We start from the raw sequence: 72,089 nt of genomic DNA, 5'->3' as shown, positions 1-72,089 counted from the left end.
CCGGCCAAATGAATACCTTTCTTATGTAGGGTATATAAGGCGGTGGGGTAGTCAAGGGAGTACGATTAGTGGGTTGTGAGTGCTTAGTTATGATGTTTGTGTTCGTTTCCTCTATGTGCTTCGTTTCCTTCATGTTGCATGCGTTAAAGAATTGTGAAAAAAATTCTCAACCAGAGCATTTTTTTTAAAATGCAGTTGCAATAAATTCTATTGAAGCACGTTGCAATAATTAAATTGAAAGTCAATTGCAATATTTTTATTAAAACTCAATAGCAAAAGTTCTATTGAAACACTATTGCCAAAATTCAATTGAAATGCAATTGCTAAAAATTCAATTAAGACTCAGTGGCCAATAGTCTGGGACGGATCAATAGCGACTCAATAGAAAAAGTCAATTAAGTTTCAATTGAGACTGAATGAGGTCTATTGAGTGAGTCCTTTACACTTTCAATTGAAAGTCAGTTCATTTTTTTGTAAGGGCTCGTTCATCGATCAAAAATTCTATTTTTTTATCATTGCGGTAAATATCATGTTCATCTTTCCCCATATTGCCTCCATCACGTGTCTTATCTCCCCTGACATCTGCGGTACCTTCACCTCTTGCGGCATCTGCTGTTTCTTCAGTCCTGTCTTCTGCTGTTGCTGTATTGGTTCCACCAGCAGCTGCCATTTCTTATTTTACGCCTGGTCCCTGGCAAGCACTTCTTTCTCGTTTTCCTCCACCTGTCGCAGCATCTCTCCGTTCTGTCTTTTAAGCTCCTCGGTCGTCTGCTTGAAGCTCTTGTTGCACTGATCCCCTCTTTTGCTTTCCAGGGGTGGGAAGGCGAGAAACACCGGCGACATTTTCGTCCGGCGACACCACAGAGCTCCGTGTCGCTGATTTTGTCCCACTCTAATGACCAACACCCGCGACAAACGCCGACATGCGCTGACAAACAATCGACGAAGGGCGAATTCCTGTCTGTCGTTCGACTTGAAGCGCAGCAAGCAGTCCCGCCAAGGAACATTTCTCGGAGTCAAACTTATACTCCTCGCCCGCTTGTACCTTCTGTTGCCGCTCTTCCCACCTTTATGCCCTTTCTCCCGTTTCTCCCGTGGCTCGCTCCACCTCTCGACCTTCAGAGAATTCCTTGGCACCCACAGATCGTTCCCGCAGTTCCGGTCCCTCGATTGCTCGCAGTGGTGACGGACGCGTCTCGCTTGCTGCCGGTCCTGCTGCGAAAGGGAATTCACTGTGGCTAGTCTTGCCCGCAAAAACCTGGTGCGCGGTGTGGTGCTTCAAGACGCCGAGGTCTATGCTTCTGCATAGACGTTTCGCGGCAGGCATGTTGGCAGACGAGAAACTTGTCATCACGTTCTGTAATGACCTGGATTCCGTATTGTCTCCCGAAAAACGCCTGCCCTTGATCATTCGGATTTAAAGTTATAAACATCCTGAAAATCAGCGTGAAATTCCGTGGCGCTCACCTAGAATGCCTCGAACAACACAAAAAAGGAAAGATTTGGGAGTTCTAGTTCTAAAAACGTTTGGTGTTATTGTCACGACTGTTTGCGGAAAGTTGCCAACGGCAAATGAAGACAGGAAGAAGCTTTAATCAAGAAATAAAGTAATCGTCTCTACTTTTACCGTGTTTGTCGGCGCGTTTTACGGCCAAAGAGCAAAACACGAAAACCGCGTCGCCAGATTTTGTTTGTCTGTGTATTTTTAAGTGTTTTGTTGACAACTCCAGTCCCACTAGGAAGCAAGTTTCCTTGTCCCGGTGTTCTCTGTCGTGTCCGCCGCGTAGGACGGCGAACTCCGACAAGCAGGCTGTCCATCGGTGTCGTCTGTCGCGCGTTGTCGTGTGTCAGTGTCATTTGTTGTTGTTTGTCGCTCTACTGGGGACAAGGCTATTAACAGACGAATTTGGTGGTAGCAGTCAGAATTGGCATTTCTCGCAGTGTTTTCGCGTCTGGGGACACCCAATAATCTTGAGATATGGGCCGTTACTTTTGTGTTCCGATTTGTCGTACGAATTATGCCCCCCCCCCCCCCTCCCGAAAAAAAAAAAAAAAAACAGCTGTGATATTTAACGCGGGAGATGTTGAGTTCGGTTGACTCTGTCGTGTTGGGCACAGTATGACAACGGTGTAGCTCGACGGCTTACCGCTGCTTCAGATCACATCAAACTGAAACTTAGGTTGCTTGCACGTAAAGTGCGGAAACTTATAATAAACCACATCGCCAAACACATCTGCAGGCGGAGTAGAATCGACGCCGTCGACGTATTCCCGACATGCCTCACCTGACTTCTTAGCTCGCCTTCATTTTGTCGCTCTGCGCGCCCCCTTGATTATTTTAACTTGCAATGTAAAACTGCGGGAAAAAACAGGACATATATTAAAATATATTATTTGTTGGCTCGGTTAAACCTGCGTGGTTCATGCACAGTTTACGAAACAAATTGGAAGTGGTTTGAGCTGCCTGCAAAGTGATGAGGTAATTTTGTTTTTCGTTTCTTGTTTGCGTGACGCCATCTATATGGAATGTCACGAACTTTCCCGAAGCGGGGACACAGTCAGGTCGCCGAATCATCGCTTGTCCCTCCCTCCGGCCCCCTGCCTATTTTACACCCTGGGCGCTGACCAATTGCAGGCGGCCGCTATGTCCCGGACCCGTTGTCCCGCTTGGTACCGCCGTGTATAACAGGGCACCTGGGGACGAACGTATAAAACATAAGTTAACCAATTTAGTTCTGACCCTAGATTGCGCCTGTGAACCTTCACGACAAAAAAGTACAAACAAGAATTTGAAGAAAAAAAAACAAAAAGAAAAACATGCCAGTGGAGGCGTTAGAAAGGTAGGCGTTATCAACGACACAAAATATTAAAAAGGCGGCTAATGTTTCAGTAATAAGACACATCTATAGTGAGGGGAAAATAACACGCTACTTTTGAGATGAAATAACGCTTTCTTTTTAGTAACGAGTAACATACTTAGGTACTTTTTGAGCGAGTAACAAGTAACGGCATTTAAGTACTTTTCTTTAGTGATGTATAGGTGTCTAGTATTCAGCTTCGAAGTCTGTCTCGAGAGAACGCTCACGACAGCTTTACCGCGAATATGAGGACGGCTATTTTTCGCAGTTTGGGACAGCAGGTCTGCGACAAACACCAAATCCTACCGACTGTTTGGTGCCGGAATAAACATATACTAAGAAATATGTAGCCTTGGTTAGAATGTCTCAGTTTTAAAAGTAAACTCCTGCGATTGTGTTGCTCAAGCCAATTCTGTCGCGCTTTGAACATTGCAGACAAGAAAGCTTAGCGTATATGATGCGACGTCAAGATTATTTAACGTGTATGGATGGACTTTAATTACTGGCAGTTGAAAACATCAGGTTACTGATGTTCTGAATGTCGAAAGAAAGGCTATAATAAACGAGTTATTTATTTTATATGTTTTTCGGAATTTCGTAAAAATTAGGCCGTGCGTTCATTCTAGGAATTTCCCTAGACTCCCCCCTAGTTTTCCTAGTTTTCCCCCTTGAATCTAAAAAAAGAAAAAAGAGAATAATTTTTTTTTAGATTAAGTAGAAAACACCACCTCTCAGGTGTATATATAGAGAAAGGGAAACATACATTACGGGTATGAGTATTTGGTTAATAGACGTCTGTAATTTAGCTAGTGGACTAAAAAACAAACAGTTTTATATTTTATCTAGCCTCGCCTCGCATCGCCTCCCCCCCCCCCCCCCCAGCCACTGGGACACCCCCCGTTGATTAGAATCCTGGGGAAACCCCTGGTTCATTCAACCAATCGAAGGAAGGCAAAGCAACACGATACTTGATGATGACCGAATCTCTCGAAAGAAAACTTCGGTTTCAGTCGCCTCCACGGCAGACACACCTCCAAAATGTCTTAAGCCACAGTATTGCAAAATTTTATACCTTCCCAAACTGGATTTATGAAAAACATGATGTCGAAGCAAGCGTTACCAAACGCAGAAGATAAAACTTTGTGTTATGACGCTAAAATGTACGAACTTACGTTTGAAAAACCAGTTTCTATTTTTCTCCATTTATACGTATCCAAACTTTGGCGACACAGCGCCCAGGGTGCACAGCGCAATGCTTTTTTTTTTTTTTCATTTGCGCACATCTCCCATAGCGAACAAGACACAAGTCTCTTGTTCCGCGACGACACGCGAGCAAAAATGGACCATTCCCACGGGCCATCACCAGTCTTGTACACGTTACTAAAAAAAAGTAATCGATTACAATTACTATTACTCTTGGCTAGAAAGTATTCGATTAGATTACTTGATTACTCGACGGCAAAAGTAATTGGACATTACTTAAAGAAGTAATCGTTACTTTTCCGATTACTTTATTGTGTTAAGACTTACATTTTTAGCGCTCATAACAATGAACTACTTCCAACCTATATTTCACATTTGCACAAGAATTGAAGAAAAACTGGCTCCCTCTTCGTGGTCGTTGCACCTTCACAATGCGGACACAAGCATAAAACTCGTTTGAAGACGTTTAATGATTTGGGCGTTCGCCAGTGTGTGTGTGTGTGTGGGGGGGGGGGGGGGGGGGGAGGGTTCTAGATCTTGTTAAGCTTGAGCAAGGGTTGTCGCTCAAAGTTTGCGTCGCTCATTTTATTATTCATATGTGGATGAGCTCGCATGTTATACAAAAGAGCAGCAGCTCCAGTATTTGAAACGGATCATGTGTAGTATCCATTAGCGGAAGAGATCGCCCCGACCACTTCTCAACTCGAAACATTGCTTGTTACAAAGGCCACGTAGGGGAAATGGGGAAATATTTCAACTGCCTTTGTTATATTTTGCATCCGCTTAAGGCATTCTTCGGTTCTGGTTCTCCTACGGGCTGCGATAGATACCCTCAGCAGGATTTTTTTTAATTTTTTTTATTTCTGTGTGTGTGTGTGCGTGAGGGGGCTAGTTTAAACGAAGGACTCACAAAGCTACATTCTGCTTCCTCAAACTTCGCCTTGAATGGCCTTTGTCACGCACTGTGGCTTCCCCATGGGGCTTCCCACTCCCAATCCCAGCTCGAAAACAAAACAAAGAACGGACATTCCACAGAAACTGTACATAGAAAGAGATTGACTTCGTTTCCTAGAGCTCCGCAAAAATCTTTCTTTTTTTCATTTTGAAAAAAAAAGAAGCAAATTTAATAAATGTCATTTCATAAAAAAAAAAGGCGTGTGCCGAGGGGGGGGGGGGGGGTCCCGTGGACAAATTGTAACGGTTACAAGTAATTTTATTACTTCAAAAAGTAATCAGATTACTCTTGTGATTACTGCCCAATAAAAGTAATCAACTGATTACAAAATTACTCCAAAAAGTAATCGATTACAAGTAATTTGATTACTTGTAATGCGTACGGTACACGTCTGGCCATCACACATTGAAAAGCGTTGGGAGAAAGATGGAACAACAAAGGGCAAAAACAGAAAGCTAGATGATTTTTATTTCGTCTTTTCAAGTCACTTTTTTTTTCCCCTGAAGTTGGAAACAATGCTTAAATGAAAGGGTTTTAACTTGTGTTTTATAGCCTCTCTAAGTGTTTTTTATATTGTGTGTGTGTGTGGGGGGGGGGGGGGGAGGGGGGGGGAGCGGAGGAGGGGGGGAGGGGCTTAGGGTTATCCCAACAAAAAATGTAGCAAAGTTTACCCATTTAAATACTACATTTCTAATCCACAGTCTTTTTTTCTCTGTTTTATTTTTATTTTCTAACGTATTTTTTGTAGAAAATGGCTAGTGAGCTATTCGGAGCGCAAGTTTGTCTGCTTCAGGCGCAGGTGTGACGGTGACATCAGAGCTCAAGCTCTGAGTGGCTCCTATTGCAAGGATAGTGCGTAGACCTCAGTGCGAGCTGCCTTGAGGTCGACCAACTATTCTTCCGATCAATCCAATCAGAGCTTAGTGTTCTGGCGTCAATACAATCCACTGCTCAAGAAGCAGACGAACTTACGCTCCGCATAGCCACTGGAAGCTTAACAAACGCAAGGTGTGGCCAACTTTGATCACACTTCGTGCTTGATGATTGGTCAATCAGCTTTTTATCGGCGAATCCCGCAATTTGATTGGCTGTGGAGCGATTATGAGATACTTGGAGCTTGCCACACCCTGCCTTTCTTAAAATGTCAGTAACTATTGTAGGAAAAGGAAACACACTAGAAATTAAACCACAACACGAGAAAATGTGCCTAGGTATATCGACATATAAATGCAGAAGTCCAGTTTCTGCACTCCAGAATAAAAATGTCAACACGAAGAAACAATTAAACCTTTGATGTTTTTGGGACTCAGTGCATTCGCTATCTTGACTCCCTCATTGCCACCGAATCCAAAAAATTCTCGCTTACTGACTGTTTCGGACGGCCCGATTAGTGCTCATGGCAAGCATGGCAGTCCAGCAGGGTGTATCACGCACGCTAACGCCTCTTTCTACTGCCTTTGCAGCCCATCGTAGCCACTGCGCTGCGGACCTGCGTGACTGCAAGCGTCCTAGCTATTTTCAAGTGGCTAAGTCCAGTTTCTTAACCCGACAACGCGGTGCGACAAGACTAGCTGCCATACCCGGCGAAGCCACTGCACAGGAGACCTGCGTGTTTGCAGGCGTCATTCCCTTGTCCAACAGCGAAGTACCGTATCTTTACACGACAAGACGGTGCGACAAGATCAGCTGCCATCGGTCGGTGTGTGACAACTTTACTAAACCACTCCGTTGGGAAACTGCCATGGAGACTGGTCTGAAAAAGTGGCCCGATCTGTCCTCGACAACGGAGCTAATGGCAAACACAACGCCGCCATTTCTCAGGCAGCGGGCACTCGAGGAACTGCGCGTTACTTATATTTTGGCTTTAATCGGCCACTTTGGAGCCGAAACAGATGCAGCGGAAGAGGTTACAGGGGTGCCACCCCCGTCTCCACAGCGGACGCGCCGCGTCTTAATACCGAAGTTAAAATGCACCTAGGTCGGGACGCGCTACCTGAAAGCACCGCTGAGGCATGGTTGTATAAAAGCAATATTAATTGTGCCACAAATCCTTGCAAACTAAAGATATTAAAAACATCACAGGACAATTATTTTGTACTGAACTCCAATAAATTTCATACAAAAACATAATTTTCCGTTTGTTTTTACACAAAAACATGTTTTGTGAAAGCTCGAGGTGACCACAGTACAGACGAATGACAAAGAGTGGCGCTGTTGTCGTATTTAGCTCGGTCTGGGTGGACGTCAGCGGCCCAAGTTTCGACGGCGAGTTTCCCAACTGAGGGTTCTAGTAACGTTGGTGTGTGATTATACTGGTAACTTCGACGTATCTTCAGAACTGAACTTCATAACCTTCAAAAAACTGTCCGTCCACGACATTGGCGGATAAAATCACGTGGGTCCTATTTCCACACCGAGCGAGGCTTCACAAGGCGTCCTCTTCAGTCTGCGGGTTGCAGTCGAGCGGAGTGTATCACGCACGCTAACGCCTGTTTCTACTGCCTTCGCAGGTAAGACACTGTTTCTGTTTTTTTTTTTTTTTTTTTTTTTTTTTAGGGCTTGTGTCTTACGCAAGCTGGACTGCCCCTCGATTTTATAGTTTTTCATTGTCTCAAAATCGATATGGCCGACGTTGATGACAAACGAGAATGCATTGCATGTGTTAAAACGTTGTCACCAGACGCTCGGAGGATAAGGTGTCCTGCCTGTGCCCATTGGTACCATCTCAGAAAATTGGCCGGGTTACCAAGACTAAAATTAAAAAATCCTTGGGCGAGCAGATAAAAGCGTGGAAATGTGCTACATGCAAAATGCATTTCACAAGACAAGCTTCCGCTGATAAAGATTCGAATGAATCGAGCCAGTCAATGAAAAATGGCGATCAATCGGAGCTCGCGAAACTGATGACGCAGCTTAGGAGTATGAGTACAATACTCACCGAGGTACTTAACAGAATGGATGCGATGGAAAAGTCGATTGCCGTGCAGTCTGTTAAACATGACGCTGTGATAGAAAAACTGACTCAGCAAGAGAAGGCTGTGGAAGGTATCGAGGCATCTATGGCAATGATGAGCTCCCAGTATGATGCCAGTATGATGAAGTACTTAAGAATATGAAAACTCAGGAAGAAGTTAACGGAGAAATTGCCAAAAAAATCAAAAAAATGGAATTTGTAATTTCGAAACAAGACCTGGAAATTCGGGAACTGAAGGCAACCGTGGATAGCGTTAAGCAATATGCCAGAAGGAGTAATGTAGAAATCCATGGTGTCCGACAAAAAGAAAAGAAAAACCTGCTTAATGTGATACAGTGCCTTGCCACTAAGTTAGAACTGCCCGTGCCAAATGCCGATGACATCGAAGCGGTTCATAGACTGGGCCCCCGTGAACGGAAAATCCCGCCTATCATCCTTAGGTTTAAGGACCGCGCTGTCAGAGGCCTTTGGATTACTAAACGTATGGTACTTGGGCAGGAACGTATTTTCATTAATCAGAACCTGACCAAGTCTCTTAGACAACTGTTTTAGAGCGCTAAGGGGTGCGCAAAAGAAAAACATTATAAATTTGTCTGGTGCACAAACGGAAAAATTTGCGTCCGTCATAGCGAGCAGACGCCCGCTATTCCTAGCAATAACGAGGAAAATCTCTCGAAAATTCTTTAAAAATGTCTGCTACATTTCAATCGTTCCTAGCATGGGATGCCCACCTTAAACATGAGCTAGATGTCTGTTCTAAAGATAAATTGAAACTTAATTTACTACATCTTATTGTAAGAAGCATGCAGAAAAATTGGGATAATTTACTTGTTTACCTACGCGATCGAGTTGATTGTATCGATGTTTTAATTTTAACCGAAATAAATATTGAAAGAGAAACTAGCACTTCGTTTACGTTAAACGGTTATCATTATTTTTCATTGTGTAGAGAAGGGCAACGGGGTGGTGGAATACTTGTGCTTATTAAGTCTGGCTGGTTTTCCGTGGAAGTAATAACATCTTGTAGTCATGCTGAGGTGTTGGTCATTCCAATCTCTAATCAGTTTACGTCGTTTACTATCTGCTTTGTGTACAGGCTACCTAGCTCTAATCTTCCGTTATTTTCTGATGAAATGACGCAGCTTCGAAATGCGTTTGACAATAGGCAACTGATATTTGCGGGTGACTTTAATATTGATGTACTGGATACGTACAAGTAGGGAGTTGAGGATTACCTTAAATTGTTATCGGGTTTTGGACTAGATAACGTGATATCAAACTTCACGAGAGAAGAGCGCCTCGGAAACCGAATTACAAGCACGTGTATTGATCATAATATTGTGAGGCTGAACGAACTAAAATTATTTTCTGGTGTAATTAAAGAAAAAGTGGCCGACCACTATTTTGCAAGTTGATTATTGATAACAAAAAGTAGATAAATTAAGTAATGAATACGACTGAGATAGTCTACTCACTTTAGATCATATTACAGCCTATCAAAGAATGGCCGAGTGGTTTGCGAAGATTTGCAGAACATGCGAAAGAAAAAGTAAGCTAAAACAAAGAAAATGCGAGAATGTAAGGATCACTACAGAAATAATGGAGCTGTGCAATGAAAAGGATAAACTGTGGCACAGATGTAAAGCCAACCCTCGAAATAGCGTATTGAAAGAAGAATTTAGAAGCCTCTGTAATAGGGTCACTGCAATTATAAGATTAGCAAAGAAAAGGCATTACGTTGCCCGTTTACAGACTCCTCAGAGTAACCCCAAAAAAACTTGGGATGTTGTTCACGAATTAATAGGGGGTAAAGGCAAAGAAAATATTGATCAAACGGTGTTAAAAACATTTGGAGACTCCGATGTAGTGTCCTTGTGCGATAGGCTTAACGCCTCGTTCAGTCAAGGTGGAGCAGATTTGGAATACCGAGGACATGGCTCTTCTAACGTTTTCCCCACATGTGAAGAAAGGCGTCGAAATCCCGTCTACATGCCACATATGTTAGAAGAAGACTTAAAAGTAGTTATCAAAAGTGTGTCGGTGGCCGAACCACCTGGGCATGATAGAACTCGTTTAAGGGACATTGTAGTCAGTTTCGAAAAAATAAAACATATCTTATTAAAAATAATGGTCTTAAAATTGCTGTGGTGAGGCCTGTTTTCAGGAAAGGAAGTAAAAAAGAGATTCTAATCTATAGACCCATTTCTATTTTGCCCGTACTATCGCTAATTATGGAAAAGTTTCTATCTTGGTCCATGGCCCCCTTTCCTGATAAGCATTGTTTACTATGTCACTCACAGTACGATTTCAACAAAATGGAGGAACAATTACATTCCTGAAAGATTTGTCAGACGACATTCATGATAATATTGATAAAATGAATTTCGTCCTTTCTTTATTTCTAAATTTGAAAAAAAAAACGTTCGATTCAATTGATCACAGGTTACTTACATACAAACTAGAGCACCTGGGTTTTAGAGACCCATATATAAAATTTCTAACCAGCTACCTTTCATAACATAGTCAATTAGTAAAGATTGGTGATTGTAAAAGTAATTAACTGATAATTCCTTCTGGTGTCCCAAAGAGATCTATTTTGGGTCCCTTTCCTTTTAACATCTATGTGAATGAAAAAAGTAAATTGAACTTTTTTCACGCGTTTTTCAGTACGCCGATGACACCGCTGTTGTACTCGCGGGAAACAATGAATAGGAAGCCAGCCGATATCTACGAGCTAATGGCATGGTTAAAAAACAGTCGTATCTCTGTTAACATAGGTAAAACCAAACTAATGTGTTTCCGTAATCCTCATAAAACAATTACTTTTATTTTTCCGCTGGTTCTACATCGGTCTAACTGCGAGTGATGTAATTGTATGCCGCTTGAATATGTATCTTGGATAAAATATCTGGGTGTTTTCTTTGATAAACATCTTTCTTGGAATAGTCATATCGAGTATCTTGCGAAACGAATTCGCGCAGTATCTGCATTTTTATATCGTTTGCGAGGTGTAACCAACCTGACTTTGAGAATGAGGGTCTTCAAGCTCTGGGAGGGAGTCGGTTTTTTTCGTATGGTGTCATGCTTTATGGTTCGTGTTCGAACTCTAGAAAAAGTAAATTAGATAATATTTTGCAGAACATTTGTAGAAGTTTAGCATATGAAACCAACATGAAAGAGTTAAAAACAGAGTCAAAAATGCATTAGCTGCAGCTTTTGTCAACTGAAAGATTATATAACTATGTTAAGAGTTATTATAATAGTACGTTTAAGAAACCTGTAAAAAAACAAAAGGCTATGAGAAAAATAGAGCGGTTCGCCCTCCCTTGGGTATACACAAATTACGGGAAGCGGGTTCGGTTTTTTTGCGTTCCTCATTACTTTAATTTGTCGCCTATTGAACTTTTACATCTACAGTCGTTGAAAGTTATAAAAAAAGAGCTTAAAAATTGCTGCTATGCCTATGATTTTTAAATTGCTGTACGGGTTAGGACTACTGCGTTTTTCTGCTTATTTGGAGCTTGGCGTTATTTGAGCTTGTTAGTAGTTTCTCTGCTGGTTGCCGGGTCACGCCTACAAGCACTCACGTGCTTTTGCGGACCTGTTTGTAATGATGTACATTTTTTCGTGCAATAAAGATAATAATAATAATAATAATAATAAAATTTATTCAGTAGTGCAAGTATAGCCAGTTGAGTATCGGGTCCGATCAAAGCCATCAGGGACTTGTGGGACCAGACCCTTCACTGGAAAATACAAAAAAGGAAGTTCGCACGGAATAACATCACGTGCAAGAAAAAAAAAAGCAAATAACATACAGATGATTCACTTGACAGGATGTAGTCGGAATGCTTGTGTCAGTGACTTGGGTGAAGCTGTGAAGATGAAACTATAGCAAACGTTGTCTTGATCACTGTGACAATTACAATTATTAAAGTCATAAAAGTAAAAAAAATACACTCAGGCATGAGTATTTTTAAACACTGTAAGAGTACATTCGAAGACAGTCCTTGAATTCATGAGTCTTTCTCTCAAATATTTCATATGTAAGAGAAAAAAAACACTTATTACTAGAAAGAAAATCATTCAGTCAACAAGTTGAAGACAAAAAAACATCACGCAATAAATGCAGTCGTCATTTGACATGTCCAGCGATTACCACAAAAAGCACGTACAGCACCATACTACAAAAGAAAAGGAAAATAACATGGGAAAAAATCACTATCTAGCCACATCGGCGAACATGTTTCTCAGAGAGGCCTTCAGCATTTGTTTTGAGGTAATGGCAAGCAGAGCAGCTGGAACGTCGTTAAAAACTTTTGGCACATAAAAGGAACGCATGCTTTCGCCATAGTGAGTTCTCACTCGAGGAGATTGAAAACAAGGAACAGATCTAAGCTCGCGAGATGGACTGGCCGAGACCTTAAACTCACTATCCCAGAAGTGTCGCCAAATTACTGTTTGAAGAAAGAGTGAATGAAAACATGGTAGCTTAAGTGAAGCAAACAAGCTCGTACTAGATGACATGTGTGTGTTGTATGCTACACTCTTCAGAATTCCCTTTAACGCACGATCAATTCTTGAGTGCCAAAAGAGGGGACAGTTAAAAAATATGCTTATGCCATACCTTAGTGTACTATAGGCTAACGCGTGCATAATGCTCTTTCTAATTGACAAAGGTAGAAACGATTTGATATTGTAAAGCAGACATGAGACAGTTCTTAATCGTTGGCATATATATGACATGTGTTGTGGAGAAATAGCTGAGAAGTCAAGCTTACATTTTTTAAAGGGCTATGAAAGCACACCAGCTTCGTTTTTGAAGCGTTTACACGAAGCTTGTTGGCAAAAAACCAGTCCATTATTTTAGCGACATCGATCTGAAGCATTTCAATAGCGCGCTCGTACACTAGATGTCGAGAAAGTATAAGGGTGTCATCGGCATATTGAAATACTTTAGAAGTTGTGATTGACGTTGAAATATCATTTACGTAGATGTTAAAAAATAATGGAGACAAAATAGAGCCTTGTGGAACTCCGGAATTTAGGAAAGCGAGGGAGCTGTGTACGTTACCAACTGAAACAACTTGGGTACGATTTATTAGAAAACTTTTTAACAATGTATGAAATGGGCCACAAAAGCCCACTCTGTAGAGCTTGTCTAAGAGGATATTATGGTTTACGGAATCGAACGCCTTGGCAACGTCGATAAAGAGTGCGCACACAAACATGTTATTGTCAAAGGAAGAGTGTAGAATGTCCGAAAATTCTTCAAGAAGATTAATGGTACCACGACCAGTGACGAACCGTATTGATGTGGCGAAATTATACTGTATTTCTCAAGAAACCCAGACATAGCAATAAATATATGTTTCTTCGAGATTTGTGAGATGCAGGACAATATAGAGATAGGCCTGTAGGATGAAACATGGTTTGGTACTCCACCCTTAAAGAGTGGAATAACCATGGCCTGCTTTAAGTCGTTTGGAACTTCTCCAGTTTCGAGAAAGTTATTTATCATTACAAGGAGAACATTCTTCAAAGAGTCATAATTTCGACATAAGTCACGCACTGTTATTCCATCGACACCGGCCGACCTAAAGCGCTTGAAGGCAAATGGTATGACCGCAGTTCTGGCTCTGAGAGAGGCGGAAGAAAAGCGGAATCAGAGATAGATGAAGTGCCGTCTGCAGGATCCTCATCACTGTCTACCGAGAGTGCGACTGAATTCGCGAAGAACACATTAAAGACATTATTAGTAGAGGTCAAGTCCGACCCGAAATGTGTTTGCAATGTCTCAGTCGAGTCCTTTTTTTCATGTCCACGAAGCTCATTGACAATTGACCAAGTTTTTCTGGAGTCAGCACGTGCGTTTGCAATCCTTTTAGCATAATATTTTCTTTTTGCTGATCGAATAAGGGCATTCACCCTATTTCTTTGTATTTTACATTCTATTTTGAGATTGGCATTGTTGGGAGAGCGCCGAAACTTCTTCCACAATTGTTCTTTCTGCGTTATACTGTTAATAATATCTGAAGTAAGCCAAGGCAGTGAGGGTTTACGTTTTTTAACATATATAACGGTCATCGATAACTACCGAAAATTTCTAATGATGTCCACAAACACTGTGTACAAGTTTGTGCTGTTAACCGAGGATAGAAATTCATTCCAATCATATTCTTTAATTAGTCGATCAAAAGTGTTCAAGTCAACCCGCTCTAAACGGCACGGACTCTCGAAATTATAACCTTTTTTGGAGGGAAAAACACATTTACATGCGACAAAAAAATGATCTGCAAGCTTTTGCAAAATAATAATAATATTAATAATAATATTACTATTATTATTATTATTATTTAATAATAATAATAATAATAGTAATAATAAATTTATTGACCCATTCAGATGAGAGAAGTAGGATGTGAATACGGGTACATCAAAGCCAATAAAGGCTTGTGTGATGACACCCTAAAAAAAAAGGACATATGTGCGGGTGGAGCGCTCTACCAACTGAGCTAACCAGGGGTTAGACGTCAGTAGAGCAAACGGGTTTTATCAGCCGCCACCAGTCTAACACCAATAAGGGTGTCTGCCTAGGTACAAAATAAAGTAAAATTCACACACACAAAAAGTTTAAACTAGCACACAACAAGCATCCCACAAACAGCCTATACACACATACTGAAAAGTCAGTTAACTAGTGTCCAAGTTTAAGCACTTGAGTTCTTGTTTCAGCGTCTTCAGTGATGTCACTTGGTAAACAGAGTCCGGGAGGGCGTTGAACAGAAACGGGACATAGTACTCCCGCATACATTTGTCATATCGAGTGGAACAAAGCTTCACTTCGAAACGAGAGGTGCGACGCAATGTGTGGGATGGAATAACTGGTGTTTTGAAATCGCTATTCCAAAAGTACCGACGCACAACAGTCTGAATAAACAGAGAGCGAAAATTCGGGAGTTTAAGGCTTTTAAAGATGTCAGCGCTGTTAGACAGATCCGTATTATATGCAACGCTTGTTAATATACCTTTAAGTAAAATATTAATTTTCCCTTGCCACCGTCCTGAACAGTTACCGAACATCGTTACACCATAACGAAGTAAACTGTAAGCAAGTGCGTGTACAATGAGAAATCGAATACCGACAGGCAGAAAAACTCGACTGTTAAAGGGGTGGTGCAATGATTTTAACACTGAACAAATGTGCAGCTTGTATTTTTTATATTGTTTACTTTGGCATAAGTAAGAGAAAAAGTGCCACCATACCCCAAAAAACCTCTATTTCGCTGCGTAATCGCAAAATAAAAAACACTTTTTTTCCCAACCTGCGGTCACATGGTGGCCGCAAATGGAACCTGTGGTGTGACGTCATTCGGAGTTGTTTTTGTAAGTGATAGTGTTAGGCAATTCTAACCTTGATTTAAGGTTAAGTTTAAAAAATCTTGTTTAGGCTTGCAGAAACGCTTCAAAAGCCTAATATTGCCGCTAAAAGAGTATGAATTATCTGTGGCGCCATCTACCGCAAGTAGGGTGACCACCTTCCTGCCGGTGGAATGCGGGACACCCTGACCCGGGGGGGGGGGGGGGGGGGAGGGAGGGAGGGAGGAAGGGAGGGAGGGAGGGAGGGAGGGAGGGGAAGGGGGGAGTAAGAGGAGCACGGTATTTTCACGACTCAAGAAATAAGTATTAAGAGAAATTCACCACCGCGCACACCCCGCAATCCCGTGCTGTCCGAAAGCGCATTATACACCTGAAAATTGTACGCGGCAATTAAACTAAGATAAGTTTCACTCACAGTCATATATTTTTGTTTATTTGTAATGGTAAATATTTTATTAAAAGTATTTAAGTTGAAAACATAAAGATCGACTGCACCAGACCCCAATGTATCAAAAGGAAAGTAAAAACAGTAAATATTTTTCCGGCTTATTGTTTCCTGTCGATACTTACTCTTATAACATGCTCCTACACAAAAATAAAACCTTATGTTGTTTTTCTATTTACCGTTGTGAGTTGCAGGTCTTTTGCCTTCTGTGGCCGTCTTCACTAAAAAAAAAGCTTTCTGGAACAACCCTTTCACATGGTACAGTGCGATTTGCAACTAATTACAATAGTTTATTTTTCAGCTTTTGGCGAGCAATTTTCGCTTGCAATATTTTGCCACCAAGGGAACAGAGGCACAACGGCGCGTGTGCGTCAATCACCTGTATGCGAGAACGACGGTTGCTTCCCGCAATGCTTGGCGAGAAAATGACATACAATCGAGATTCACACATTTATCAGCGACCTCCGGGGTTCCCCGTTGCCCGTTGTTCGGAAGCGCCATAATTTGCGCAGTGAATGTTACGACAGTGTGAAATGCGGGACATTTTGAAGATTTTGATATTTCTTGCGGGACGCGGGACACAAGCCCTCAATGTGGGACAGTCCCGGGAGTCGCGGGACGGATGGTAGCCCTAACGGCAAGCCAACAAAACCTGCCGTCTCCGTCATCCGTCGACGCCCGAGGCGCCTACGGCGGCTACACGAGCAACCTGGACTTTTTGTCTTTCCTTCGCTCGACGGAGTGCGTTGGTCGTGGTCCGTAGTATCGTGGTATCGTTATTGTTCCTGGTGTCTCGAGTTCGGCTTCGACTGCCCGCCGCGTCGACTGCCCGCCACACAAGTCCAACTGACTTACTATACGCAAGCATCTTGCGCTCGACGTCGCTCAGGCCGTCCGCCCATGCCACCATGTTGGTCGGGAATCGGAGGGAGAGCGGGAGAGCGGCGAGCCTGGTGAGCCGGCGAGCGCTGGGGAAACGGAAGCCAGAAGAACCCAACCGGAAACCAACGCCACTCCGAATGACGTCACAGGCGAAGCTGGTGCCGCTTCAATGTTGAGTTGAGGGGTGCCAGAGATATCAATTCCTTTTATTTTTTTAATGAAAACTAGGGCAAGCAGGAAAGAATAGCTTTCGGTCCTTCGTTTTATATGTGGCCGGGATCAATTCCCGCAATTAATTAGCCAAAGTCCGCAAATTGTTGCACCGCCCCTTTAAAAAGCATACAGGCAATAGATCGCAGTTTAGCACAAAGGTAAGACGTGTGTGAGTTCCATGACATATCATAATCAAAATATACGCCTAGGTATTTTACATGGTCAATTGATTCGATGGATACACAATTACAAGGATTACAGCTTGATGCATGTAGAAAGAACTGCACATTAACCTGATGTTTCTTTAGGGGGTTGTGGAAACATACAAGTTTTGTTTTAGAACTGTTAATATCTAGAAGGTTGTTCGTGAACCAATCCATTCAATGCGTGGAGTTGGCCTGGAGTATTTTGAGCGAATCAGAGAAATAATTATGACGCGCGACAAGGAGGGTATCGTCGGCATATTGGTAAATTTTGCATCCATTTATAACACGGGTCACATCGTCCACAAAAAAATTAAAGAGCAAAGGTGAAAGAATAGAACCCTGGGGGACTCCCGCTTTTAAAGATATAAGAGAGCTTTTAAAGTCTCCGATTACTACACGTTGGGCACGATCAGATAGGAAGCTCTCTAGTAAGGAAAAAAAAACGGACCGCGAAACCCTAAATTCTGCAATTTTCTTAGAAGCAATTGATGGCTAACTATATTAATAATAATCAATCAATCAATCAATCTTTATTATACAGTGCCCAGGAACAACCCTGAGGTCTTGGTGCTGGTACACTGGTGGATAAAAAAAAACAAAAAACACTATACACATCTCCGCAGAAAATAAGATACATTTTTAGCATAATACTAGGCAGTGCACAAGTAATTAGTACAATGAAATAAAAACGAGGCAGTAACAGTAGAGACGGAACACAAGACCGAAGGGCAACAAGTTTACCACCATAAAACACGACATGGAGATGACGGCATTCAGACATAACAGAGCAATTCAACGATGCTCATCCTGCACAGGCAAGTTTTTAATAGAAAGGACAAACGTCCTGTAGCAAGGGTTGAAAATATCAAGTTTTTCAGAGTAATGATTCAAACGCTGAGCCATTCTCACAATTGGGTTTACCGGACTAAACGTTTTAGAAACATAAAAAGATGACAGAAGACGAGTAGGCACACGTGGGACCCTAAGGCACAGTTCAGATAACAGGCTCGGAGAATTGATGAGTCCATGCAGCGTTTTAAACAAAAATAGTAAGTCCGCGTTCTCCCGACGCCGGTGCAAGCTAAGCAAACCAACACGCTCTAACGCAGACTCATATGTTAAACAGTGAACATCCTCCTTTATGTAGCGATGTTTAAAGATAGAAACAAACTTTTTTTGCACACGCTCGATCTCCAAGGAGTGACTTTTAGAAATTCCATTCCAAACAACTGAGGCATATTCTAACTGTGACCTGGATAGCGAGCAGTATAACGTGATAAAAGCCGTCGGGTTTTTGAACTCCCTGGTTAAGCGAGAGGCAACACCCAACATTCGCAAAGACGAGTTAACCAGCCTACCAACGTGATCAGAGAAACGCAACCCAGAATCAACAATGACTCCGAGATCTTTCATTACACTTACTCGAGACAAAGTCTCTCCTTGAATATTATATGCAAAAGAGATATTGTGAGTCTTCCGAGAGAGCGTCATGACCTTGGTTTTGGACGGGTTCAAGAAAAGGTCATTTTCAGAGCACCATCGGTAGAAAGAACATGCATCTTCCTGGAGCTTAGCACAATCACGTTCAGTAACTATTTCTCGATAAATTTTTATGTCGTCAGCATATTGCAGGAATGAAGAATTTAAAACAGCAAAAGAGACGTCATTTACGAAAATTGTGAACAGAAGGGGTCCTAAAACAGATCCCTGAGGAACGCCAGAGCGAGTCCTGTACAACGAAGAGTTCATGTTGTTAACCCGGACATATGCCTCTCTCTCTGACAAGTAGCTTTTTAACCAGTCATGTACTGAGCCACATACTCCATAGGAGGAAAGTTTGGATAAAAGAATAATGTGATTGACTACGTCAAAAGCCTTGCTTAAGTCAAAGTAGACAACGTCTAACTGACCTCTGTTACATATTACACGAGATGCAGCAGACATAAAGCTAACAAGATTGGTAGTTGTTGATCTGCCGCTCATAAAACCGTGCTGATTGGGAATTGCTAAGTTTCGAAATTTGAAAGACAGGAATTGATGAACTACCATTTCAAAGAGCTTAGAAAATGGAGAGAGAAGAGAAATAGGTCTATAGTTACAAATATCACCTTTTTTTCCCGACTTTAAGACTGGAACAACAGCAGCGACTTTCCACGTTTCAGGAAAGGTTCCCAACCTTAACGAGTTGTTAAATATAGAGCACAGTACCGGCGTGAATATGTCGTGATACGTTTTGAGAATCGCAGAGGGAATGCCGTCGGGCCGTACTGACAATGTTGCTCTCATTTTCTTAATACAGGATCGTACGGACTCCTCATCAACATTAATGCAACTTAACAAGTCACCAAACCCATCTAAGTGAGGCAGCGCAGGTGCAGAACGCTGCGTACTATCCCTGTAGACGGACCTAAAATGCTCAGCAAATAACTCAGGAACGGACTTCAAATCGCTCTCGTGATTATCCAGGACAATCTTCGACTCAATATGCCTCCCAGAACGTGAATTAATGTACCTCCAGAATTTCTTCGGATTATTGACAAGATCTGATTCCACTGAGCAACGATGAGCCTGGCGGTCGCGTTCCAGGACCGTCTTGCATTGCTTTCTGCAGTTCTTGAATTCTACTTCCCACTTTAAAAGGCCACTTTTCTTAAACTTCCTGTGAAAGAAGTCCTTTCTTTTCAGTAGTGTTTTTAGCTCACTGGAAAACCAGTTAGGAAAGCGAGATTTAGTAACTGTCCTTAACGGAATAAAAGTATCCATGGCCTTCCGAACAGTTTGCGTGAAGAGCATGACCTGGTCATTCACATCAGGCGACTCCAAGATCAATGCCCAATCAAAACTCGTGAGGTAATGATGCATCCCGACATAGTCCCCTGCCGACAGATTATATGAGGTGTGCGGCGGGGAATCACCAGAATTAGCACGAACAGAGGAATTCTCGAAAGAAAGTACTATATCAAGTGCAGGATGATATGTATCCTGAGGAACTAATGGCAGTTCACCCCGTGCTACACGCACGCTGTCCATATTTGAGAAGCATAAATCTAGAGCATTAAATTGGTGATTCAGAACATTATTGTGTTGTTTGAGATTTAGGAAAGAAGAAAAGTTTAAGAGCTGGGTGCCTTTCTGCCTGCAGTAAAAGTTGTCCGCAAAAACATCAAGCTGCGGCCAGTTGACTCCAGGAGCATTAAAATCCCCCAAGATTAAGACTTCGCATCCCTGTAAGTCATTCACTGTATTCTCTATGCCAACAAGACAACTATAAAATTCATCTGGCGGTGTCTGGGGAGGGAGGTAAAATAAACCGATTAAAACGCGTACTCCCTTTGCAGCCTCAATCTCGACCCATACGCTCTCGGGAAATTTCTCTAAGTCTTCGCGTCTCCTAGAGCGGTAGCGCCTGTCGACTGCGACCAACACTCCACCTCCCGTTCTGCTCCGCGGGGTAGAATCACGATCGCGACGGTGCACCTCAAAACAAGGAGGGAAGTAATCGGAGGAGCCGATGCTAGAACACAACCATGTTTCAGTTAAACAGAATATAGAACAATTTGATAAGGTAACATTAGAGAAAAAGCAATCGGCTTTTGTACGCAGGCCGCGAACGTTTTGGTAAAATAAATCAATGTGACTCATCCTTGGTCTATCCAACGTTCAAAGGGGAGGCGGCTGCCTCGGATGCATGGAGCAGGTCTTCGCGAAGGGCGCCTCGAAAAGCCTTAAAGAGGCATGATTTGGGCCACACGGTAGGATCAGAAAGCCTTTCGAAGTCTTTTGCAGCCACAGACACGTGGAAGGAGGCGTAGGAGTCGTAGCGCGTCTTTAGTTTCCGGCACTCCACTTCCTCAACTCCGACGGAAGAGAGATGAGAACTGATGTCTTCGCAGCTGGTGTCCGGGTTCAGCTTGGTGACGAACAGGGCTCTTCGTCGAGTTGATGGAGGGGCAATATTATTATAATAATAATAATAATAATAATAATAATAATAATATTATTATTAATAATAATAATAATAATAATAATAATAATAATAAATTTATTTAATAAAACTAGCATGTCCACGTCACAAGTCAGGTTCGTCAAAGCCATCCAGGGCTTGTATGACTGAACCTATCTGCAGTGGCCTCAAAAATAACTATGCCACGTACTAAAAAAAAAAAGTTTGAGTCAGTTCCAATAACATTTGTGACACTTATTACACTTAGACTCAAGGGAAAACACGTATACACACACCTACACATATGCACAAACACGCAAGCCGGTCATTGTCACCATTGAAGAAGGTCTTGATAGATGTTATGTTCTTGGTGTTGTGGTTCTTGAAGCAGAAAGACTGGGTGTTGTAAGTCGTGTTGATTTGCTCAAGCATAAACCAAATAAAATAAAAATAATAAAATCTGGTGTTCAACATTCTTTATAGAACTGAAAAGGAATTGTGAAATACAATTCTGACGGATTACAGGGCCTCGTTGGTAGATGAAAGATGGCGAAGCGCTTTTTTGAGTTTCTTTTTGGATGTGTAGTCGAAGAATTCGGAAGGTAAAGAATTGAATATCTGAGGGACATAAAAAGATCGCAGGTTCTTGCCATAGCGGGTGTAATATACTGGAACAAGAAACCGTGAAACCGTTCTCAGTTCTCGTGAATTAGGTCGAGGTGCTCTAAAATCCTTTGTCCAATAGTGATTTAGTATAACTGATTCCAAAAACAGTGATTCGAAGGTGGGCATAGATAAGGCCTGAAAAAGATTCACGTTTGAGGTTAAAGGTTTGTTATTAACCTCTCGTACAATACTTTTTAAGATATTATTTACTTTCTTATGCCATAATCCAGAACATTGGCCGAAAACTGTAATGCCATACCGAAGTATACTATATCCTAAAGAGTAGGCTAAGAGCTTGCGAATTCCGAATGGTAAAAACGTCTTAATCTTGTAGAGTAAGCATAGAACGCTTCTTAGTTTTGAACATACTATTGTCAGATGGGAATTCCATGAAAGGTCCGAATCAAAGTGGATGCCTAAGTATTTTACCGTCTCTGAGTAAGGAATTGGACTGCAATGACATCCTACACAGTGTGATGTGTGAAGAAGAAAAGGAATATTTAGAACCACAACTTTTAAAGGATTGCGAAAGCAGACAAGCTTTGTTTTGGAGACATTTATGTTTATAAGATTAATTTCAAACCATTCCATGAGTTTATGTGTACATTCCTGAAGCATTTGTATTGCTGTATGATAAGACCGATGACTCGTTAGTAGGAGTGTATCATCCGCATATTGAAAAAGGGTACAGGTTGATACCATGCTAGACATATCATTCACATATATATTAAATAGAAGAGGAGAAAGAACTGAACCTTGAGGAACACCCGCTTTTAATAAAACTTTGGCACTGTATACACCGTCGATCGAAACCACTTGGGATCGATCTTGCAGAAAATTTTGTAATAGACACAGGAAAGGTCCCCGGAAACCAACAGAAGAAAGTTTTTGTACCAAAATCGAATGGCTCACAGTGTCGAACGCCTTCGCAACATCGAGGAAGCATGCAATAATAATAATAATAATAATAATAATAATAATAATAATAATAATAATAATAATAATATTTATTCACGAGAGAAGAATTACCAAGTTCAGCTTCGGACCTGGTCAAAGCCGGCAAGGGCTTGTGGGACCAGATCCACCAAGAGAAGAATCAAACGGCGAGCTCGCATATTGTCACACACTATGTAAAAATAAAAGAAGAGAAGAAAATTACACAAAAAATTGTCATTGTTCCCGCAGGACGAACGCAGTTAGCCGCTGGGCCAGCAGATCAGTCGGAGCACTAAATAAAAAAACGGCACTCATCGGCGCGCACACACACACACACAAGGCGAAGCAGAACGTCGGGACGAACAGACCAAGACTGTAGTTACAAATAGTGTAGGGCACTAAAACAAAAAAAGAGCACCAACGAAAAAAAAAATCACTGGGCAAACTCGCAGAGGTCTTAGGGCCTCACGATGATGCAGATAAAACAACAATCTACTTCAGGACAAAATTGGGAAATGAAAAGGAAAATAATATCGCAAACAGAATAATCAACGTTTCACCGATATCATATGAAGCTCACAGTCACTGTCGCGATACGTCAGAATATGTTGTTTTTAGAGTTTTCTTTAATTTCTTGCTTGAGGTAATGGAAAATATTGAGTCTGGTAAATCATTGAACACTTTCGGCACATAAAAAGCGCGCGTACTTTCACCATATCGCGTTCTCACTCGTGGTATATCAAAACGAGAGGTAGTCCTTAGTTCCCGCGGCGAATCTGATGTGACCTTAAATTCGCTCTCCCAGAAGTGGCGCCAGATCACCGTTTGAAGAAAGAGGGAGTGGAATGAGGGCAGTTCAAGCGAACCAAACAAGTTAGCGTTTGACGAAAATGGTGTGTTATACGTGACGTTCTTGAGGATTGCGTTTAGAATTCGGTCAATTCTGGAATGCCAGAAGAGTGGACAATTAAAAAAAATTGTGATCCCGTACCTTAGTTTACCGTAGGCCAGAGCGTGCACAACCCTTTTCCTGATGGAGAAAGGTAGGAATCTTTTTATGTTGTATAGCATACAAGACACTGACCTTAGCCGTTGACAAAGATGCGTCATATGAGTAGGCCAAGAAAGATCGCAATCAAAGTAAATGCCTAGGTATTTGATCGAACTCACATATTCTATAGGATCACACTGAGTACACAAGCAACCGGAGTTGTGGAGAAATAGCGGATAGGTCAACCTTATATTCTTTAAGGGATTGCAGAAACATATAAGCTTTGTTTTAGAGGCATTTACTCGAAGCTTGTTTACCGAAAACCAGTCCATGACGCTAATTACATCCAGTTGGAGCATGTCCACTGCACGCTGGTACACTAGATGGCGAGAAAGCAAAACAGTGTCATCAGCGTACTGAAACATTATTGAATTGGTAATGGATGATGAAATGTCGTTCACAAATATGTTAAATAACAGTGGTGACAAAATCGAACCCTGAGGGACTCCAGATCTTAGGAGGGCCTTTGCACTATGGACATTGCCTACCGCTACAACCTGTGTGCGATTTGTAAGAAAACATTTGAGCAGTGCGTGAAATGGGCCACGAAATCCCAATCTATACAGCTTGTCTAGGAGGATGTCATGGTCTACTGTATCAAACGCTTTAGCGACATCGATAAAGAGTGCACACACATACATGTTGTGTTCGAAAGAAGAGTGAAGGAAGTCTGAAAAGGTTTCTAGAAGATTGGTGGTACCACGACCAGCGACAAAACCGTATTGGTTTGGCGATATTACTGCGTGTTTCTCAAGAAAACTTGACATAACGACAAAAAGATGTTTCTCCAGAATCTGTGAAATACAAGACAGTATAGAGATAGGCCTATACGAGGAAATCTCGTTTCGTACACCACCCTTAAAAAGCGGAACTACCAGAGCTTGCTTTAATTCGTTGTAGACAATGCCAGAATCCAGAATGTTATTTATCAGAACGAGAAGTACGTCCTTTAACGAGTCATAATCCCGGCATAGGTCACCTACTGCAATGCCATCCACACCGGCCGACCGGAAACGTTTAAACCCAAAAAGATAAGAACGCAAGTCTGGCTCCGTTAAAGAAGGAAGAAATGCAGATTCCGTGATTGACGAGGCTGCGGGCAATCGATCCCCAGCACAGTGAGATGCGACAACGCCTGCGCCTGCGAAGAAGCGATTGAACTTGTTCACAGTAAGAGTGAGATCAGTGCCGAAATGTTTAATTAGACTATCGGCTACGTTCGTTTTCAGGCAGCCACGAAATTCATTGATAATGGACCAAGTTTTCCTGACATCAGAACCAGCGTCAGAGATCTTTTTAGCAAAGTAGGAGCGCTTCGCTGAACGAATGAGAGCGTTTACACGGTTAATGTGGATCTTACAATCCAGCTTGAAAGCGGCATTGTTGGGAGAACGCCGACTCTTTCTCCACAGTTGGTCTTTGAGTCCTATGGCCTCGAGTATTTCAGAAGTCATCCAGGGCAGTGTGGGCCTGCGTTTCTTGACATGCACAACCTTCTTTGATTGGCCTCGAAATTTTTGTATAACACTGGTAAAATTTGTATATAAATTTTCGCCGTTGACAGATGACAACAAAGCTGCCCAGTCATAACCGGCAATGAGCCGATCGAACATTTTCAAGTCAAGCTTCTCAAAGCGGTACCTTGCCTCAGTCACAGGAATTATAATAATAACAATAACAAAGCGAATATATTTTGCAACTAAGATCTCGAACGCCCGTTCCAACCCGAGACTCACGTGGTCGGTACTCAACGAGCTTAGAGGCTCTACAAAAAAAAATGTCTCCCTGACGCTTAGAAAACATTTCGGATTTGATATGAATCTGACTGTCAACGCGCTCAATAGCTTTTTTGCTTGTTCCACTCTTAGCTCATCTACTGCAGTGATTTCAACACCCGCCATTCCGTCTGTCTCAGAATCGGCGTTTCTTCCTCTTCTTTCTGAATTTGAACTGCGATCATATATTTTCGGATTTAAGCGCTTCAGATCTGCGGGTGTTGACGGTATTACTGTGAACGATTTATGTCGTAACTATGACACCTTAAAGGACGTTCTCCTATTAATAATTAATAGCATCCTGGAGAGTGGAAATATCCCTGGTGAATTAAAACAAGCTTTAGTAGTTCCCCTGTTTAAAGGGGGTTCACCTGATAAAGTTTCCTCGTACCGACCCATCTCAATACTTTCTTGCATTTCGCAAATCTTGGAAAAACATTTATTACTTGCTATGTCTGGTTTTCTCGAAAAACACAATATAATATCTCCCCATCAATACGGATTTGTCGCAGGACGTGGTACTTCTTGTCTCCTTGAGAAATTTTCTGATTTTTTACACCACTCTTTTGAAAACAACATGTTTACTTGTGCACTTTTCATTGATGTCGCCAAAGCTTTTGACACCGTAAATCACGACGTTCTTTTAAGCAAGTTACAAAGAATCGGCTTCCGTGGGCCATTTTATTCTTTGATTAAGAGCTTCTTATCAAATCGTACCCAGGTTGTTTGTGTTGACAACATTCGTAGTGCTCTGGCATGCTTAACATCTGGTGTTCCACAGGGGTCTATCCTGTCGCCTTTATTGTTCAACATATACGTAAATGACACCTCATCTGTTGTTACCACTTGCTTCATGCATCAGTATGCAGACGACACCGTCTTATTCTCTCGGCACCTAGATAACCAGCGGGCAATGGAAATGCTTCAGGTGGACGCTGTTAACCTTATGGATTGGTTCTCTACAAACAAGCTTCGAGTTAATACTGCAAAAACGAAACTGATATGTTTTCGTAATCCATTAAAAAATGTGAATTTGACTTTCCCCTTATATCTTCATACATCCAACTGCACATGTACCGATTGTACTCCAATACAATATGTTGACTCTATGAAATACTTAGGTGTTCACTTTGATTGTGATTTAGCGTGGGGTACTCATATGTCTCATTTATGTCAGCGTCTTCGAACGGTCTGTTGTTTCATGCACAACATTAAAGGGATTTTACCGTTATCCATTAAAAAAAACATAATACACGCCTTAGCGTACAGCGTACTGAGGTACGGCATCACCGTATTTTTTAATTGCTCCCTCCAATGGCATTCAAGAATCGATCGGATTTTAAAGGGTATTCTCAAAAGCGTTGCCTATCACACGCAATACCCTAGTACTGATAATCTTTTTGAGTCTCTTCAGTTGCCATCCTTTTACTCGCTCTTTGTTCAAACAGTTATCAGGCGGCACTTTTGGGAAAGCGAGTTCAAAATTCCATCCAATCCATGTCGTGAACTCCGATGTTTTGTTCCTTATCAAATTCCTTCGGTACGGACTCGATATGGTGAGAGTCTGAGCAAACATTATGTACCTAGCCTTTTTAATGACTTATCGCACTCGCTCAGTTCCATCACCTCTAACAAGCAATTGAAAAGGAAGCTGCAAAATGTATTTTCTGACATTACGAGACAGTAACCTGGGCAATGGTTTTTTTAGGTATGTGATTGTGCCTTTGAGCGAATGCTCCTGCTTTCTACATTAGTGACCTGCATCTTCTGCTTATGCTACCCGTCCTACCTTTCGGTGTTCGCCCTGCAGCATCAAGTGTTCAATTATGCTTAAATTACGATCACACCGAATTCAGTCGCCCAAGATGCCGCATGTGTGCTCGTCTGCGTTTGCTTTGTTTCCTTTTTCTCTTCCACCTCATTCTACGACTTGTCGTGCCACGTGACCTCGCACTGCTCTCCAAGGCCCTCCATGGTTCTACCAACTGACTGATTGTTGGCGTGTGCTCGTCGTTGTCGTGCCTGTGCGACTCGAAGGATCTACAATGTTGATCCAACTGAGTGTGTGTTGTGTTCTCGTCCTCGTCGTGCCTGTGTGACTCCTGGGCCCTGAGAAGCTTAGCCTATTGTCTGTGTGTTGGTTGTGTGTTCGTCGTCGCCGTGCCTGTGATACTTTTGTCAATTAAACTGCTGGGTCTGATCCTACAAGCCCCTGATGGCTTTGATCGGACCCGAAACTGAACTTGGTACTGGGCAATTTGAGAATAAAGATTTATTATTATTAATATTATTATTATTATTATTATTATTATTATTATTATTCGCCTTCAAAACATGGAGGTACATGGCCTGAAAGTTGCTCCTAACGAAAGTCTTGCCTCAGCCTTGACTGGGCTGGCACTCAAGCTTGAGTTGGCGGGGTATCAACCATTGGGCGTCGTAACAGCATACAAGATACGAAACAAACGTGCCGAAACTCCAGTCATTTTGGTCAGGTTCGCTTCCGTTGACATCAAGGAACGCTGGATGCAATCACGCAGCAGGTTGAGGCAATCGTTTGGCTCCAGAACATCTGAACGAGTGTACTTTAACGACAACTTGACTCAGCCCAACAGAGAACTTTTTTGGATGGCTCGTTCTCGTGGCAAGGAATATGATTTTAAATTTGTTTGGGTCAAAAATGCGCGAATATTTGCTAGAAAGGAAGAAGGCGCTCCACTGATAAAGATCCTGCACCGTAACGACATAGACCTCATCGTGTAATGGCTACGTTTTCTTTTTCCAAGTATGCCAATTTTAATTTGTTTAATGACTCGTTAGCAACCTCTCCTGATTCATTTACTGTTTTGCATGTAAACATTCGTAGTATTCGAAAATACTGAGACGAACTTACGGTTATCCTTGAAGATGTGAGTGGCCGAATTGATGCGATAGTTTTAACAGAGATAAATGCTAGTGCTGAATCTCTGTCACCGTATAAATTATCGGGCTTCCATGATTATTTTTGCACTCGACAAACCACTCGTGGAGGCGGCATTGGCGTTTTCATAAAAGATTCCTGGTCCACCACCAAAGTCGATGTGTCGTTTATGTATTCTGAGAGCTTGATCCTTAAGATCTCGAATGCCATTCACACTGTTTGTCTGCTGGCATTGTACAGACCTCCCTCATTCAGCTGCACCAACTTTATAGCAGAGTTGAAAAGAAACTTGGAGCGATTATCTAATGAAACACATTTATGCCTGGTAGGGGACATTAACATCGACACTCTATCCCCTTCTAAGTCAATCGTTTGTGATTATTTGTCAGTACTTTGTGAGACGGGGATAACTTCTACTATTCAAGGCCGCACGAGGGAAGAAGTGCTTAATAAGAATCTGGTTTCAGCCTGCCTCGACCATATTAACATTCGAACGTCAGATAGTACTGTCCATTCCGCTGTCATTTCGCAAAAGCTTGCAGACCATTATTTTGTGGCCTGTCAATTTGCTTTCTTTTCTAGAAAATCAACTGATGTTAATAGAATGTGTCGTCTGGAGAGACTTGATCTGAAAATGTTTGATCGGTTCATCAAAGATTACGACTGGGAAGGTTTTTTATTTTCTGTAGACCGTGGGAATTTATATAGAAAGTTTATCGATGTTGTTGTACACTTCCGGAACAACACCAGAAAAACTGTCTACGTCAAAAAACGAAACCCTAAGCTCCCTTGGCTGAACTCTAACATTCTTAACGCCATTGATCTCAAAGAGAAATTTTGGAAGAAGAGTCGCCGCTACCCTAATAATGCTGCTCTCAAACTTGAAAGCAAGATTCATAGAAATTTTGTCACTGCACTTATTCGATCAGCGAAGCGAACATACTTCGCAAAAAAGATCTCGGATGCCAGATTCGACTCAAGAAAAACCTGGGCTGTAATAAATGAGGCTCGAGGTCATTTGAAGAATAACATTTATGAGACACTAAGGAAGCATTTTGGAGCTGATATGTTAGCAACTGTGAACGCTTTCAATCGTTTTTTCTCAGACTCTGCCACGGTACCGTCTAGCAGCGATAGGATTCCCACACCGCGAATGCCGTTCAACAAAGAATCTGCCTTTCTTCCTCCTCTAACAGATTTCTAATTACGGTCGTATCTGTTCGGATTCAAGCGATTTAGATCTGCTGGTGTCGACGACATTACTGTACACGACTTATGCCGAAATTTCGAGTCTCTGAAAAATGTACTTCTCACTTTGATTAATGACTTTTTGGAAACGGGCTATATTCCTGATGAATTAAAAAGCGCTTTAGTAGTGCCTCTGTTTAAAGGTGGTGCGCTAAACCAAGTCTCCTCGTACCGACCAATATCAATATTGTCATCCATTTCCCAGATATTAGAGAAGCATGTTTTTGTTGCAATGTCCAGTTTACTTGAAAAACACGCAATATATTCACACCAAATCAATACGGATTTATATCTGGTCGAGGTACTACTAACCTACTTGAACATTTTTTCGGACATACTACACTCAACTTTTGACAAAAATATGTACGCATGTGCTCTTTTCATCGATGTTGCTAAGGCTTTTGACACTGTGAATCACAAGCTTCTGTTGGACAAGTTGTATAGGATCGGCTTTCGTGGTCCCTTTCATGCCATTTTGGAGAACTACTTGTCTAATCGCTCTCAGATTGTGTCATTAAATAATTTTCACAGCTCTCAAGTTTCTTTAACATCTGGTGTCCCGCAGGGTTCAATTCTTTCTCCTTTACTTTTTAACATCTACGTGAATGATATGTCATCCGTTACGACGAACTGTGTGATACTAAAATATGCAGATGACACAGTTTTATTGTCTCAACATATTTCATATCACCATGCGGTTAACATGCTGCAAGTAGATGCCAATAAGGTAATGGACTGGTTCCAGGCAAACAAACTTCGAGTAAATACTACCAAAACAAAGCTTATTTGTTTCCGCAACCCTTTAAAAAGCGTGAGTTTAACCGCCCCACTCTTTCTTCATAACTCATGCTGCTCATGTTCTACCGGTGAGCCTGTTCATTATGTTAACACGATTAAGTACCTGGGCATTCACTTCGATTGCGACCTATCTTGGAACACCCATATGTCATACCTATGTCAACGGCTGAGAACAGTCGCTTGTATGATGTACCATATTAAGGCATATATGCCGCTAACTATAAGAAAATGTATAATGCATGCTCTTATCTACAGTGTCCTGAGGTATGGCATCACTATTTTTTTTAATTGCCCCCTTCTATGGCAGTCAAGAATTGACAGAATTCTACGAAATACTCTAAAGAGCATTGCACACAACACAGAATGTTCAAAAAATGTCAACCTTTTCTCGTTCTTGGAATTGCCTACGTTTCACTCCCTGTTCCTTCAGACTGTAATACGAAGACATTTTTGGGACAGTGAGTTTGTTATACCATCCTTACCATCTCGTGACCTAAGAAATTATCTTCGTTTCCAAATTCCTCATGTAAGGACCCATTATGGTGAAAGTTTGCGTATATTCTATGTGCCTAATGTCTTCAATAGCATCCCTGAGTCGGTTTTGGCAATTACTTCCAACAAAACATTGACGAAAAGCTTGAGAAAGATGTATTCTGCCGTATCGATGCAATGATATAAAGCACGCGGAATTGGTATCAAATTTTGACCCCATACTTCTTGGCCAGCGCGCATCCAATACAACCCTAATTTCAGATATGCACCGGCACCTTGTACTATGTTGTCTTTTATGATGGCTATCAATACCAAAAATAGACGTCTGACACAGGCCTGCACCCATCAAGGACATAGACAATAGTCTCCATGTGCTCATGGTTGTTTTTTCTGTCACTTTACTTCGGTACTTTGGTGTGTGTGTGCGATGCCACCTTAACAGCGACACAGTTACAGTCTACGGTATGTGCAAGCTTTCGTGTCCATGAGTGTCAGTGATCCCTCGTCATTCGATCACTTCAAGCTACAATCCTTCAGACAACAGGGTCAACGCATCGTGTGCATAGTGCTCAGCTTACAACATGTGATGGTTTGGATTCATGAAACTATGCCTTTTATCTCGTGCCTCTGTTTTGTCTTGTGCCACTGCCACTGTCTCGTGCAACTGTCTTTTTTCTTTTCTCTTCCTCGTGACAATGTGCACTTCCGAATTCTTTTACTGCAGGGCCTGGTCCCACAAGCCCATGCTGGCTTTGACCGGACCCGTAATTCCATTGTTGATTCTACATGTGTGAATAAATGTATTATTATTATTATTATTATTATTATTATTATTATTATTATAATGACAGTGATCAGTATAGCCGACATTCAAATCTCGAAATACATGGGCTGCCTTGTTCCTCAAATGAGAACTTGATCACCGTCGTCAATGAGCTGGCCAGTAAGCTCGGCCTAGCTGACTTCCAACGAAGTGACATAGTGACCATGCACCGCCTACCATCTCGACGTGACATCCCTCCACCTATACTGGTCAGATTCTCTACGGCAGCGCTTAGAGATCAGTGGCTTTCCACAAGAAAAAAGCTGCGGCCTCTTTCAGAAAACGGGTCTTTACCCAAACTCTTCTTCAACGAAAACCTCACCCGCAGGAACAAGGAGCTCTTTTGGAAGTTACGTGAGAAAGTAAGAGACATGCATTACAAATTCACATGGGTGAAGAATGGTAAACTGTTTGCAAAGAAAACAGAATCCTCTCCTGCAGTACGCATCCATCGGTTTGCTGACCTGGAGAAGATTGTTTAGCTCTTCTCTTGCCAAACCGACAGATAACAAGGTATCGAATGACAACATCGAATTATGGAGGTACAGTTTTCTAACTGCTCAGACTTTTTATCTCGTCAACGTTTCTTTGATACAGTCAGTGATAGCACTTTTGGTTTGTTACATGTTAACATCATGAGTATTCGAAAATATTGGGATGAGTTTACACTAACTGTCAAAAATGCAACGTCACTATTTGATGTTTTTGTCCTTACAGAAATTAATGTTAAAGACGTTTCCTGTAATGAATTCCAAATACCAGGGTATAATGCACACTTTTTCACGCGTTCGGTTGGCCGAGGAGGAGGAATTGCTATCTTCGTGAGAGATTCGTGAGATACTGAAAAGCTTGATGTCGATTTCGTTAATTGTGAGACACTCTTTATAATGATATGGAATTCTAAATGGTCTTTACTTTTGCTAGCCTTCTACAGACCTCCTTCGGCTCATCCTTTGAAGTTTTTGGAAGAGCTCAGGAATAAGCTTCAAACTTTTCAATCCATGAATGACATCTGTTTGGTAGGCGACTTCAACATCGACACGCTTAAGCCAGTCAAGTCTCTTCTGTGTGACTATCTGAATTTATTGGCATATTTCGGTCTGGAGTGTTTGATTCTTGGCCCCACACGAGAAGAACATTTAGGTGATCATATTGTCAAATCATGCCTACACCATATCAATGTACGCGCTCAGAACATAGCAACAAAATCGGCCATAATAGAACAGAAGCTTGCTGACCATTACTATGTGGCTTGCCAACTTGTATCACAGCTCACTCTTAGGCCGCCGACGGCTGTAACACAAAATATAGAAATAATTGATCGCGCACGACTTGATAAGTTGGTACAAAAATACGATTGGAATAATCTATTGCATATTCAGGACTTCAACGACGTCTACACTACGTTTAGTGAGCAGTTCCGCCTTTTTAGGTGGCAAGCTAGAAATATTTTTACTGTGAGGCGGCGTAGAAACGACCATGATTGGTTAACGGTTGATATTCTGTCATCTATAAAACTGAAAGATGCTCTTTGGGCTCGTTGTCGCCGGTCTCCAAGAAATGCCCAGTTGAAGGAAGAATTCCGCATTATGCGAAACCGCGTAAACGCGCTTATTCGTTCAGCGAAAAGAATATACTTTCGTAAAGCGTTTTTTAAAGCCCGATCAAATATTTCGCAGACATGGTGTTTGGTAAACCAGTTGCGAGGCAAAGGTGTGAAGAGGTCGATTGATGACATACTTGAAACAGTTTTTGGCCACGATACTAAGAAATTGGTAGAAGATTTTAATAAATTCTTTGCTACGTTCTCTGGAGTAGCCCATGACACTTCTCTATTTGCAACATGTGCTTCAGATTCAAACTGCGCCTCGGCTTTCCTTCCCCAAATGACCGAGCATGACCTTCGATCCCAGCTTTTCAGCTTCAAGGCAAACAAGGCGCCTGGTGTAGATCGCATCAGTGCGGAGGATCTAAAGAGGAATTATGATTCCATAAAACATGTGGTCCTCTATATGCTAAATGGTTTTATTTCTTCCGGATCAATCCCCGACACTTTGAAGAGCGCACTAGTGAAGCCTCTATTTAAAGGAGGAGAACGCAACAAACTTGACAACTATCGCCCAATTTCAATTTTACCTTGCATAATACAAATATTGGAAAAACATATTCTCGAAACTATGACGGCATTCCTTGATAGGTTTGACAATATTTCGCCTAGACAATATGGCTTCGTTAGTGGGCGTGGCACCCAACCGCTGATAGAGAACTTCACAGATGAATTGCATCTCGCTTTCGAGAAGAATCAAGTCGCCTGCGCGCTCTTTATTGATGTTTCCAAGGCATTTGATACTGTAAGTCATAGCATTCTGCTGAAAAAAATTATCCAACCTTGGATTCCGCGGTCCTTTCTTTTCTTTATTACAAAATTTTTTAACTGGTCGGACACAAGTAGTTTCTATAGCCAATAACCGAAGCTCCAAAATTGACTTAAAGGCCGGGGTTCCACAAGGATCTGTTTTATCGCCTCTCCTTTTCAACATCTTTGTTAATGACATGTCCAAAGCAATCTCCGGTTGTAGCCTTTTCCAATACGCGGATGACACGGTTTTGCTCTCGGTCCACCTTAATCCGGCTACTGCAATCTCTTCGCTGCAAAACGACACTTGCCGTTTACACGACTGGTTTGAAGCAAATTGTCTAACGATAAATGTATCAAAAACCAAGCTTGCCTGTTTTCATAATCCCCTTAAAATTCTAACGTCCAACCATCCGCTTTTCATGCACACGTCTGGGTGTATTTCTTGCAACTGCAGTCCTGTAACTTACGTTGATAGGGTTAAATATCTTGGGATAGAATTTGATAGTGATTTGTCATGGAACAGTCATCTCTCACAGCTTTGCAGAAGACTGCGGAGTGTGTCCTGTTTGCTGTACAATACACGATCCTTAATACCTTTTTCGACAAAAAAAACAATAGCTCAAGCATTAGTATACGGAATTTTGCGGTATGGTATAACAATTTTTGGACATAGCTTTGAAGTCTGGTACAAAAAATTAGACACAATTTTAAAAGGCATTTTTAGAAGCATTGTCTATGGACCAGCGTTGCAAACCGAAGAGGAAAAACTCGCCAACTTAGGTTTGCCCTTCTTCAGGGCTTTTTTGGTTCAGACTGTAGTCCTCAAGTACTTTTGGAACGATATATATAAGATACCCCATGTGGCTACTAGATCACTTAGACACACAGAACGATTTAAGGTACCTTTTGTCACAACAAAATATGGGAAGAAGGTTCGGGCCTTCTATGTACCAGCGATTTTCAACAGCCTACCAGACGACGTTTATGATGCGGACTCCCTGAAGAAACTAAAACGAGCACTTCAAGATCTCAGCAAAACATCATGAATTTGTGTGTCTGTGTGTGCGTGAACCTGTGTGTGTTTTGCGTGAACGCTAACAAACGTGATCTTTTTCTCTCTTACTTTCTTTAATTATCATTGTCAGTACCATAGCGTGGTAACAGTGCTTGAGTCGGGAACTACAAATCAGAGGGACATTTTGTACTCATGAAGTGAAGGGTGCTGTCCCACAACTCATTCAACTGGCTTTGACAGACCCGTATTTCTACCAAGTATGATACATGCAAAAAATAAACATTATTATTATTATTATTATTAATAATAATAATATTATTATTATTATTATTATTATTATTACCCTTTCCTGTCCTATTATTCTTTTCAATCAAAACCAATCAAAGCGCGGCGTCGTTCTGACCTCACCGCAACTCCTGTGCTAGAAAGAGACGACATTCACTTCTCATAGAATACGGGTTTTGCAACGCACCGCAGCGGGCTTACGTTTCCCGCTTGCAGACCCAATGCGGTTAACGAATGTAATAATCAAAAAAGAAGAATATTAAAAAAACGTAAAACATATCCACTTAGCATGGACTTGTGGACGTTCGTGTGCGCTTTGACTGTCTGTTGCCGAAGATTTAGGCCTTCAACTATGCCGACACTGAGACGAACGCGAGATACCATATATACTCTGCGAGCAGCTGCTCTATTTAGATCTGAGAAGGAGCAATTTTGAAGCCTTGAGATTAAGTTGAAATACTTTTTTCTAGATGCAGGTATTGTGCCACAAACAAAATGCAATCGGAGTCACGGAGTAGCAATACGTTGCCATGTCAACGGTTACCGCGTCTCTTTAGGCTTAGGAACGGCCAGAACCGGGGAAGATCTTAAAAATGGGGCGAGCCCACAGCTCATTCTTTGTGACTTGAGCAAGATAAAGTAAACCGAAAGCCAGTTGCATTGCGTCCATTCTTCAGTCGGCGGCCATTCTTCGGCTTGTCTGCAACCTTATATTTTGTACGGAAGGTTGCCTTCGGCATAGTCATCGCCGGGATCGCCGCCCTGGACTCATCGCATGACTCTGCTTGCGGCCCCCGCTTTGAAAGACACCGAATACCACTGTCTACTATGGACTGACCCACTGCACCAGGATTGGCCGGCATCTCATCAACGTCACTGTCTCTCGGACAGCGATAAAAACAGCTCCCGTACGCTGTGTCTTCGCAGTCGGCGGCCATTCTTCGGCTTGTCTGCAACCTTATATTTTGTACGGCAGGTTGCCTTCGGCATAGTCATCGCCGGGATCGCCGCCCTGGACTCATCGCATGACTCTGCTTGCGGCCCCCGCTTTGAAAGACACCGAATACCCCCTGTCTACTATGGACTGACCCACTGCACCAGGATTGGCCGGCATCTCATCGACGTCACTGTCTCTCGGACAGCGATAAAAACAGCTCCCGTACGCTGTGTCTTCGCAGTCGGCGGCCATTCTTCGGCTTGTCTGCAACCTTATATTTTGTACGGCAGGTTGCCTTCGGCATAGTCATCGCCGGGATCGCCGCCCTGGACTCATCGCATGACTCTGCTTGCGGCCCTCGCTTTGAAAGAAACCGAATACCCCCTGTCTACTATGGACTGACCCACTGCACCAGGAATGGCCGGCATCTCATCGACGTCACTGTCTCTCGGACAGCGATAAAAACAGCTCCCGTACGCTGTGTCTTCGCAGTCGGCGGCCATTCTTCGGCTTGTCTGCAACCTTATATTTTGTACGGCAGGTTGCCTTCGGCATAGTCATCGCCGGGATCGCCGCCCTGGACTCATCGCATGACTCTGCTTGCGGCCCTCGCTTTGAAAGAAACCGAATACCCCCTGTCTACTATGGACTGACCCACTGCACCAGGAATGGCCGGCATCTCATCGACGTCACTGTCTCTCGGACAGCGATAAAAACAGCTCCCGTACGCTGTGTCTTCGCAGTCGGCGGCCATTCTTCGGCTTGTCTGCAACCTTATATTTTGTACGGCAGGTTGCCTTCGGCATAGTCATCGCCGGGATCGCCGCCCTGGACTCATCGCATGACTCTGCTTGCGGCCCCCGCTTTGAAAGACACCGAATACCCCCTCTCTACTATGGACTGACCCACTGCACCAGGATTGGCCGGCATCTCATCGACGTCACTGTCTCTCGGACAGCGATAAAAACAGCTCCCGTACGCTGTGTCTTCGCAGTCGGCGGCCATTCTTCGGCTTGTCTGCAACCTTATATTTTGTACGGCAGGTTGCCTTCGGCATAGTCATCGCCGGGATCGCCGCCCTGGACTCATCGCATGACTCTGCTTGCGGCCCCCGCTTTGAAAGACACCGAATACCCCCTGTCTACTATGGACTGACCCACTGCACCAGGATTGGCCGGCATCTCATCGACGTCACTGTCTCTCGGACAGCGATAAAAACAGCTCCCGTACGCTGTGTCTTCGCAGTCGGCGGCCATTCTTCGGCTTGTCTGCAACCTTATATTTTGTACGGCAGGTTGCCTTCGGCATAGTCATCGCCGGGATCGCCGCCCTGGACTCATCGCATGACTCTGCTTGCGGCCCTCGCTTTGAAAGAAACCGAATACCCCCTGTCTACTATGGACTGACCCACTGCACCAGGAATGGCCGGCATCTCATCGACGTCACTGTCTCTCGGACAGCGATAAAAACAGCTCCCGTACGCTGTGTCTTCGCAGTCGGCGGCCATTCTTCGGCTTGTCTGCAACCTTATATTTTGTACGGCAGGTTGCCTTCGGCATAGTCATCGCCGGGATCGCCGCCCTGGACTCATCGCATGACTCTGCTTGCGGCCCCCGCTTTGAAAGACACCGAATACCCCCTGTCTACTATGGACTGACCCACTGCACCAGGAATGGCCGGCATCTCATCGACGTCACTGTCTCTCGGACAGCGATAAAAACAGCTCCCGTACGCTGTGTCTTCGCAGTCGGCGGCCATTCTTCGGCTTGTCTGCAACCTTATATTTTGTACGGCAGGTTGCCTTCGGCATAGTCATCGCCGGGATCGCCGCCCTGGACTCATCGCATGACTCTGCTTGCGGCCCCCGCTTTGAAAGACACCGAATACCCCCTCTCTACTATGGACTGACCCACTGCACCAGGATTGGCCGGCATCTCATCGACGTCACTGTCTCTCGGACAGCGATAAAAACAGCTCCCGTACGCTGTGTCTTCGCAGTCGGCGGCCATTCTTCGGCTTGTCTGCAACCTTATATTTTGTACGGCAGGTTGCCTTCGGCATAGTCATCGCCGGGATCGCCGCCCTGGACTCATCGCATGACTCTGCTTGCGGCCCCCGCTTTGAAAGACACCGAATACCCCCTGTCTACTATGGACTGACCCACTGCACCAGGATTGGCCGGCATCTCATCGACGTCACTGACTCTCGGACAGCGATAAAAACAGCTCCCGTACGCTGTGTCTTCGCAGTCGGCGGCCATTCTTCGGCTTGTCTGCAACCTTATATTTTGTACGGCAGGTTGCCTTCGGCATAGTCATCGCCGGGATCGCCGCCCTGGACTCATCGCATGACTCTGCTTGCGGCCCTCGCTTTGAAAGAAACCGAATACCCCCTGTCTACTATGGACTGACCCACTGCACCAGGAATGGCCGGCATCTCATCGACGTCACTGTCTCTCGGACAGCGATAAAAACAGCTCCCGTACGCTGTGTCTTCGCAGTCGGCGGCCATTCTTCGGCTTGTCTGCAACCTTATATTTTGTACGGCAGGTTGCCTTCGGCATAGTCATCGCCGGGATCGCCGCCCTGGACTCATCGCATGACTCTGCTTGCGGCCCCCGCTTTGAAAGACACCGAATACCCCCTGTCTACTATGGACTGACCCACTGCACCAGGATTGGCCGGCATCTCATCGACGTCACTGTCTCTCGGACAGCGATAAAAACAGCTCCCGTACGCTGTGTCTTCGCAGTCGGCGGCCATTCTTCGGCTTGTCTGCAACCTTATATTTTGTACGGCAGGTTGCCTTCGGCATAGTCATCGCCGGGATCGCCGCCCTGGACTCATCGCATGACTCTGCTTGCGGCCCCCGCTTTGAAAGACACCGAATACCCCCTGTCTACTATGGACTGACCCACTGCACCAGGATTGGCCGGCATCTCATCGACGTCACTGTCTCTCGGACAGCGATAAAAACAGCTCCCGTACACTGTGTCTTCGCAGTCGGCGGCCATTCTTCGGCTTGTCTGCAACCTTATATTTTGGACGGCAGGTTGCCTTCGGCATAGTCATCGCCGGGATCGCCGCCCTGGACTCATCGCATGACTCTGCTTGCGGCCCCCGCTTTGAAAGACACCGAATACCCCCTGTCTACTATGGACTGACCCACTGCACCAGTATTGGCCGGCATCTCATCGACGTGACCGTCTCTCGGACAGCGATAAAAACAGCTCCCGTACGCTGTGTCTTCGCAGTCGGCGGCCATTCTTCGGCTTGTCTGCAACCTTATATTTTGTACGGCAGGTTGCCTTCGGCATAGTCATCGCCGGGATCGCCGCCCTGGACTCATCGCATGACTCTGCTTGCGGCCCCCGCCTTGAAAGACACCGAATACCCCCTGTCTACTATGGACTGACCCACTGCACCAGGATTGGCCGGCATCTCATCGACGTCACCGTCTCTCGGACAGCGATAAAAACAGCTCCCGTACGCTGTGTCTTCGCAGTCGGCGGCCATTCTTCGGCTTGTCTGCAACCTTATATTTTGTACGGCAGGTTGCCTTCGGCATAGTCATCGCCGGGATCGCCGCCCTGGACTCATCGCATGACTCTGCTTGCGGCCCCCGCTTTGAAAGACACCGAATACCCCCTGTCTACTATGGACTGACCCACTGCACCAGGATTGGCCGGCATCTCATCGACGTCACCGTCTCTCGGACAGCGATAAAAACAGCTCCCGTACGCTGTGTCTTCGCAGTCGGCGGCCATTCTTCGGCTTGTCTGCAACCTTATATTTTGTACGGCAGGTTGCCTTCGGCATAGTCATCGCCGGGATCGCCGCCCTGGACTCATCGCATGACTCTGCTTGCGGCCCCCGCTTTGAAAGACACCGAATACCCCCTGTCTACTATGGACTGACCCACTGCACCAGGATTGGCCGGCATCTCATCGACGTCACCGTCTCTCGGACAGCGATAAAAACAGCTCCCGTACGCTGTGTCTTCGCAGTCGGCGGCCATTCTTCGGCTTGTCTGCAACCTTATATTTTGTACGGCAGGTTGCCTTCGGCATAGTCATCGCCGGGATCGCCGCCCTGGACTCATCGCATGACTCTGCTTGCGGCCCCCGCCTTGAAAGACACCGAATACCCCCTGTCTACTATGGACTGACCCACTGCACCAGTATTGGCCGGCATCTCATCGACGTCACCGTCTCTCGGACAGCGATAAAAACAGCTCCCGTACGCTGTGTCTTCGCAGTCGGCGGCCATTCTTCGGCTTGTCTGCAACCTTATATTTTGTACGGCAGGTTGTCTTCGGCATAGTCATCGCCGGGATCGCCGCCCTGGACTCATCGCATGACTCTGCTTGCGGCCCCCGCTTTGAAAGACACCGAATACCCCCTGTCTACTATGGACTGACCCACTGCACCAGGATTGGCCGGCATCTCATCGACGTCACCGTCTCTCGGACAGCGATAAAAACAGCTCCCGTACGCTGTGTCTTCGCAGTCGGCGGCCATTCTTCGGCTCGTCTGCAACCTTATATTTTGTACGGCAGGTTGCCTTCGGCATAGTCATCGCCGGGATCGCCGCCCTGGACTCATCGCATGACTCTGCTTGCGGCCCCCGCTTTGAAAGACACCGAATACCCCCTGTCTACTATGGACTGACCCACTGCACCAGGATTGGCCGGCATCTCATCGACGTCACCGTCTCTTGGACAGCGATAAAAACAGCTCCCGTACGCTGTGTCTTCGCAGTCGGCGGCCATTCTTCAGCTTGTCTGCAACCTTATATTTTCTACGGCAGGTTGCCTTCGGCATAGTCATCGCCGGGATCGCCGCCCTGGACTCATCGCATGACTCTGCTTGCGGCCCCCGCTTTGAAAGACACCGAATACCCCCTGTCTACTATGGACTGACCCACTGCACCAGGATTGGCCGGCATCTCATCGACGTCACTGTCTCTCGGACAGCGATAAAAACAGCTCCCGTACGCTGTGTCTTCGCAGTCGGCGGCCATTCTTCGGCTTGTCTGCAACCTTATATTTTGTACGGCAGGTTGCCTTCGGCATAGTCATCGCCGGGATCGCCGCCCTGGACTCATCGCATGACTCTGCTTGCGGCCCCCGCTTTGAAAGACACCGAATACGCCCTGTCTACTATGGACTGACCCACTGCACCAGGATTGGCCGGCATCTCATCGACGTCACCGTCTCTCGGACAGCGATAAAAACAGCTCCCGTACGCTGTGTCTTCGCAGTCGGCGGCCATTCTTCGGCTTGTCTGCAACCTTATATTTTGTACGGCAGGTTGCCTTCGGCATAGTCATCGCCGGGATCGCCGCCCTGGACTCATCGCATGACTCTGCTTGCGGCCCCCGCTTTGAAAGACACCGAATACCCCCTGTCTACTATGGACTGACCCACTGCACCAGGATTGGCCGGCATCTCATCCACGTCACCGTCTCTCGGACAGCGATAAAAACAGCTCAAGTACGCTGTGTCTTCGCAGTCGGCGGCCATTCTTCGGCTTGTCTGCAACCTTATATTTTGTACGGCAGGTAGCCTTCGGCATAGTCATCGCCGGGATCGCCTCCCTGGACTCATCGCATGACTCTGCTTGCGGCCCCCGCTTTGAAAGACACCGAATACCCCCTGTCTACTATGGACTGACCCACTGCACCAGGATTGGCCGGCATCTCATCCACGTCACCGTCTCTCGGACAGCGATAAAAACAGCTCAAGTACGCTGTGTCTTCGCAGTCGGCGGCCATTCTTCGGCTTGTCTGCAACCTTATATTTTGTACGGCAGGTAGCCTTCGGCATAGTCATCGCCGGGATCGCCGCCCTGGACTCATCGCATGACTCTGCTTGCGGCCCCCGCTTTGAAAGACACCGAATACCCCCTGTCTACTATGGACTGACCCACTGCACCAGGATTGGCCGGCATCTCATCCACGTCACCGTCTCTCGGACAGCGATAAAAACAGCTCAAGTACGCTGTGTCTTCGCAGTCGGCGGCCATTCTTCGGCTTGTCTGCAACCTTATATTTTGTACGGCAGGTAGCCTTCGGCATAGTCATCGCCGGGATCGCCGCCCTGGACTCATCGCATGACTCTGCTTGCGGCCCCCGCTTTGAAAGACACCGAATACCCCCTGTCTACTATGGACTGACCCACTGCACCAGGATTGGCCGGCATCTCATCGACGTCACTGTCTCTCGGACAGCGATAAAAACAGCTCCCGTACGCTGTGTCTTCGCAGTCGGCGGCCATTCTTCGGCTTGTCTGCAACCTTATATTTTGTACGGCAGGTTGCCTTCGGCATAGTCATCGCCGGGATCGCCGCCCTGGACTCATCGCATGACTCTGCTTGCGGCCCCCGCCTTGAAAGACACCGAATACCCCCTGTCTACTATGGACTGACCCACTGCACCAGGATTGGCCGGCATCTCATCGACGTCACCGTCTCTCGGACAGCGATAAAAACAGCTCCCGTACGCTGTGTCTTCGCAGTCGGCGGCCATTCTTCGGCTTGTCTGCAACCTTATATTTTCTACGGCAGGTTGCCTTCGGCATAGTCATCGCCGGGATCGCCGCCCTGGACTCATCGCATGACTCTGCTTGCGGCCCCCGCTTTGAAAGACACCGAATACCCCCTGTCTACTATGGACTGACCCACTGCACCAGGATTGGCCGGCATCTCATCGACGTCACTGTCTCTCGGACAGCGATAAAAACAGCTCCCGTACGCTGTGTCTTCGCAGTCGGCGGCCATTCTTCGGCTTGTCTGCAACCTTATATTTTGTACGGCAGGTTGCCTTCGGCATAGTCATCGCCGGGATCGCCGCCCTGGACTCATCGCATGACTCTGCTTGCGGCCCCCGCTTTGAAAGACACCGAATACCCCCTGTCTACTATGGACTGACCCACTGCACCAGGATTGGCCGGCATCTCATCGACGTCACCGTCTCTCGGACAGCGATAAAAACAGCTCCCGTACGCTGTGTCTTCGCAGTCGGCGGCCATTCTTCGGCTTGTCTGCAACCTTATATTTTGTACGGCAGGTTGCCTTCGGCATAGTCATCGCCGGGATCGCCGCCCTGGACTCATCGCATGACTCTGCTTGCGGCCCCCGCTTTGAAAGACACCGAATACCTCCTGTCTACTATGGACTGACCCACTGCACCAGGATTGGCCGGCATCTCATCGACGTCACCGTCTCTCGGACAGCGATAAAAACAGCTCCCGTACGCTGTGTCTTCGCAGTCGGCGGCCATTCTTCGGCTTGTCTGCAACCTTATATTTTGTACGGCAGGTTGCGTTCGGCATAGTTTTTCGCCGGGATCGCCGCCCTGGACTCATCGCATGACTCTGCTTGCGGCCCCCGCTTTGAAAGACACCGAATACCCCCTGTCTACCATGGACTGACCCACTGCACCAGGATTGGCCGGCATCTCATCGACGTCACCGTCTCTCGGACAGCGATAAAAACAGCTCCCGTACGCTGTGTCTTCGCAGTCGGCGGCCATTCTTCGGCTTGTCTGCAACCTTATATTTTGTACGGCAGGTTGCGTTCGGCATAGTTTTTCGCCGGGATCGCCGCCCTGGACTCATCGCATCCCTATTGAAAATATGTCTGTGAGGCCCACCAGGATTTCCTGAGAGGGCCTGAGAGGCCTTTTAGGATATCCTGAAATGTCTAATGGGCCCACCAGGCTCCTCTAGTAGGTCTGTGGGGCCCATCAAGATAGTTTTCTGAGAGGTGTGCGTTCCTTCAGAATCGTTCTAAGAGGTCTGTGTGGCCTTTCAGGGACGATGTAAAGGGTCTGTGAGGCCTTTCAGGGCAGTTCTAAGGGTCTGAGAACCCCACCAGACATTATCGGGAGGACTCCGCACAATTCATCCGAAGACAGTAGTGCGTAAACGTGGTGTGTTCATCGGCAAGGGCGGCCCGCATCGGTAACGCGACTGCGTAAACGTGATGTTTCATCGGCAGCCCGCATCGGTGACGCGATTGGGTAAACCGTGTCGCGCTATATATTGGTTCATTGTGTAGAGGCAGTTGGAAGCGAATATTTCTTTGATTGAGTGCAAATGATGCCGCCACATATTGTCGTCCGATTCGGAGACGGATATAACTCGATCGAGCTAATTATCGGACGATCGCGCGGACTCGGCGGCGCGGGTTGGCCAACCAGCGCCCACCCGCGCGCCCAGAACGGCTAGGTCGGCTAGGTCATGATTTTGCGAGCTGCCGTTGCGCCCAAGTTTATATCATATATACGACGGACAGCTGACTAGTGCGGCTAATGTGGGGTCATACGTATTGCTTGCTTCGACTTATTTTTGCTAGCACCGTTTGCGTGTATACAGCGTTCCAATATTTACAAATCCAAGGTGCAGCCGCACGTGATCGTGGCTCCGGAAACGGAGCGCTGAAAATGTCATTTGTTGAGACGTTCAGACGCATGATTGTAGCTTCCAAACGTGCCTCCGCAGAATGATTGATCACGCTGGAGGGCCGCGTTTCAAAGCAAGTAGTGCTAGCTCCCACTTGTAGCCATCGCTGCAATTCCGATGTTCGCATATGTGCGGCCCAACGCGCGTAAGTTCGTGTCACCGCGAAGAAAAGTACCGATAAGGCACCGGTCACTGGTTCTTCTCTCGGCTCGCCCTCGATGGTAGAAATTATCCGTGTATTTTGGAAGATAAATCATGCGAGTTCATGACATTGCAGTGCTGTCTGCATTTGAGCCTCACCACAGTAAAACATTAGCAGACTTTCACAGGTGTGATTCTTTGCAGCTGCCTTAAATTCTTGTCTCTCTCGACTGTGTATGGATCAAGGATTTGGGGCATTAGAGACACTGAAAATGAAAGTTCCGAATAATGGGAACGCCAAAAATCAAAATGACTAAGGCTTAGATGCCGAAAGATCACCATGCAGAAAACTCAATTGGCCGAAACATACAACACTGAAAGTGTCTTCAGTTCTAATATTGCGTCAAACTGCCCACTGGTCGCAAACTTCCCTTTGCGTGGTTCAAGTTTAAAAACCAGGTGTTTTGCCAAATAAAGAGCTATTTCTTGTTTATTGCATTCACATTGATATTTTCCATTGATTTTGCACAAATCCTCTAAGAAACCTCAGGACATAGATGTTGCTCATTGCAGATTGCTATGTCTCTATGCTCGTGATTGGCCTGAAAGCACTTATGTGGTGCACGTCTACCAACGTCTTCCATAGGCAATTAACAGAGTTATTAAAGAAATTTAGTAGATTGTTTTGCGGTCCAGTAATGATATCTGACAAAGATACAGTGCAGGTGCAAAGGTGCCGACTGTTTATAGCTAGGGTATCATCTTCAGAACAATATGATAAAACTGTTTATTGCCTTGTGGGTACCCGTTCCCAGAGCCGTATATTTGGAGAGTTTGGTCAATGGGAGGCGCGGTCAAAGGCAGGGCGTGCACCAGACTCGGAAAGAGGGCTTGGCGTGCTCTCTTGACCAACCAGAAGCCGAAAAGAATCCCCTAGCGGCGATAGCGAGAAACAGTTTTGATCAAAGGTATACGTTTGTATATGGTTTTAATAAGCGCGTAAGAGTGAAGTGTAGTAACTTTTTGTGGTTGAAAATTGGATGCACGTGATGTTTTGATCATGATCATGCAGAAAGATGTAAGAAACGAATGCCCCGCTCAACTCTGTTTTGCTGGACAGAGTGTGACCACTCGGACGGCAGATTCCCGGCCCTCGGCGCTTGGCGTAAGGATTATGTCGATCGTTCCGCTAGTCCCACTCTTCCACCATTATTTTCGATGAGCATGATTGAAACATCACGTGTACAATATTTTCAGACACCGAGAGTTACTCCGATGCAGTTATCAGGTATGTTTCTCGCGACCACCGCCAGGGTATTCTTTCCGGCTTCTGGTTGGTCACATTCGCATTTGTGAAGACGCCCTGGAACACGCCCAGCCCGCTTTCACCCAATGGCACCTCCTCATTTGTCTCCTATACTTCCCAACGAATGGCCAAACTTACTGCATACACGGCTCTGCCTGTTCCCAGCTCGCATCAAGATATTCCATAGGAACGGAGGGAATAACGGCAGACTTCGGATGATCACCCAGTGAGGTTACCTCCAGCAACACAGCCAAACTGTGGTGATTGCTGCCAATTCAAAGTTTGTGCTCACGAACACTTTGCGAATTTAATGTGACTTCAAGATATGCAGTAGAATGAAGCATCTCTTCAAAGAGTGCCTTGTATGCTACTTCATTTTGTTTTGTCATGTTGCAGTAGACGAAAGGAAGCATGAGACTATGTCCATAAAGCCATCAATAGTAAACAGCTGTTCAAATAGCGGCCACACCATCTTATATGTTCCATCAACCAACCGTTCAGTCACCTCAGACTTTCGTCAGTAAAAAATTAGGAGACCGCTTCATCTTTACATGTGCAGTGCTGCTGTGATGCTGCTGCGACAGCCGTGACTTCCTGTACAATCTTCTCAGGGCCGCCTCACCCGAGTGTGCCACAAATGCCTTAATCCGTTCTCGCACAGAAAGAACCATAACCCTACAGACAACTGCAGCGTGAATTCTGTGGGCAGGTGCGTAACCAGGGTGGCCGCCCCCACCCCCCGAAATCTTCAATTTTTCTGAGACTGACTCTCCCCCCTTATCTATGGTATTTTTGTCATAGGTGGGCCCCCCCCAAACATGATCCTGGCTACGTGCCGGTCTGTGGGCCATTGTATCGAGACAATTTTGTGAATAGTGTCTGCAAACTATGTTCACATTACCAGTATTGCCTTAAATGTGTTTTTATCAAGTGTATATGTAATAGCTTCGTCCCACTAGAGCGACAAACACAGATTTTTGTCCGGCGACACCACAAAGTTACGTGTTGCTGATGCTGTCCCACTGTAAGAACCAACACCCACGACCACGGTGGAAGAAACATTTAGGTGATGACTCTGTCCGACGCGGCGACCACATTGTGTACGGTGCACCGAGAGCTTCACTCGCATGGGGATAGAGGGCCCCCAAGTATGGGATCCCTCCCAAGCCAACCGCCCCGGTTGTTTCTCCCAGCGGTGGTCCCGCATTCCCTCGCTCACCGCTTCTTGTTATACCTCACCGCCGCCACGCCGCCACCAAGTCGCCAGAGTCCGTAAATCCGTGTTCTCTTCCTTCTTCTTCGGGTTAAGGCTCACCGTCGTGCGCGATGGTGGCACCTGTGATCGACACCGCACCAAAGAAAAACACGAGGCCAGCCACTGGCCACACACCACCACCACACCGCGAAAAAGGCAAGCAAGCTACGCCGCCGGACACCGTGGCCGTCGAGGAGGGACCTCATACCCCAGCACCCTCCGCGGTGGTGCAGAACTAACTACTCCTGGTCCGAGCCTAGCTCCGAACACGATTTGGTCGCTCGCTCTCCGTGGGAAAAGCGGCCAGAGGCATCACCTAAATGTGTTTTTTCCACCATGCCCACGACAAACGCCTACAAACGATCGACGACGGACAGGGTCTTGTTTGTCCTTGAACTTGAAGCGCCACAGGCAGTCCCACCATGGAACATCTCTCGAAGACAAACTTATCCTCCTCGCCCACTTGTAGCCTCCATTGCCTCTCCTCCCATCCTCCTACTCCTCCTACCTTTTCTCCTGTGGCTCGCTCCGCCGCTCAACTTTCAGAGAAGGCCTTGGCAGCCACTGATCATTCCCGCAGTTCCCGTCCCTCGATTGCTTGTAGTGGTCGTGGCTTCCTTGCTGGCGGTCATGTTGCAAAAAGGAATTTGCTGTGACTGGCTCTGCTTGCGAAAACCTGGTGTGCGAGGTGGTGCTTCAAGACGCCTAGGTCTACCCCCTGCATCAGGATGGATACACCGATGTTTAAGGACTTACCAAAGTAAGATCGCTCGCCACGAAGTACTACTCGACGTTTCGGCAGACGAGAAACTTGTCATCACGTTCTGTGATAATCGGGATGCCGTATTATCCCCCAAAAATAACCTGCCCTCGATTGCTTCGACATTAAGTTCCAAACATTCTCAAAATCGGCATAAAATTTTATGGCGCTCACCTAGGATGCCTTGAACGACCCGAAAAAGAAAAGATTTGGGAATTCTGGTTCGGAAAAAGTTTGATTTCGATTGTCACAACTGTTTGCGGAAAGTCGCCAACGGCAAATGAAGACTAGCAAAAGCTTTAATCAAGAAATAAAGTAATCATCTCTACTCTCACCGTGTTTGTCGGCGGGTTTTGCACTTAAAGAGCGAAACACGAAAACCGCGTCGCCAGACTGTTTGTTTGTGTATTTCGATGTGTTTTGTTGACAATTCCAGTCCCATTAGGAAACAAGTTTTCTTGTCTCAGTGTTCTGCGTCGTGTCTACCAGGTTGGACAGCGGACTGCGACAAACAGGCTGTCTGTCGGTGTCGTTTGTCGCTCGTTGTCGTGTGTCGCTGTCATTTGTTGCCGTTTGTCGCCCTAGTGGGACGCGGCAATAACCAGTTTTGCATTTCCATTCTGGGAATATATAACAACTGCGTCCTTGTCTATTTTATTCATAAACCATGCAAGGACTCTTATCATGCACTGCTGCTACATTTGTGTGTTGCACACTGCACAGCTGTATTTCTTTTCTCAGCAATCAGAGCTGCTTTGTTCTACTGATTGCAGTGTGAGGGTGTGTGTTTAGAGCTCATAGCACTAAGAGATAGTTGTTTATTTTGTAATAAAAAAAATAAATATAATCAATACAAAATTTTACATCAGTTTAGTCTGCATTGCTTTGCTCTATGGCCTAAAAGCCCTCTAGCACTGGAATGAGTTGTGCATGGAATATGTATGACGAGGTTTCCATGGCAAAGCGTGCCACTGTCATGAAAGTGGTGGTCGAGTCATTTCCAAGACTATATAGTTACATTGGGCAAAACAAAAATTTGCCACTAAGCTGATACTGCATATATCTTCACACTAGTGCAGCTGTCGTCTCCGACGATACTGTACCAAATTTCGCCAATAAGACATACCCATTTTTTGTCGTTTCGCTTTTCGCCCTTGTGAGGTTTTGGCATTTTGACATTTTATCATTCTGACTTTCCGGTGCTCCGATGTTCAACCTTTTCAGAATTCGCTGCTTTGATGTGGACCCACCGATGATATAATCTGGTCCAATGATATGAGTCCAATACTATAATTGTCCCACACAGCATTAGATAGTTACCCAGACCATTTGAAAAAGAAACTAAAAATAAAGTTCAATATAAGTGTACATCACGCAGTTTTATTGGCAAAGTGTAAGCAAAATAATATGAAACAATTATGAAACAATTGAAGTTTACAATTAGACACAAATAACAGTTGGTACCTTACAGCTAAGACATTGGCAGGACGTGAGCATGAGAGAATTAATACTCATTTTCATCAGATGTGCACAGGCAGCAACCTCAGAAGGACATTTTCAGCTGGGAGACTCTAAAGGGATACTACAACGAAATTTTGGCGCTCATTTTTTTGTCTATTTGTGTTCAAAGGAGCGGCATCACATCGAACATACCAATATCTTGTTAAAAAAGTCACGAAAAGGAATTTTAAAACGAATTAAACGATTAGGAAAGAGCACCTGGTGGATGTCGCTAACGCCTCGCTTGTAGCGCCCGTCTAGGGTCCTTGACAGCTAGTGACGGAGGTTGTCTCACCTCCGGCCACAACGAGAGAAGATGGGCAGTAGGAACTCTCCTCTTCCCGAGAATCTTTTGCGTGTCGCAGAAGTCGCTATTTTCCCCCTACAAGATTAGAGAAGATTAACCCGTCACTCAAAATTCGTACAAAAGCAGCCGCTTCGGTGGCTGGAACGACTAGGCCATCCTCTCGACGTCAGCCTTGCCATAGCTTTGCTCGTCCTGGTACGACCTACGTCACGATTGCGTTGGATGTCACGTGGTCTCCGCTGGGCCTTCTCCGAGCGCTTGCCAGAGTAGGCCGTTTATAACGAAAAATACAGCCACCAGGCTCACAATACAAACGTCAATTGTCATTTACGGATATTGTGGATCATCTTCAACCTATTTTTGAACACGACGGGAATATTTCAAATTTCGTTGAAGTATCCCTTTAACTGTGTGAACAAATTGGCACACCAAAACAGACTTCTACAAGGTCAGCTTGAATTTGTGTAGTAGAAATGCTGGTTCACAAAGCAATCTGTTTCAACCTGTGCAAGTACACCTATTTGTGTTCTAAACCTCGCAAAGTGTTAGACCAGCACCCTCCTGCTTCATCTCGATTCATCATAAAATACCAGAGAGTGCAGGCAAAGTAGTGATCACACTGAAAAAGAAAGAACAGTAGATGAGGGGCACATATACAGGGACAACAGCATGCCGTCTCTAGCACACCTGCAAGTTTATTTCCACAATAGTCTTTCTAAAGGTGTGCAAATATTTGAAAGTTTCGAACAACGAATCAAGTCTTGCCCTATTCTATTCATTACCCAAATTGAATATTGTTTTTCTAATGTTTCTACTATTTTTTTAATAGTAAAAATACGGCCTCAACGTCACGTGACACTTTCACAGGGCTGGATTCGCTGTGATGGCTCGTGGCGTCTGCTGCGCTCAGACCGAAGATGAAACGGTGTATAGTCCTCGTCACCTACCTTAGTTATTAGGATTTCTAAGCAACTGCAGTAAGTTCTATTATGTTGGACTGTTGGACCGTGTACACTGCTCCATCAACTGTCTACCAACTATTCGAAAACTATTAAAAAATTATTCCATTTGGTGCCGCCACTATTGGATTCGGTTTAAAAAAATCACTATTCGCACACCCCTGGTCTCTTTCCTACAGCACAGGCCGCCCAACGTCGCTGGGGTGTTGACTGTTGTGATTGCCGGCAACATTAAAGGGGTTTGCATTGTATAAAAAAAGACTTATAGAAATAAACTTGCAGCTGCGTTTGAGACAGTCTGTTGTCCCTCTCTGTGTACCCATCACATGGGCAAGTTGTTTTCTTTCACGTGTTATTCTTTTTCATAGAAATTTGGCATGTCACATAAATATGGCCCATGTTCATGCTCTATGAAGACACAGAGGCCTTCCAGCTCAGTTGATGAAAACACTGTCATATTCTCTTCATGGGGGATACAACGCACTTGTGGATGTATCGGGCACTTCCAATCCCGAAGTCTTTAAGAATGAGACTCTTGCAAACAAACAAAATGTTTCCACTTGTAGATACTGTGGATCTCGCAATAGGTTCCATCCTGCATTTTCAAAACCGCGTACAAGTCTTCTCAGCGCGCGCATACTCTCGGCTGTTGACTATGAACCCCTGCACCTTTGCCCTCGGGCACCTCTCAAGAGCCAGCACCCGACCAAAGCGTGATTAGGCACATCTTGCACGGCAGCGGTTAAAGTGACTGGCTGCGGAATGCCCGAAGTGTCACTCTTAGGAATGTCGGGAAGCTTCAAGTATGAATGCAACAGCAGGCCAAAGCTAGCTGGGAGGTGGGTCACTTCACTGAATCGCATCAGTGTCTGCTTCATGACCTACCTCTCAGCAACCTGCAGGGGAACCCCTTTTGCGGCAGTGATGAGGTGCAAAAGTGTACCATTTGCACTCTCAAACAGAAACACTGATGTAGCCCACAAAGGGGCGAGCTGCATGGAACTTTTCGGCAAATGCGTAAGCAGATGCATGTTGGATGCCTCTGCTGCTTCGCCATACAGGGCAGACAGTTGTCGAAGAAAGCGTGTCAAAAGCGCTTCGGCAGCTTTGATGTCGTTTCTGTGGAATGTTTTCTGCAGAAGAAATATGGCCTCGCACAAGAGTGTGAAGTGCACAAAGTGCTGCCGTGGAAGTATCCTGTGAAGACGAGGTGTGGCATAGTAAATCAGCTAGTATCTCCATTCTTTGGCTTTCCGCAATGCCCTCTCCGTAAGATATTGTGTCGAGCGTGAGAAAATGTGTGGAGGGCGCATCCTTGCAAGCCTCATGTCTAGAGTAGCAGTTCGGTTCCCGATATAAAAAGCAGCGCCTGTGCGCGAGAGCCAAGCCTTCGTAAGCTGCTTTGTCACACCTTCGAGCACACAATGCATATAATCTGGTAGACTAGGTAGAGTCCCTGCAGCCTGGCCATTGGGCTTGGTCCATACATGCCATATGTTGGGGTTCCAAACGTCGTAGCTGCCCTCATGTCCTGCAGTACACCCTCGTGTGTCCTTTCGGTTTTATTACTACTGTAGGGAAATCTCAGGGTACCTATGATCAAAAGACCCAAGCAATTCTTAAATGATGAAGCGCCGTAGCCTATTACAACCAGGCATCAATCTGAAAAAATCTGGTTCCACAGTGATGCAGTATGGAGGCAGTAATTCTCTTCCATAGAATTTCAACAAAGCCTATAAGAGCCATAGCTGGGGGTTAAAATTTTATTATGGTTATTTTAGCATGGGAGCAAGGGAAAAACAGGACTTGTGTATTTGTGGTTATACTAATGCGCCATAGATTGGAGCCAGTGAAGCGAACGCTTGCGTTGCGGAACCCAAGGGGTTCCTATTTCCACCCGTGCCCGTTTCGATTTGGATGAGCACTCTTGCTTGTACCCGGTCGTGGCTGCGACAAGCTGGTTCCCGCGGATCTGTTAAACTTAGTCACTCTGTTCGACATTCTTTGTTTCGGGACCGCATACGCTACACCTGGCTGCAAGTACTGCTACCTCCTTCTCTTGGAAGTGGACGGAGGTAGGTGACATTATGATTGATAACACTGGTTGCTCAAAAAAAAAAAAAAACCTGCATATCAGCTAAACTTGACGCCAGGCAGACGACAGGGAAGGATGATTCACGGTGCCCAGCTAGTCGATGTCCGCGCGTTTTACTTTAGGTGCGAGCGACGCTACAGCATGAGCCCCATCCTCCGTGCGTTCTTCACGCGGGCTCGGGCAGTGCGGGCACCGTTTCAGGCCGCATGCTCGCGCTTGTAGCTTCGGCTTCGCTCGTACGTAAGGTAACACCACATAGATCCGAGCGTGAAGAAGCTTCGAAACATCGGAGTCTCAAGCTCACGCGCGAAGCTTGAGACAGTGCACACGATTAAGGTACGACGTTTCCCAGACATTAAAATAAAAAAAGTCAAAATGGCGGAAAAATTAAACAATTCCAATGTTTACAAAAGTCGCAGTCCACTCGCACTCCACATTAGTCCAGCGAGCGCGGGTTCACAACTGCGACGGGTGGTCGGAAACACAGTGGTCGGAAACTTTTACATTTGCTGGGCAGCGTCTGCTCGAGACGCTCGAGACCGACAGCAGCAGAGCGGAAGCGGAAACTGGTCTCGACTTCAAGGTGAATAATGGTTCTCGTTTGGTTTTTACCTCACCCTGGTTTCTCATATGACAATCAAATATTTGTGAAAGTAAAAATGTCTGTTCTAAATATTGTTTTGCACACTTTACATTTAAATATATTTAAGTATTTACCGACAACTTGCGCCCTCTGGATTCAATCCCAATATGTGTGTGCATCTGTGCGGCCGGTGTGCTTGCCTTTCTTAGTGCTTTCTGTCTTCGTCGGTATCTACGCGCATCGAGAACTGAAATCGGTCATGTGCGAGAACGAGATATTCGTATTAGTAGGGTGCAAAGTTGACCATACAACTGCGGTTGTCTCAAGCACAAAAATCAGAAACTTCTGCCCGATCACCATCGAGGATTTCAATCCCGACGTGCTGTATGAGGTGTTCTGGAGCGGAGATCAGAATACGAGAGGCGGCTACTATGAGGCGCAGATAATAGACATGGCAGGTATCGTAACATTTTCTTACGTTCCTTTCTGTGCAAGTTAGCAGTTGGTCGTGGTGTGCGCGAAACCACTTGAACGCCTCGTCTAGGCGATCGTTACTGCAGGACGCTATAAACTTTGCATTTTGCAACCGGACGTAAACGACTCCTCTTTACACGCTCTGTTCATTATCATTAACCTTCGGAAAGTAAGCGTCGTTGAAAATAAAATCTCTCTTTCTCTTTCTCTCTTTCTACCTAGTTTGCATCGTTTTCCCCGCGTGCCCTAAGCCCCGTCCTCAATGTCTTCATCTCGTATCCTCCAGTCGTGCTTTGATCAGCATTGTTTTGTTGTACTGACAAGCTTCTCTCATTGGTTTCTATAGCGAGGCAACTTGAACCACTAAACAACAGTAGAAGGCCTGGTTTGATTGTGTTTAGTGCGTAGCTAGCAAGGGTTCATGTGCGGGCGAAAAAAATACAATGTTTAGTGGTTATCAATATTTTTCTTGCATCTCAATAGGAACATTTAGAACTAATGTTTGGCGCTGTCAGAATAATGCATGAATTGCAGTTCTGCAGGCTGAGGAAAAGGGTTACATACCTTTTTGTCGAGGGACCGGCGATCAAAGGGGAACCCGGTGCCCGTTCCACTGCGTGGCTGACGGCTACCTGCAAGGGCAGTCGCCGTGCAGGGTTCGCCATGCCAACAACGATGATCCTGGTATCCAGCAGTGTTTATTGAGAACCAGGGGTTCCCAACGAGACACTGTGGTCAAGCGAGAGAGTGCCCGCAGCGGCCGCTGACCTGAGAACCAAAGGGGTTTGTGAGCGGAGTCATCATCGGTGGGCCGAGCTCACGCTGCTACCCATCGTCGCAGGAGTTCGGGCAAGGGCTCTCAACAGACGGACGTCCACTAGAAAAAAAGGACGCCCACTGTCAGACCCAGGGGAAACGCTAGCTTGGAGAGATCGCTGGTCAGACGAGCATGTACGCCGCGACTCAACTTGTCGCCCGTAGTCCAATTCAGGACACCTCAACCAGACGGCCGTACACTCGGAGTCGGGCCTGCTCTCCTCCGAGTAGACGGCCGTCTTGTCAAGGAGTCCTGGATTGAACAATCGGCGACGAGTCAAGTCGCGGCATACGAACTCGTCCGACCGGCGTCTCCTCCTCCTAGTGGACGTCCTGCCAAGAGTCCTGGCCCCGAACCACCGCGACGACAGTAGCAGAGTGAGCTTGGCCCACTGGCGATGACTCCGCTCGCAATCAGAGGTGGATCCAGAACTCCGTTTGGGGGGGGGGGGGGGGCAAAAAAATTTGCAAGGATACTATTCTCCCATTCTTTCTTGTGCTCCGGTGGTCCACCCACGTCAAATTGCCCTCCGAGAAGGGGGAAGGGGGGGGGGTCGACTTTGTTTTAGGGGGGCGGCCGCCCCCGTGGCTTCCTCCCCCTTAGATCCGCTACTGCTCGCAATACCCCTTTGGCTCTTAGGTTGGCAGCTGCTGCAGGCACTCTGTGTCCACGGCTCGCTTTACCACAGTGTGGTTGGGGGCCCCTGGTTCGCAATAAATGCTGTTGGATACCGGGATCATCACTGTTGGCATGGCGTTGGTGAACCCGGCGCCGTGAACGCCTTCACTGGTATCCGTCGTTCTGTAAGTTGCGCAGTGGGACGGGCATCGGGTTCCCCTCGGAGTGCCGGTCCCCCATAAAGCTTTCCCCACAAAGCTTACATGGAAACGTAGGCTCCTCAATCATTGCATGTACTATCACGGACAAAAATCCCTAGGATGCATGAGCAATCTACGAAACAAATTGTTGCGCCACCTACCAGTGACTTGCCTGGTTTTGAGACCACCGAAAAGCTCATGCGTATCATACTGTGCTTGCAGGCATAGGTTTTCGTCCACTCCTCTGCAACACGGTGCTTACCCCAGAATGCTGCACAAGGTGCTGCTTCGGCGGTTGCCGTGATGAACGTCTGCTACAGTTGCCACAACAGCATGTAGCGCTTGCGAGTCTGTTTTCCGAATGCGAAGATTCCACGCTCTTCCTATCGCAATTATTAGGGTATGCTTCCTGATATGGCATTGAATGAGCTAAAAGCTTAGTTTGTTCCAAAACCGGATGCGCCGTCTCTATGCTATACGCCGCAAAGTCGCAACCGCTATCTCCACTCTGCCCTAGCTGACGTTCATCATGGCATCCGACGAAGCGGCACTTGACGTCGGGTTCTGAGATAAGCACCATGTCGCAGAAGGGTGGCAGAACACATGCCTCCAAGGACAGTAAAATGCGTGTGCGCTCTTCTGTGGTCTTGCAACCAGGTGAGCCACCGGCAGAGGGCACAACTGTGCGAATCAGTCACCGCTCGCGCATCCTGAGGATTTTTGTCCGTTCTCGTTTCTAAAAGAAACAACCAAATCCACAAATTACAGAATGTGAAGACGACTTGCAAGTCTCCAGAAGGAGAAGGATAAAGCCACTGCCCACGGCAGCAGCGACCGAATTTACTTGCCCTCCAAATAAGGTATTTTTTGTCATACTTCTGTTTTTAGAGCGCAGCTCTTAGGGGCCCGTTCCCGGCTTGAGCGGCGTCGCCGTCGCCGTCGGCGTAACCAAGGTCATCCCAAGGTCACGTGACCCCCAAGGTCACGTGACCCCTCCCAAGGTCATCTCAAGGTCACGTGACCCCACGTGACCCCTGAAGGTCACGTGACCCCCAAGGTCACGTGACCTTGGGGGTCACGTGGGGTCCTTGGGATCACGTGACCCCCAAGGTCACGTGACCCTTCGAGGTCACGTGATCCCTCCCAAGGTCATCTCAAGGTCACGTGACCCCCAAGTCACGTGACCCCTCTGAGGTCACGTGACCCCTCTGAGGTCACGTGACCCCTCTGAGGTCACGTGGTCTCCTCTCCAAGGTCACGTGACCCCCCCAGGTCATCTCAAGGTCACGTGACCCCAAGGTGACCCCACGTGACCCCCAGGTCACGTGACCCGTCTGAGGTCACGTGGGGGTCACGTGACCTTGAGGGGACCCCCATGTGACACCCAAGGTCACGTGACCCCCAGGTCACGCCTCCCCGAGGTCACTTGACCCCCCTCCCCGAAGTCACGTGACCCCCCCCGGAGCGTATTAAAGAATGAGGGGAGGAGGAGGAGAAGGAGGAGAGGTCTACCCTCCCCTCAGTACCCTTCACTCCTCCTCCTCAAGAGCTGCGCTCCAATTCGGCGTTACAGGGAGTTGTAAACGGCTTCCACTTTTATTTCCTAATAACTAAACAACTCTTTTGTTGAACAGAAAAAGGAAAAACTGCTAAAGAAGGCATCAAAGCGTCAAAGAGATGTAGAACTGCTCAACAAGTTTGATCACGAGCACTCCGTCCCACTAGAGCAGCACACGGCAGTTCTGCGTAAACTGAAAGAGAAAACCAAAACACTTGAGAGGTGCCAAAAACTGAATGTGGAGCTGCAAGAGGCTCTCTGCATAAAGATCACCAAGGCAGGCAAGTATTCTTTTGTGTTTTGTATTGTTTACAGGGTGCATGCTGGCCACTGCCACTTAATGATTAGGCAATGAAACGGGGTGAAGTTTGTGTTAAGGACAGCGGTTCGAGGTGAAGCCCCTCTTTAAACGTCTCCCCTCGGGCCTTGCCTGCTTGTCATCTGCCCTGCAAGTTGTATGTGCGGACGGGGCGGGTGGAGCCACTTTCAACTATCCGTAGCTCTGAGCACAGGCTACGAACAATATTATTTAATTCGTTTCACTTCTGATTCCATTCTGTGTCTCTGCTATAATTTTAATGTGTCCTCCCTTTAGAGTGTCACCAGTGCCAGAAAGCTGCGGCGGGGGACACTCAACCCGTTTATTATTTAGACTGTAACGAGTCTTATGTCGACGACGTGGAACTGCATCCTGGATGGTCATCTCTCGAGGAAATGTCTTCCAAGTCACCGGAGCAAGCATTGCCAGCTGCTGGGGTGTCTTCCCCCACCACGGCACCAGACACGGAGGGGGCGTCGGCAACTGCTGGAAAGTCACTTGCCACCCCAGCACCAGGGACGGTGACACCAGCTGTGAAGGCTGGCACACACCAAGCAGCTCAGCAAGAGGAACAACAGCAGGCTGTGTGTGACTTGCCGATGGTAAGAAGCAGGCTACTTTTTTTAGTAAATATTATGTTGCACCGTTGAAAATTGGGCGAGTTGGTTATACTTAGTTAGAAAGAAGGAAACAGTGCCAAAAGCAGGGAGGGCAAAGAACGAAGAACAGACAGACCGAGTGATGAATGACGACAGGTTTATTTCTGGAAAACACCTACCGGCATAAAAACAGAAACAAATTGACATCGGACCATCGCCTAAGGGCACATATCACAGCTCTCCAAGAATATGATTTTCTTAGCGAAAAGCGCAATCGAGGGAGCACTGACGCACTCATTCTTATATTTCAAAATGTAATAGGCCTCGAATATTTCACGAGTCACCTGCTGACTGTGCCGAGGAACAATCTTCGCCTTTTCCAAAAGAGTGGAGCACCCACATCTATCACAATGAATGGCCAAATTACCCGAGGGTGAAGATCTCACCGAAAGGGCGTGTTCTCTGCGCCTATTATTGATGCACCTCCCTGATTGGCCAAAGTACAGTCTCCCACAGGACAACTCAATTTTGTACACCACCCTGACCGCGCACGGCACAAACTCCTTCTTTTGCTTCTTACCACAGCCGAGTTTTTCCGGTCGAACCCTCTCAACCTTAGCACATAGACGCCCCAGTTTTGAAGGTGTCTATGTGCTAAGGTTGAGAGGGGTCGTCCGGAAGAACTCTGCTTTGGTAAGAAGCACAAGAAGGAGTTTGTGCCGTGTGCGGTCAGGGTGGTGTACAAAATTGAGTTGTCCTGTGGGAGATTGTACTTTGGCCAATCAGAGAGGTGCATCAATAATAGGCGCAGAGAACATGCCCTTTCTGTGATCTTCACCTTCGGGTAATTTGGCCATTCATTGTGATAGATGTGGGTGCTCCCCTCTTTTGGAAAAGACGAAGATTGTTCCTCGGCACAGTCAGCAGGTTACTCGTGAAATATTCGAGGCCTATTACATTTCGAAGTATAAGAATGAGTGCGTCAGTGCTCCCTTGATTGCGCTCTTCGATAAGGAAATCATGTTCTTGGAGAGCTGTGACATGTGCCCCTAGGTGATGGTCCGATGTCAATTTGTTTCTGTTTTTATGCCGGTAGGTGTTTTCCAGAAATAAACCAGTTGTCAGTCAGTGCTCGGCCTGTAAGTTCCTCGTTCTTTGTCCTCCATACTTTTGGCGCTGTTTCCCTCTTCGTAATTATGTTGCAGCATAGAGTGATGAGGGAATATGGTGCACCATAAACTCTCATTATTAGCAGTGTTTTATTACCCCAATAAAAATTTGGACACAAGATAAAATGCACTCAAAGGTGCCATGAAACAATCTTCTTACTTTAAATCACGGCTCACAGTGGACCCTTAACATTCATAATCTGTGAAACATTAGTTCTCTACAGTTCAGCTATCAATAAAAATGTGGACGTAATGTTGGCAGCTTCAGCTATCTCCTTCGCGAATCTGTACTTTTAAAACTGCACTCTTGCAATTTTAAGAGTACAGAGCTAAAGGGAAGGTGGAGTGGCTCTCTGTATGTGAAAAAAAACGTCCATTTTCATTGATTTGACCTTCAGAATAAGAAATACCATAATTATATTCCGGTTCAACGCGTCGGAGAGCCATAAAAGTGATTTCAAAATAGTGCAGAAGCCTCACCTTCCTGGCGTTCTACAGCCAAAGGTTCTGTAATAATGTCACATACAGAGACTGTTTTTCATGTTTTTTCACGTTTCACAATACTTGCTCTAAAAATGGTTAAATCACTGGGGTAATTGCAAGAAAGCTCAAGAGCAATTCTCCCTCAGCTAAGCCGCATGTTGCATGTTCTCATCAACTGTGCCAGGCTGTTTCTCATAAAAGCATCACACCTATTTCTTTAGGTCAACATTGGACACAATGTGATGCTTGCTCACAAGAAGTGGAGCGATTTGTCCAAAAACACCGTAGATAGCGTTTTCACACAGGAGGCTGCCACCTCAATCTGGGGCACAGATGTGCTGAAACGGAGGAGCCCCACTGGAACCTTGTCAAACAAAGCAAGGAGTCTAGGAAAAACAGAGGCCTTCCCTCCCCTGACGCCAGAAAAGGTGCAGGTGCTACGCAGTGAGTAAAGTTGCATACAGGTCCTAGGAATGCTCCAAAGATTTATTTCACCAGCTGCTCTATGCTATAATTAACAGTATTTGGCACAGATAGTGTTCCAGGCTTTGAGGAGGCTATGGACGTTTCTACTGTAAAATCTGTGAGAAAAAAAAGTGAAAGCCACTTAAACTTCCTGTAACGCCGAATTAGAGCGCAGCTCTTGAGAAGGAGGAGGGAAGGGCGCTGGGGGGGGGTTAGACTAACCAGGGGGGTGGGGGCACGTGACCTTGGGGGGTCACGTGACCTTGGGGGTCACGTGACCCCCAATGCCGATGATGTCATCACTGACGTCACTGATGATGTCATCAGTGACGATGACGATGCGGGTACCGATGACGTCATTATTGACGTCACTGATGACTTCACCAGTGATGATGACGATGACGATGCGAATGTCGGTGACGTCATCAGTGACGTCGCTGACGACGTCATCAGTGATGATGACGATGACGATGCGGATGCCAGTGACGACATCAGTCACGTCACTGATGACGTCATCAGTGATGATGACGATGACGATGCGGATGTCAGTAACGTCACCGGCATCCACATCGTCATCGTCATCATCACTGATTACGTCACCGGCATCCACATCGTCATCGTCATCATCACTGGTGACGTCACCGGCATCCACATCGTAATCGTCATCATCACTGATGACGTCACCGGCATCCGCATCGTCATCGTCATTATCACTGATGACGTCAGCATCACTGATGACGTCATCAGTGTTTCCGACCTGAGCGGCGACGGCGACGCCGACGCCGCTCAAGCCGGAAACGGGCCCCTAAGAGCTGCGCTCTAAAATGTGAATATGGTCTTCCAAGATTTAAAACCACAATCCTATAAAAAAATTGGCATAAACATGTACGGGCACCCTCCATGAGCTCGCAATACACTGACGGGTATTGCAGATGGCAAACTCATGTTCCATGGTGCTGTGTCTTGACTATCAGAACATTGCGATTGATTTCACCAGTTCATTCAGAGAGTTACTTTATCGACCTTTATACTTGCGTTAATAGTGCTCGCACATTAGTAAAAGGAAAAGGATAATATGCCGCCAGTGCACACGCAAATGCACGTATGCATCGAGCACCAGCAGGGCACGTGCAAGCACGGCCTTGGATTTCTGGTGAGCGAACCTTCATCTGGCTGGCAAATGTGCTGTGGCGACGACACTATTTCTTTCGGTTTTCGTATGCTATTCTAAGCTCCCTAGTGTCTTGACTAGAGGGAGTCCCACCATACATTCCATGAATTTGACGGGGTGGGCAACTTCACGGCAAGTTTACCCCACATACCGTATTTACTCGAGAAAACCTAAAGGTTCGCTTTTCCGCGGAGCATGCAGCTTGCCAATCACCGCGATCGGCAGCATGATTCCAGCGGTTTACTGGACAGAGATAACGTCTTCGCACGAATATACCGTCTGTGAAGATTGCATTTTTATGGTGAATCCGTGCTCTCGATCTAGCTTTTCGCATGTTATTTTTGTGCAACGCTGTGATTGGCTGTATATTGTCACGAAGGACAAGTGATGAGGCGACGAATAACTGAAGAAACTAAACGTTTAATGGGGCGAACTTGTGCCCAAAAATAAAAAGGAAACAGAAGATACCAGCAGAGTGTCGCGTGCATCGTGAAGTCGGCAAAAGAGCAGTGTCAAATCGAACGCTGGTGTGAAACTGACTCGGCTCGCCTTGCGGATTTCCTTATGTTGCCCCGTGGGTTTCTGGATCGTTCGGCGTAGGAACTTTCGGTGCGTAGAACATTCGGAACTCGACAAGGCGAGAATGTTCTCGAACTTACTAGAAGGCCAAGTTGAAAGAATAAATAAAGTGACAGTTTGCAAACTGGAATCAAACATACACCTTCCGCGCGACAGTCAAGCGCGGTAACCACTCAGCCACGCACGCGCTTGCTCGCCAACGCGCGTGGCAATATGTGCATTGCGGTAACGCAGACGGAAGGGGCCTGTTCTTTGCGGCTATTACTCGAGTAAATATGGTATATCAAGTCAGGAAAATTAGGCCGGTGTTCATTTTCAACTTTGTATTTCTAATATGCTCTGCTTTTGATTTGATTAGTTCCCCCTAGCACAAAGAATGTGCCTCTGGTGGTTCAGCTGTCTGGGAAAGTTCTCTATAATGTGCCGAAAAGCATCAAGACCAGAGATGTCTAAGGGTTGTGGTAACAGTGGCACTTAAAACTGCAGCTTCATGAAATTTAATTATACTGCAATCTGCAAATAAAGTAATGAGGGAATGGGAATCATACATTGCCACACCTGCTTTGAAGATATTAGCTATTGAAAAATAAGTGCGAACTTATTCTCTGTGTATTTCTTCCAGCGTTCTTCATTACCCGCCTCATTAATCAAAAGGTGCCCGAGCCGCAAGCTGTGAAACGTGCAAAACAAATCCGCAGGTTTCTGATTGAAAAGTGCACCGATGCCAGGAGGTAAGAAAACACCAGTGCTTATGTCGTGTACTTTTCACCTAAAGATATAAGAATTTAAACAATTACAACCATAAAGTGAAATTTATGTCTACGTGCCATTACAAAATCTGTTTGCATTATCTCATTTTGAGTTCAAATGTAAAGCTTTGGCAGTACTTTGCCTGGTTAGAGGAATATGTTTGGTGCAAACATAACAGAACTCTGATAAAATATCTTTCATTACAAATCCCGACGTTCCGATGCCAGCTCTGTCCCTTGATTAATGAGGTCAGACAGACGTTTTCAAGCACGATTCTGCTGCGTGCCCAACCAATATGGTGTTCCGGCGGGGAAGTTGCAGCGCGGCGCGGGTCAAAGGGTGTCCCCACCCTGCAAGGTGTTGCTGGCATCGAGACATCCTAGTCAGTGCAACATTCTTAGCCACCATGACTGCTGACTAGTCAGGTTGATACAGACCCCATACTTAAATAACATATGAAACATACCATAAAGGGGACGATGTGTCCTGTTCCCCGGTCAATCACGGAGCTTCTCCTCAAGATTATCCTTGATCCATATTGTTCTGTCAGGGGCACCCAAGCAAACAATGTGCAGCCCGCAAGGTATCGAAAGCCTGGCAACACTGACAGTATAATCTTGTGTTGCTTCCTTAAACCCAGCTTAAAATGCCGTGATCATGACATTCAGCAATCGGACTGCACCACTCTCATGATAATGAACGATTTATAAACAAAAATTGTTGTGTGGTTCGCACGGGTACATAGTCCACACAGTGTAAAATATCAATGTTTAAACATGTTACAGCGGAGCTTTAAGGGCTATTTCTCCCATGGATCGTGTCCGCCAGCAAATAAATGTTGACACAACACTCTGGACAGCTACCTCCATCTATGAGCGACGGCGGCAAGCAGACAGCCGGTTTACTGGTTGTCGCCGTTGCTCATAGACAGCTCAACATTTCCAGCCTTTCCACTCTGTCTTGTCGACTTGCGGCTGGCCACTACTTCATTCCCACCATAGGACAGCTTCGCTGGCCTTCCTTCTTCACCAGTGTAGAAAGGCTGAAAGATTTTTAGTTTGAAAAATATTATACTATTGTACTCCCCCATTAGCCCTGCATTACATTAGAGGTTTTATTTTTTCTATTGGCCAATGTGAACAGTTTCCTGTCGCACTAAAGTTGAGTAAATATAATAGTTAAGAGTTGGCAGGAATGCAGTACCCTAGCCACTTAAGGTCCATACGCACATTCGCGTTTCAGTGCATTGCGGAGTCCTTGCGGCCAGGCGCGGTCGCTCGCGGTGCGTCGCGCGCCTTCCCGCAACGCTCGGTAGCGCGACGCAAGCGAGTAGAGACTCGCTCAACTTTCCGAAGCGTTCGGGTATGTTAGACCAATCAGAAGCCGAAAGAGGAGAGGGGGTGACGTGTCTGCTCGCTCACCCGGCCGACTCATAACACATCAGGGCTGAAAGGTCTCATTTTCAATAGGGATGACTCTGCTTGCGGCCCCCGCTTAGAAAGGCACCGAATACCCCCTGTCTACTATGGACTCACCCACTGCACCAGGATTGGCCGGCATCTCATCGACGTCACTGTCTCTTGGACAGCGATAAAAACAGCTCCCGTACGCTGTGTCTTCGCAGTCCGCGGCCATTCTTCGGCTTGTCTGCAACCTTATATTTTGTACGGCAGGTTGCCTTCGGCATAGTCATCGCCGGGATCGCCACCCAGGACTCATCGCATGACTGTGCTTGCGGCCCCCGTTTTGAAAGACACCGAATACCCCCTGTCTACTATGGACTGACCCACTGCACCAGGATTGGCCGACATATCATCGACGTCACTGTCTCTCGGACAGCGATAAAAACAGCTCCCGTACGCTGTGTCTTCGCAGTCGGCGGCCATTCTTCGGCTTGTCTGCAACCTTATATTTTGTACGGCAGGTTGCCTTCGGCATAGTCATCGCCGGGATCGCCGCCCTGGACTCATCGCATGACTCTGCTTGCGGCCCCCGCTTTGAAAGACCCAGAATACCCCCTGTCTACTATGGACTGACCCACTGCACCAGGATTGGCCGGCATCACATCAACGTCACTGTCTCTCGGACAGCGATAAAAACAGCTCCCGTACGCTGTGTCTTCGCAGTCGGCGGCCATTCTTCGGCTTGTCTGCAACCTTATATATTGTACGGCAGGTTGCCTTCGGCATAGTCATCGCCGGGATCACCGCCCTGGACTCATCGCATGACTCTGCTGCGGCCCCCGCTTTGAAAGACACTGAATACCCCCTGTCTACTATGGACTGACCCACTGCACCAGGATTGGCCGGCATCTCATCGACGTCACTGTCTCTCGGACAACGATAAAAACAGCTCCCGTACGCTGTGCCTTCGCAGTCGGCGGCCATTCTTCGGCTTGTCTGCAACCTTATATATTGTACGGCAGGTTGCCTTCGGCATAGTCATCGCCGGGATCACCGCCCTGGACTCATCGCATGACTCTGCTGCGGCCCCCGCTTTGAAAGACACTGAATACCCCCTGTCTACTATGGACTGACCCACTGCACCAGGATTGGCCGGCATCTCATCGACGTCACTGTCTCTCGGACAACGATAAAAACAGCTCCCGTACGCTGTGCCTTCGCAGTCGGCGGCCATTCTTCGGCTTGTCTGCAACCTTATATATTGTACGGCAGGTTGCCTTCGGCATAGTCATCGCCGGGATCGCCGCCCTGGACTCATCGCATGACTCTGCTGCGGCCCCGCTTTGAAAGACACTGAATACCCCCTGTCTACTATGGACTGACCCACTGCACCAGGATTGGCCGGCATCTCATCGACGTCACTGTCTCTCGGACAACGATAAAAACAGCTCCCGTACGCTGTGTCTTCGCAGTCGGCGGCCATTCTTCGGCTTGTCTGCAACCTTATATATTGTACGGCAGGTTGCCTTCGGCATAGTCATCGCCGGGATCACCGCCCTGGACTCATCGCATGACTCTGCTGCGGCCCCCGCTTTGAAAGACACTGAATACCCCCTGTCTACTATGGACTGACCCACTGCACCAGGATTGGCCGGCATCTCATTGACGTCACTGTCTCTCGGACAACGATAAAAACAGCTCCCGTACGCTGTGCCTTCGCAGTCGGCGGCCATTCTTCGGCTTGTCTGCAACTTTATATTTTGTACGGCAGGTTGCCTTCGGCATAGTCATCGCCGGGATCGCCGCCCTGGACTCATCGCATGATTCTGCTTGCGGCCCCCGCTTTGAAAGACACCGAATACCCCCTGTCTACTATGGACTCACCCATAGCACCAGGATTGGCCGGCATCTCATCAACGTCACTGTCTCTCGGACAGCGATAAAAACAGCTCCCGTACGCTGTGTCTTCGCAGTCGGCGGCCATTCTTCGGCTTGTCTGCAACCTTATATTTTGTACGGCAGGTGAGCGCAACTTCTTAGCCGACGTTTTTCTTTTCACTGTACGGCCGTCGACTGTAACTTTGAGTGTCTTTCTGCCTTGCTTCGTCGTTTAGGTGCATCATGGCCTCAAGCGATTGCCTAGCATGCGCTAAGACATTGCCCTATGATAACCGTTTTCTATGTTGTTCGGAGTGTTCCTTCTTGTATCACCTTGGCAACATATGCTCTGGTGTCGCGGAAACTACGTTTGTAAGCATGGGGCCTAGAAAGTGCGAAAATTGGCGATGCCAAACATGTAGGGCTAAAGATGGGCGGGCGACTTCGGTGTCGGACGTGGATGCCTCTCAGCCTGATTTCGCTAACTTCTCTGCCTTGTTTGCCAGCATGAACGCGAAACTCGATCAACTCCTGCCTTTGAAAGAAGAAATGGAATCCCTTCTCCCTCTAACTGGCAAGGTGGACGGCTTACTCGTAATGAAGTCCACAATTGGTGAATTGAGGGTTACGGTTAATGAGCTGAAGGAGTCGGTGGAATTTAACTCGGCTCAGTATGAAACATTACTCAAGAAAACAACCACCAACGAGACTGGGGTGAAAGAGCTCAGGGTGGAGGTGTCCCTACTTAGAACTACCATATCGGAAAATGCTGACTCTATCTTGCAACTGCAAGCGGAGTTGAACGAGACCGAACAGCACAGTCGCCTTCCTAACCTTGAAATTCACGGAATGCCTGTAACTCCCAACGAAAACCTGATACAGAACGTTGCTGACCTCGCTAAGCAATTGGAATTGTCCTCCTTTCACACTTCCCAAATCATCACTCTACATAGATTGCACGGACAAGAAGGGAAAACGCCTCCGGTCCTGATAAAATTTGTATCAGGTGAAGTTCGTGGATCCTGGTTGAACGCGCGAGGTAAACTGCGTACGCTAGTGCTTAACAAGTCTGCTCCGCAGATATACTTCAATGAGAACCTAACAAAGTTTAACTGTAATCTCTTCTGGCTAGCCAGAACCGGTGGCAAGGTCAATCATTTTAAATATGTCTGGGTGCGCAACGGAAAGGTCTTTGCTAAGCGAGCAGATGGGGCCACGTCCGTCCGTATCCGATATGAACAGGACCTTGAAAAGATAAACTAGAGCCATGACAGTACAGTTCCTTGAGTGCCCCGACTTTTGTTTCTTCAAAAAAGAATTACAGTCATCTTATACTAGTGTCGTTACAGTTGTTCATGTGAATATTCTTAGCATAAGGAAATACGGGGATCAATTTTTGCTTATTGTCGAGAACCTGGGTAATTGTGTTGATGTTTATGTTTTAACGGAAAATAATGTTCCTGAAGCAGCGTTGCAACTGTTCACTATTAATGGTTTAAATGAATTCTCTTTTAGGCGCCCCTCGGGCAGGGGGGGTGGCATTGGCGTTTTCATAAGGAACTCCCAGATAACGACAAAAGTGCCTGTACACTTCAGTCATGCTGAGTCAATGGCGTTTGACATTAATAAATCTGATGTTATAGCGTCATTATTGGCAGTGCATAGACCGCCGTCGGGTAATATTGCTGCTTTTCTAGATTAACTTAAAAACTTTTTAAATACGTCATTGACAATAAAAAATATATGCATCAATGGTTATTTGAATATCGATACGCTAAAAGACAATGTTCCTTTAGTATGTGGCTATATGAACCTACTTGGCTAGTTTTGGCACTGAAAATACTATAGTTGCTCCAACCCGAGTAGAATTCTTAAGGGAGAAGCTGGTTACATCTTGTATTGACTATATAAACGTTAGGGCACCAGACGCTAACTCAGTTAAATCGTTTGTTATCACCGAAAAATAAGCTGACCACTATTTCATTGGTATTCAGATTAATTCCAGTGAACATAGGCAAACACCTATTCGGGTGTCAAGAACATTTAACTTCCTTAAACGCTCCTCTTTTAATGATCCTGTTACTTCCTATGATTGGGAGTCTCTCCTACGTGTAGAAGACCCATCTCAACTCTATTCTAAAGTAGTCTCGCTTATTAAAACTTTTAGGGATCCTAGCACAGTAACTGTTAATATAAAAAGCGTAGATCAGAACAAGTATGGCTCAACGACAACATTCTTCAGGCCATCAAAAATAAGGAACTTCTTTGGAAGCGTAGGCGGCGTGCGCCCAGAAATGAGGAGTTGCGAGCGAAATACAAGGCATCTCGGAACCATGTAAATGCACTAATACGCTCTGCTAAACGTAATCGTTATACAGGAAAACTTTATAACGCGCGTTTCAACTCTAGGGAAACGTGGTCCATAATTAACGAGCTTCGCGGTGTCTCTCGAAAAAGTGCCTCTGACCTGTTGGAGAAGAGCTTTGGAACCAATTTAGTTACCACAGCTACTTCTTTTGCTCAACATTTTGCCTTTTCCATTTGTAATAGCACAGAGGATGGTGCGCCCGCTTATGATATAAATATAGTCTCGTCATCTGCGTTTCTTACTGCAATTTCAAGGGCCGAATTGCGTTCCATTCTATTTTCCTTCAAAAGAAATAAATCACCCGGAATCGATGGTATATCTACCAAAGACATCTGTGATAATTTTGATGTGCTTGCAGAAGTACTAGTAGCTATGATAAATGGGTTTATATGTTCTGGCTGTTTGCCTGCAGATCTAAAAACAGCAATCGTAGTACCTATCCACAAAGGTGGCCCTCGTAACTTGCTGTCATCGTATCGGCCCATTTCGATACTGCCATGCATATCACAAATTTTAGAAAAACGCGTATTGGCTTCCATGAATGGTTTTCTTGATAAGCATTGTATTATCTCCTCTTCACAGCATGGCTTTGTCACGGGGCGTGGCACGTCATGCTTACTAGACGTGTTCTCCGACTTCCTTCATTCGTCTTTTGATAACAACTCTTGTGTATGCGCTCTTTTTTTTATTTAAAAAAAAACATTTGATTCTATTAATCATGCAATTTTACTTAAAAAATTGTACCGTGTAGGATTCAGAGGTCCTTTCTTCGCTCTGCTGCAAAATTACTTACGGTCACGTTCACAGTTGGTGTCCTTAGGTAATGTTCGAAGTAGCGAAGTTCTCCTCTCTGGAGTGCCGCAGGGTTCCATACTATCTCCTTTATTATTCAATATCTATGTAAACGATCTTCCTTCTGTTGTGACTAGTAACATGCTACAATATGCGGATGACACTCTTTTATTCACCAGTCACACCGATATTGAACCCGCTATGCGAATGCTACAAACGGATGCTGTCGCAGTCATGGATTGGTTCAAAGGAAACAGAATAACTCAGAATTCTTTAAAAACTAAGCTCGTCTGTTTTCGCAGCCCTTGGAAAAAGCTCACTGTCTTCCCGAACCTATTTTTGCATGGCTCTAACTGTGTTCCTTGTTGCTGCACTCCTGTCCAGTATGTTAATTCTGTGAAGTATCTTGGTATCTTTTTTGATTTCGATTTATCATGGAATACGCATATGGCTTTTGTTGCGAACCGTCTCCGAAGTGTTTCCTGCCAGCTTTACAATTTAAAAATGTTTCTTCTGTTTGCAGTGAGAAAGTTGATAATGCATTCTCTGGCCTATAGTGTGCTCCGATACGGCATAACTCTCTTTTTTTTAAATTGTTCCCTGCAATGGCACGATAGAATCGATGGTATCTTAAAGGGGATGTTGAAAAATGTGTCTTGCAATTTATCGCTATGTTCAAGTGACAATATCTTCGCCTTACTTCAGTTACCTTGTTTTTATTCTCTCTTTTTGCAAACTGTCGTGCAGCACTACTTTTGGAACGGGGACTTTATCATTCAAAGAGTTGCACCACGTACAACAAGGTGCAATACTCGCTTTGAAGTCCCAGGTGTATATAGTCGCTATGGGGAAAGCAACAAAGACAAAGATGAAAGAGCGTGTTGGTGAAAATACAGGAGTCAAAGAAAGAATAAAAACACTTAGGGACAAGGACAGACAGCACAGTTCTTTCATTTTATGTTTCATTTTTTTATTTTATGTTTCGAAAATATTCAACGAATTACCTGACTCTGAATTTACTTCCAAATGGAATTATCACCTTAAAAATAATGTCAAGAGACTGTTTAATGGAAGAAATAAGCATTCTAAATTTTGAGTACCAGTCGCTAATTTGTGTTGTATTTTTGTTGTGAAAAATGTGCTTCCACTGCCAGGTCGCACCACAGAAGCCCTAACCGGCTTCGGCAGACCTGACATTTTGTACTGTTGATTTTGATCAATAAAGACTAATATTATTATTATTATTATTATTAATTGGCAATAGAATTAGTCAATACTGCAGCGACCATGACGAATTTGCTCCGAAGCGAGCGGAAATGGCGCCGCCATGTTTGACGACGCAACCCGGACCCAGGCGAATAGGGGCCCCATGCTATTTCTCGAATTTCGCGTTGAGGGCGAGAGCCAGCCCCAAATGGAGTTTGGGTTCTCCGCATGCGAAGTGCTGCGTCCCTATTTTTTGGGGGCCCCCAAGCTTTGGGGTCCCTATTCTAATGCTCTCTATAAAAGCATCCGTAAGACGCGCGTACGACGTGCCATTTATTTTAGATTTTTGCTTATGAACAGTTGGAGTTAAAGACGCCAGCACGTGCAGCACCTGTACCTGCGTTCCCGCATTTTTTTTTTTATGCTTGGGTAATTCGGCAAAAGGTTTATTCTCCTGTAGGTCGTGCAAGATGGAACGCCACAACGCCGCTTTCATTTTCAAGTCTTGCAAGCGTTGTAAAAATGTTTCTTTTTTTTTTTGGGGGGGGGGGGGGTGGGGGGGGGGTTCGGCATAGCCAACGGACGAAATCGAAAACGGACGCCGACGGACAGCATTCATGTCCGCGTCCTTCGGCATGGAAGACGACCATTGGTTGTGCTCATATAGCGGACGATTCCGGCAGCTGCCGCGCGCTGCTCGCACAACCAGCAGGCGGTTTCAGAAGACAGACTACACGGAGGATGTCGCGAAAGGGACACTAGGCCTGCTAGAGTGTTCGGCCAAGCAGCCATGCCGATCTAGTAGTAATGGCCTGGGTAATTGATTTGTGGGGCATGGCTTGGGACGCGTAGTGACCTGCACCTAAATTGCGTCTAACCACGTATATATTGCGCGAAAAGTTTTGATTTTCTCTTGGAAAAGTTACGAACAATATATGTGTCCCATTTATGATCTTAAAAAAAAAAGTTTTGTTTCTTTGTAGTTTACTTTTAAAGTTCGCCAAGACAAATAGTTAGAAATATAATTAGCGAATTGGAGTTAAGTGTGCCATTAAGAATCTTTCCATACCTTTGCCCTAACGTCGCCCGTGTTCGATAACGCTATTCTGCAGGAAAAATTGTTTTATGTTCCCAGTGTCTATTGTTTTCTACAAATGCGCAGTTTCCACACGAAGTTTGTGCGCTGGAATTGCGCAGGAATTCGCGTGATGTGGAACGGCCGCGTGTCAATGTATACATTTGGCAGCCATCGAGAACGAAAGAGGCAAGGCGAAGAGAGCACAAGTGGTAAAACATTACGCGACGCCGCTGCTGAAAGGGTTGACACATAATGCCCTACGGCTCTATTCCCAAACACAAACATTCGCGTCAACGGTGTAAGGGTAGAGATAATACTACATGGGTCGGAACAGCGCCATTCGGCAAAGGACCGGAAACAAAAATTTCACAGACACAGAGCTGACTATCAACTGAATGTTTGTTTTTCAGCGAATCAGAAAAGTAAACA

General features: G+C 45.7%; 2 protein-coding genes and 1 pseudogene across 2 annotated transcripts; 2 read left to right on the top strand and 1 right to left on the bottom strand.

The window, feature by feature from the left end:
- Positions 1 to 51,407: 51,407 nt before the first annotated feature.
- On the bottom strand, positions 51,408 to 52,583 carry LOC120843519 (annotated as a pseudogene).
- A 1,409-nt stretch (positions 52,584 to 53,992) lies between these two features.
- On the top strand, positions 53,993 to 57,900 carry LOC120843520. Its single transcript, XM_040214913.1, has 4 exons — positions 53,993 to 54,191; positions 56,611 to 56,702; positions 57,477 to 57,681; positions 57,779 to 57,900. Exons 1-4 carry the CDS (start codon positions 53,993 to 53,995, stop codon positions 57,898 to 57,900), a joined length of 618 nt encoding a protein of 205 aa, XP_040070847.1.
- Positions 57,901 to 66,723: 8,823 nt separating this feature from the next.
- Positions 66,724 to 67,479, top strand: LOC120843521. The gene has a single exon (XM_040214914.1). The coding sequence runs from the start codon at positions 66,724 to 66,726 to the stop codon at positions 67,477 to 67,479; it is 756 nt and encodes a 251-aa protein (XP_040070848.1).
- The last annotated feature ends 4,610 nt before the right edge of the window (positions 67,480 to 72,089 follow it).

The sequence above is a fragment of the Ixodes scapularis genome, unplaced genomic scaffold (assembly GCF_016920785.2).
Source record: "Ixodes scapularis isolate PalLabHiFi unplaced genomic scaffold, ASM1692078v2 PGA_scaffold5__190_contigs__length_132052651, whole genome shotgun sequence".
In the NCBI taxonomy this organism is placed as follows: domain Eukaryota; kingdom Metazoa; phylum Arthropoda; class Arachnida; order Ixodida; family Ixodidae; genus Ixodes; species Ixodes scapularis.
Note: the sequence above shows the minus strand (reverse complement) of the source record. Positions and strands in the feature narration are given on the sequence as shown.

What these genes read in the sequence shown, in the direction of transcription:
- LOC120843520 (XM_040214913.1), top strand. Translation starts at nt 53,993, where the DNA reads ATGTGCGAGAACGAGATATTCGTATTAGTAGGGTGCAAAGTTGACCAT. An exon ending in TTACTTGCCCTCCAAATAAG is followed by an intron (nt 56,703 to 57,476) that starts GTATTTTTTGTC and finishes TTTGTTGAACAG; the next exon opens with AAAAAGGAAAAACTGCTAAA. An exon ending in CATAAAGATCACCAAGGCAG is followed by an intron (nt 57,682 to 57,778) that starts GCAAGTATTCTT and finishes GTTTGTGTTAAG; the next exon opens with GACAGCGGTTCGAGGTGAAG.
- LOC120843521 (XM_040214914.1), top strand. Translation starts at nt 66,724, where the DNA reads ATGAACGCGAAACTCGATCAACTCCTGCCTTTGAAAGAAGAAATGGAA.